The sequence below is a fragment of the Tetrao urogallus genome, assembly GCF_951394365.1.
Source record: "Tetrao urogallus genome assembly, chromosome: 15".
NCBI classification, from domain to species: domain Eukaryota; kingdom Metazoa; phylum Chordata; class Aves; order Galliformes; family Phasianidae; genus Tetrao; species Tetrao urogallus.
Genome location: NC_136828.1, coordinates 10,891,420 through 10,959,296, shown reverse-complemented (window position 1 = coordinate 10,959,296; position 67,877 = coordinate 10,891,420). Strand labels below are relative to the sequence as shown.

Below are 67,877 nucleotides of genomic sequence, written 5' to 3'. Positions count from 1 at the left end.
GACGTTTCCCTTCTTCTGCCTGGAGCAAGCTGCGGATCAGAGGAGGCTGTTTGCATTCAGTGAGAGGCAGTGACTTCCAGGTGAGGTGGTGGCACCTTTGTCCCCGTGCCCAAGGTGGGAGTGCTCACCTGGACCCATTGGTGACACAGGAGGTGCGGCTGCTGCTCTGCTGCCCTGCATGTGGATCACTGCAAAGCATCATCAGAGGTGAACCTTTGGGCCAGAATGCTGCCTGCTGTGGAAATCCTGATGATGGGTTCCTACCATTGAAGCAAGCAGCTGCAGTTGCGTTCAGACCGGTGGTCTTGCATGCGTGTGCTTATCCAGCCCTGAGCACACACCTCTCATTTGCTGCTTCTGTCCTGCATGGCTCTGCCAGGCCCTGAGCAGAGACTTCTTCAGCTAATTAAGGGTGTGCTGTGAGCTAATGAGGGCTTCCTGCCCAACCTGCTGGAGGTGAGGAAATCTGATGCTGGCTGTTCCAGCACCTGGGTGCGCTTTCTTTTCTTAGCAGTAAGTTTTTAGAAGGCTGCACAGTGAGGTCATAATGAAGGATTTCAGCTTTGTAAAATCCAGGTAAGCCCATAGTGTTAAGCCAGAGGATTTTGACAGTACTGTCATGTTCTGAGTGTTTTTCCAGGGGCAAAAAGCCCTGAGAGAGCCACAGGCTGGCATGGGCTGCGGTGAGGTGTGCTAAGGAGTGCTGAGCGATGCAGAACAGCAGCTCTGCACGGCATGGAGGCTGCCACCTTTGGGTGCCCCCCCACCCCTAGCACAGTACCATGAACACGGAGCTGTGCTGGGGGCCGGGGGGAGCCGGGCTCTGCCGCCCAGCAGCCGCTAGATGGGGTGTGCTGCCCGGCCCGGAGCAGCCCTGCTCCTTCCTCAGTGAGCCTCCATCACATCCATCCCTACTTCTTTCATCCCTTCCCCTCCCTGCAGCCCTTCTCTGTTCCCCATCCATCCCAGAGCTCAGATCTGCTGCTCAGATCCCCTTCCCAGCACCCCAGCTGCGTGCCACGAACAGGATGGGGGAAATTGCCCCGTGTTCAGCCCAGCCCCAGAGCTGCAAAGGGCTGGCAAACAGTGCAGGATGCTGCATGTCCAGCACTGCTGGGGCCTGTGAGCCCTTCCCTTTCCCCCAGGCAGTGTGGAGGTCTCTGCTCTGAGCCCCAGCGCTGCCCTGCAGCCCCTCAGCACCTCGTGACCCCATAGGGTGGCACTGAGCATCTCCTTTCCCTTTCACCCCAAAACCACTTCAAAACCCAGAGCAGGGAGGCAGAGATGGGAGCCTCATCCCTTTCCTTCTTCACCATTCAGGTGCCAAACAGCCTTTCATGTCTCCCGAGGCCATTTGCATTTCAAGCATTTGGGTGGCGATTTCTCTTTCAGTAACTCATTTCAGAGGGTGAAGTGGAGTTGGAAGCCAAGTGATGCACGGGGGAAGATGGCCTCTGAAGCCCCAAAGAGCAGCCACTGCCAGCCCTGCTGCAGCTGCACACCCTGAGCCCATCTCCAATCCTCGAGGGCCCCCCCCTCACACCAGGAGGGAAAACATCCCCACCTCCCTGCAGCTCCATGTTGCCGTCGGGCTGCAGCACATCAAGGCCCTGTAAATCAAATATTACCAAAAAAAAAGGAAGAAAAGCAACCTGCAGCCCATTGCCTGCCTGCTTTCGGGGTGTGCTGTGCTCTGGTGCTGTTGTCTCAGCTGTTTGCAGGGCATGGCCCCATGCTCAGTGTCTGCTTGTTTGTGTTGGTGCCGCGGGAGCTGCTGCACTCTGGGATATTCAATTACCTCCGGAGTGCTGCAGCCGTATCAGCTTGTGTTGGAGCAATGGGGATGGGGGGTGTGGGGCTGGGGATCTGGGAGGCTGGATTTGTGCTTTGTTTGTTCCTTAAATAGCTTTTAAATGGAGCTGGACCTGGGTAGAGCAGTGCCACAGTGTGAGAAAAGAGGGGGGGAAGCAGATAAAAATGGCTGTGTTTATAGGGGATGTGATGGAGGGGAAGAAAAACACTCTTCTTCCCCCTCCCCCTCCAGCAGCTCCTTTACCCCCCATATGATTCTGGGGGGAGGGGGAGGTCCTAATGTGTTTTTTGGGGGGGGGTCCCACCCCCCCCCAGCAGTGCTGGCCCTGCAGCCCCCCAAGGTCTGGCTGCAAACAGCTGCATGTGCTGCTGGTTGTGCAGTTGATGGCATAAATACATAATTCTGTTCTTATTCAATTAGGATTTTAGCACACAATCAGGTGATCGCTCTAAGAGGATTTCCTCTAAGGCAGGATTTGAATAACTGGGCTGTGAATTATGTATTCCCTTAACCGGTTTATTCCTTTATCAGATTTTTTTTCCCCCTAAGCACTTTAATGCATTGACTTCCCCATTGTCCCCGCTGTTTGCAGCGCTCCCCCTCCCCAAAGCTGATGCAAATCCTCCCCCCTGTGAGGTGGTAATGTGCAGTGTGTGCCAATGGAGCCCAACTCTTCGTGTTTGCTGCGGTTTGTGGGGGGTGGGTGCCCTGGTTGTGGGGCTGGAAGTGGCTCTGATGCTCTATGGGGAGCCTGGGGGGTGCAGTGCCAGATTTGGAGGGGGGTGGTTTGGCGGGGGTCGGTGTTGGGATGGGAGAGGTGGAGCAGGGCACAACCTGCGTGTCAACAGCAGCAAGGCTGTGCAGCCTGGGTGGGCTGTGGGCATTGGTGACAGGAAAAGAAGATTTTTTTCCCCCCCCCCCCCCAAACAGTGCCACTGGGGCTCAGGTCTGCTGCGATAGCCCATGGTGCTTGGGCTGGGGGGGCTTTGGGTTGGGGTTGGATGCAGTCTGTGTGTGGCTGAGCACCCGTGCGGTGCGATTGGCAGGGCCTTCCAGCAGAGGGTTCGCTCTGGAGCAGCGTGGAGATGGGAGGATGGGATGTGCTGATCTCCAGGAATGGCCCCCGGGCTGTGCTGTGCTCCAGCTCTGTGGTTTCACCACATCCAGAGGAGCTCAGGTTGTTCTGGGGGTCCTTTGTCAGGTTGTTCTGGGGGTCCTTTGGAGCCCCCCAGCATGGGGGGAAAAAGCAACTCGAAGGTGGATCCTGGGGGGTGTCACCATTTTCTCCTGCTAGAGGAAGATCTCTGCTTTCCACCTGCCCTGTAAAGATGAGTGGGAGCTGCTGGAGGGCCCCCCTGTGCACCCAGTGCTGATTGTCTCCTTCATATCCCCCCCCCCCATGCTGTGTGTGCGTGCAGCGATTATGCAAAGTTGCAATCAAGGAGCTGAATTAGCAGCTCATCTTGGATTAATTAGCGAGGGATGCAAATTTGTTCCAACAGGAAAAGAGGAAAGGAGGGGAACAAGGCTGAGGTCCCCCCCGATTCCTGCACCCCTCACAGCGCAGCGGTGAGCAGAGCGATGTGCCGTAATGGGGCGACCCCTAAATTGAAGTGCTGTCCTTCAATCCCCAATATGGGGGGTCGGTGTGCATTTCAGTGCAGCCCTGGGGGAAGGATGGGGGGGGCTGCAGTGTTGGTTTAAAGAAGGGTTTCCAGGAGGGGATTGAATGGGGAAAGCACCATATCATGGTCTGTGAAGTGGAAGAGATGGAAGCGTGGTGCTCCTGGGAGCACTGAGCTGGGCTGTGGGCTCAGGGGGGTCAGTGGGTTTGTGGGGTGGCTTTGGCAGCGTGCTGGGATGCTCCTGAAAGGGCTCTCTTTTCTCTCACGTCTGCAGTGATGACAAGTAACGAAACCCAACTCTGCTGGAAGGAAGAGCATTTCTGGAGGCTGCCCCCATCCAGCATCTCCCGGCCAAATGAGATGGCATCACCTCGTTCCTCCCTGTGGAATTAATCAGCGCTCGGAGCAGTGAGGTGAGGCCCTGATGGAAAAGGGAGGAAATGCCTCCAAACCGCTGTGCTCTGCAGCCCGAAGCTCTGACATGTGGTGAGGGATGCTCTGCTGTTTGATGGCCCAGGGGAGGCCCCGGATCTGAGCTGTGGGACGTCCCCAGTGCCACTGGGACTGGTCCAGCATCGCCCCCCCTGCATGCAGAGCACTGCAGCTGGTGGGATTTTGAGCCTTTAAAGTGGGTCAAGCGGAAACCCGGGGAGCATCCAAGCTCACAGCCCTCGTGCCAGCTCCATCACAGCTGAATTATTCAGGTCCGGCTGAAAAATTGAAGAGTGGCAAAGCTCAGTGGGAACAGCCAGCTCAGGGCTGCAGCACTGAGCCCCACAGCAGCACGGGGCACCGTGGGAGGGGAGCAGGGTCTGGTGCTGACTTGAGGGAGGGTGAAGCGAGGAGAGAGCGCTCAGAAGGGATTCGGGGCAGGGCTGCCCTGAGCTGCAGAGGTTTCTGTGCTTTTGTTGCTGGGGTTGGGAGCGCATCTTTGGCTCCATGCCTGCTTCCAGCCCTGTCTCTGTGTTGCAAACAGCAAGGCTCTGTGGCCTCACTTCAGCCCTGTGCGCGTATCCTGGGGTCACTTTTGGGATTTGCACCTCCGGCAGCACTGAGCTGAAGGGAGTTGGCGAACTCCTCCTGCCCTGAATTGGAGATGATGGGGTTGTGTGATTTTAGAGTAAAATCTGTGGCTGCTGCCTCGAGGTGTGTGCTCACAGCGTCTCCCAGAGCCCCAGATCCTCTCTAAGGTGATGAGGATGCTGACATGAGCGCGGGGGCTTCTATAGGCCCCGCAGCTTCTCTAGGACCCCTGCCTTAGCTGTGTGGCAGAAGAGCTGGGATTGCTGCTGGGTGAGTAATGCTGCCGGCAGCGCGGAGGCAGCAGGGGAAAGCCGTGCACAGATGCTGCAGCTCGCCCTGCTCTTTTTGTGCTCACACCGTGCTGATGCCAAGCTGGGATTCTTTGGTGCCTCGTAGGGTTGTGCTGCTCCATCCCTGCCCTGGGGGTGGGGTCATGGGGGTCCCCCATCTTTACAACCCAATTGGGGCTGAGGGCTCCTGCCCTGCTCAGGAGGGTGGGATGCTCTTGCTGTCCCTGCATGCAGCCCCTGCTTGGGAACGTGCATCCTCTCCCCTGCCACGTGTCCCCACCACTCCACGCTGCTGGTTCCCCACTTCCACTCCCAGTGATGAGGAGGAGAAGGGGCTTCCCCATTCTCTGACCCCACAACCCTTCAGTTTTCTGCATGCTGCATCGCCTCCATCTTGCCCATCTTTGGAGGCATTTATGGCCAGGTTGGACCGGAGGGGCGGCAACCACCACGCTGCAGGGAGTCAGAACAGAGATTTTTGATGTCTCCCAAACCTCTGCGATGCATTTGTCCATCAGTCTGTTCTCTCCATCCATCTGCCCACCTCTCCTGCCGTCCACCATAGCTGTACATCCATCCATCCTATCCATACTTCTATCCATCCATCCTCTCTGTACGCTCATCCATTTGTCCATCCATCCCTCTGTTCAGCACGCAGAATTTTTGCTGGAGCTGTTCAAGAAATGTGTAGATGTTGTGCCAAGGGAGGTGGTTTGGTGGGAAATAGTGGTGATGTGTGGACTGTGGGCTTGGCTGATCTTGGAGGTCTTTTCCAGCCTTGTTGATTCTATCATCCATCCATCCATCTTTGGACCTGCTAATGCTGGACCCCTCTCCCCATCTCATGTTCGGAGGGGAAGAGAAAGCTCCCTGCAACGGGAGCAAAGCTCGAGTGCCCTAAATGAAACGAGGAACGGTTTTTCATGTCGCTGAACGCTCTGTTTGCAGCCCCGCACCTGCGGGCGGTCCCTAGGGGCGGTCTCTATGGGGCCGCGTCTGTAGGCAGGGCCGTGAAGGCACTCCGTTCGGCAGAAAAGCCATTTGTGCGCCTCGGGGCCATCGCTGCCGGGGAGGGGCGGCGGAGGGCTGGGGAGGGGCGGGAGGTGGGGACGGAGCCGCCCCCCGTTCGGAGCCGCCGCGTTCGCCGGTGCCGGTGCCCCCACCCCGAGAACGGAGCTCCGCGATGGAGGGACCGGGGGGATCCGCCGGGGGCTGAGGCGGCTGAAGGGCCGGTGCCGCAGAGCTGGCGAGGAGGAGGGAGGTAAGAGCGGTGCCGACCTGTTGGGCGAGAACGGGACCGGCTTTGTCTGGGGCTGGGGGGGGAAACGGGGCTGGGCGGAGGGGAGGGAAGAAGGGAGGGAGACGAACCCCTGCCTCAGACCCACCTCTCCTCCCCGGCATCCTCGCCTCGACCGCGCATCTCCTCCGGTGGGGTTTGATGAATCCCCAAGATGGGGAGCCTTTTTTTTGCCAGAACAAAATAATCACGATGATAAAAATCATCCCCCGTGGAAGCGCCTCCTTTTGGCAAGGACCCTTTTCCCGATTATAATCATCATCATCATCTCATCCCCAATGGAAGCATCCTCTGCTCTTTCCCGCACTCTGCGCCCACCCGGAGAGGTGACAGGCCCCGGCCCTCCTCCCTGTAAATCCAAAAGGGAAAATAAGACAGATTGATCCCGGGGTGGGGATGCAGGGGGGGCTGTGCAGCTCATCCCGTACCACGGAGAAGTTCGGGGCAGCACTGCTATCTATGGGGTGCTCCCAACCGTCTCCAGATTGGGGGTTCTTAGAGGATAAAAGCCCCACGCCGGGCTCTGCCAGCACCCTGGGAGGTGCTTTCTGTTGGGTTTATCTCCTGGGGTGGCACCGGCGGATGGGGTCATCCAGATCCCCTGTGAGCCATGAGACGGAGCGATGCTCCCACTTGAAATGTGCCCTGGTGGGGCTCCAGGATGCATGCTGCCTTCAGCCTGGGTATGCTGGGGATCCTGACCTGCCCCCCCCAGCACTCTGACTTCTGCATGGCTTCAGGGCCACAGCATCACCGCTCTGCCTGATGCGTTTTGGCATTTAGGCTTGCATTTGCAGGCTCTGTTTTTGCAGCCCGCCTGCCATCCTGGCAGCAGGGAAAGGCTGCAAAACCTCCGTGCCCCTGCAAAGAGATCAGACAAATCACTTGAATTGATTTATTTTTTTCTCCTCCCTTGCCTGCCTCGTCCTGCCGCCTCCTCGGAGCTTCGTCTCTGCAGGGCGGTCGGTGGGCAGCGGGCACGGGGCAGGCTGGCATCTAGCGACTGGCACCGGTAATGCAGAGCGGGGCCCGGGGGATGGAGGGCATTTCGGGTGGTGCCGCAGGATGCCCGGTGGTGAAGCTTGGTTTAGGACGCGTTTGGTGTGGTCTCCACCCCTGGGGTCTGAACCAACACTCACAAGGACCGTCGCTCGTCTGTGACCCACAGCCTGGGGTCTCCCCTATTCCTCCCCAGACCGTCCACGATGGGATCAGTGGGAACGGAGCACCTCAAGGAGCTGAGCCCCATGGGGACACCCGAAGGCAACGTGGTGATGAGCTTCAGCTTCGACAGCTACCAGCTGGAGGAGGACGAGCTGCAGCGGGGCAGCCAGGCCAAGGGCGTGCTCACCTTCATGGAGCCGGGTGAGGGATGGGGATGGGATGGGATGGGAGGGAGCTGCCTCTCCCCGTGCTTTTCCCACCCATTTAAGAGATCCTGGGATGGTTTTGTAGCCACAAATGGGTTGAAGTGCTGTGACGTCAACTAATGTCTCTTTGGGGCTTGCTGTTGTAGTCACCACAGCATCCTGTAGTACTGGGCTCTGTGGTTGGTACTCACCAGGTCTCTCCCCACACCGGCAGTTTTGGGGCTGCTATAAAAACCCATCAGCACTCAGAGCCCTCAGCTCTGGTGTTTTTTTTCTGCCTCCCTCTTAAACACTTTCATTTCTGGGGGACTTTTCTCCAGGCTGAGGGTGTTTGTTCCCGAGAGCTGCAGGGCTGCTTGCAGGACACGTTGAGCCCTGATGTCCCCACTGACGTGAAAGCTGCGTTCATTGCCCCACAGCTTCATCCGATGCAGTCCAGTGGGGCAGTGCCACTCAAGTTCTCTCTCTTTCTTTCCCTTTTGGGTCAGTTTCTGAAGACCCCGAGCCACAGGACCGATACCACGGGATCTACTTTGCCATGCTGCTGGCTGGCGTTGGATTTCTCCTTCCATACAACAGCTTCATCACGGATGTGGACTACCTGCACCACAAATACCCAGGTAGGGCTCCGGCAGCTGCAGCCCTTCCTGCTCCCCAAACCCGGGCAGAGCCCCCACCTCCTTCCTCTCTGCAGGGACCTCCATAGTCTTTGACATGAGCCTCACCTACATCCTGGTGGCCTTGGTGGCCGTCATCCTCAACAACGCGCTGGTGGAGCTGCTGAGCCTGCACACCCGCATCTCCGTGGGTGAGCTGGGCTCTCCGTGTCCCTGGGCAGCACTGCCTCCCCGCTGCCCCCTACACACCTCCATCTCCCCCCCTCCCTCCCAGGCTACCTCTTTGCCCTGGGCCCCCTGCTCTTCGTCAGTATCTGTGATGTCTGGCTGGAGCTCTTCACCCGACGGCAAGCCTACGCCATCAACCTGGTGGCTGTTGGGGTGGTGGCCTTTGGCTGCACAGGTATGCTGTGGTCTCCTGGGACGACCTACCAGCCAGCCCTCACGTCCCGTTCCCCCTCCCCAGTCCTGGTGTTTCAGCTGCTGCCATAATCCTCCTCCTTCTCCCCTCTGCCCCTCTCTCCTGAAGTGCAGCAATCCAGCTTCTATGGCTACACAGGGCTGCTGCCCAAGCGCTACACGCAGGGGGTGATGACAGGAGAGAGTGAGTATTGCCATCCCCCGTGTGCAGCAACCCACTGCCCCCAGCACCCAACCACAGAGCCTCTGCATGGCTGACGTTGGATGAGACCTTTGTGTCCATCTGGTCCCGCCTCCCTGGTCACCTGGAGAAGGTTGCCCAGGTCCCCGTCCTGGTGGCTCTGGGGTTGCCAGCAACTTGGGAACATCCCAGGCTGATCCTGAGCAAAGCAGGATGGTCAATGGTGTCTAATCATGTGCATGGAACCGTTGAGGTTGGAGGAGACACCAACACATCCTGTGCCCACTAACCGTGTCCCTCATGCCGTGGCTCTTGAACACCTCCAGGGCTGCTCCTCTACACATGGAGCACCCTACCCAAAGCAGGGGGAGCCATAGGGCTCCGTGGGCCCTGGCACCAACACACTCCTGTGCCTCCAGGCACCGCCGGGGTCATCATCTCACTCAGCCGCATCTTCACCAAGCTGCTGCTGTCGGATGAGAAGGAGAACACCGTCATCTTCTTCTTCATCTCCATCGGCATGGAGCTGACGTGCTTCATCCTTCACCTCCTGGTGAAGCGCACTCGCTTTGTCCGCTATTACACCTCCTGTCCCCGCAAGGGCCGCCCTGAGCCCCGCAGGGCCAGCGACCACGGGACGGGCTACCGCGTCCACCACGACGTCACGGCCGAGGACATCAGATTTGTAAGCAGGGGGGGACTCCTTCTGATCCCTCATATCCCTCCCTCCCTGGGACTCAGCACTCCTGTCCCCCATCCCCGTGCAGGAGGACCGGCCGCAGGGACAGCTGGCATCTCCCCGTGGCAGCCCAGGCCCTGAAGCTGAGCTGGCCGGCAGCGGTACCTACATGCGCTTTGATGTGCCCACACCCAAAATCAAGAGGAGCTGGCCCAGCTTCAGAGGTGGGTGCTGGGCTCGGGGGTGAACGGCGCTGATGGCTGTCATGGGGTGTTTCCTGGGGCGGGAGGAGCGACCTGTGGGCTTTGTGCACAAAAAAGTAGGGAGGAAATACGTGTTGAAAAATACGGGGACGCTTCTTTGGGAGCCCTTCCCGCTTTCAGCGTTGTTCAGCCGCAGCTGAGCACTGCGGGCTGTGCAGTGGCAGGGTTTCAGCCTCACTGCCCATCTCCACCAGCCATGCTGCTCCACCGCTACGTCGTGTCGCGGCTCATCTGGGCCTACATGCTGTCCATCGCCATGACCTACTTCATCACGCTGTGCCTCTTCCCCGGGCTGGAGTCGGAGATCCACAACTGCACGCTGGGGGAATGGCTGCCCATCCTCATCATGGCCATCTTCAACCTCTCCGACTTCGTTGGCAAGGTAGGAGGCATCGCCCCCTCCATCCCCACTGCCTGTGCGTGTCCTCAGGAGGAGGAGGGTGTGAGTGAGCCGTGGGCCATCCACGCTTTGTGGTTTCCAACCAGCACGAGGTTGTTCACCACCACGGCCGACGTTGGGTTCCCACATGCAGGCCTTCCCCCATCCTGTCTCCTCCCCGCTGCCCCATTTTGGGTGCCGCATCGCCCTCTTCTCCCATCAGCACGGTCTCTGCCCCTCCTGCAGATCCTGGCTGCCCTGCCTTACGACTGGAGAGGAACGCACCTCCTCGTCTACTCCTGCCTCCGCGTCGTCTTCATCCCCCTCTTCATCATGTGCGTCTACCCCAACGGTCAGCCCGCCTTCGGCCACCCCGCCTGGCCCTGCGTCTTCTCCCTCCTCATGGGCATCACCAACGGCTACTTTGGCAGCGTCCCCATGATCCTGGCTGCTGGCAAAGTGAGCCCCGAGCAACGGGAGCTGGCAGGTAGGGCTGCACCATCCATGGGCTGCCATGCGGGGCAGCCACGCAGGGTGACACCCTCTGTCCCTCTCTGCAGGGAACACCATGACCGTGTCCTACATGACGGGCTTGACGCTGGGCTCAGCCGTGGCTTATTTTGCCTACAGCCTCACCAGTACATCCCACAGTAGCTGTTTCTACACTGAAACCTCCAACGGCTCCTTCCTGGGGGGGTACTGAGCCCCGGGACCGGGCAATGGGGCCAGGACGGCACCAGGCCCTGCTGCTGTCCCCAGAGGCCCTCGCTGCCCACCCTGCTGGGCTCTGGGCGCTGTGCGGAGCCAATTCTTGGGCTGATGGCCCCCAATGTCGTTGGTCCCAATGTTCCTGGGGTCTCCCCCTGGGCAGTGGTGGTGGGAGGGATCTTCTCCTGTTTGAGCCCTTGCCAAGGAGGGAAATATGGCAGAATCCCAAAGGGAACGGGGATGGCACTGGGGAAGAGAGCAGTTGAGGGCTGTTGAGGAAGAGGAGGAGGGGAGGAAGGTGGCTCTGGGCTGGGCTCTTAGTGATGGTGCTGCAGCTTTCCCCTGAGGACAGCTTGAAATCATGACCCCAACCTTCCCCTGTACTCCAATTGCTGTGTAAGAGCCCCAAACCACTTCTGCTGCCTGGAAAGGGGGGGAAACAAAGAAAAAAAAAAAGAAAGTTTTTTTGCCCTCACCTCTTGTCCTCTGATCTGTGCTGTGCTGTGGGTCTGCCTGCAGGCTGCGGGGGGCTGGGGGGGAATGCAATGACCTGGGTGCTGCCCAGGGCCACTGCTGGGCTACAACTTCTATCCTGTAAATCAAACTGAACACAGATTGGGTGTCTCACTTGGCAATGATCCCTTCTGTGATCCACACTGCTGGGCCGGGAACCCCGGCAGGTGCATGGGGGAAAGGCTTGGGGCCACAGACGCAGCAGTCCTCCCACCTCCCAAAACTGAGAGCCATGGGCTGCATGCAGGGCACTTTCAGCCCCACTGCCAGCCAGGCACAGCTGGGGTTCCCCCTCCTTTTCTTGCCAGACTCCTGGCTTTGCATTTCCTGATCAATAAAAGCTTTTTGGTTTTGCCTTTATACTTCTTGTGTGCTCCAAGGCTCAGCCCTTCTGCTGGTTGTGCTGCTGGGAGAGGGGCTGGGGGCCAGCACTGGAGCTGCGTGCCAGCTGCCCTGTGCTCCTTAGGGCCAGGTGGAGGGAGGGCAGGTCCTTAGCAGCTGGAGAGGGGCTGCAGCACAGCACAAGGGAGATCTGGCGGCCTGCAGAGCCCTGCTGAGGGCAGCAACAGGACTGCAGCTGACTGGAGCAGGAATCGCCTTGGGGGCGATGCTGGGGGGCTGCCTGCACCCAGTGTGGGTGCAGCTCCCAAGGGCTGCAGGCCGTGAACCTCAAAACGCCCCCAGCGCGGCACCGGGCAAGAGAACAAGAAAAGCCAGCAGTTCATCAGTGCCCCATCCGTCCTTCAGGGCTCGGGGGACCGCAGGGGGGGCTCGCCTCCTTCTGCCCCCTCTGCTGCACACAGCCTCATCATCCACCTGAGATTCCATCCCACATCTCAGGGCCCCCATCCACAGTGGGTCGGGCACCCAGGGACCCCCAGAGTGCCACGAGGTGCCCAGGTCGGGCAGGAGAGAAACCCTCAGTCAGGAAAGGCGACACAAAGAACCAATGCTTCGCTGGGTTGCTTTTGTTGGTTTTTTTTTTTTTTTTTTTTTTTTTTTTTTTTTTGTCGTCGGTTTTTTTTTTTTTTTTCCTCAATTCGTTTTTTTATGAAAACAGCTCACACGGAGTTCTGCGACCAACAGAATGCCAAAAAGAAACCGCTTTGAACAGAACAGAAAACAAAAACAAAAGACAAAAAAAACCTGGCTCTCCTTTCCTCTCGATTGTCTGAAATATCCTCGTGTTCCATAGAAGGCAGTGGGTTTTAAGTGCTTTCTATTTAACATTAGCATAAAATCTCTCTCTCTCGCGCGCTCTCTCGCTCTGTTAAAATATGCTCACACCATTTGCTTCTACAGGTACAGTACAGCGGGGGGGGGGGGGGTGCCTGTTCCCAGATCATTTACAATCACAATCCAACAGGAAATAAAAAATAATATTCTGAACGTCAGACTGTGTTCATTTTCTGCCGTGGGTTTTGCTGGGGTTTGGTGGTGGTTGGTTGGATTATTTTGGTTGTTTTTTTTTTCTTTTTTTTTTTTTCCTTTTTTTTTTCCTTTTTTTTTTTTTTTTCCTTCTCCTCACAGTTTTAAAAAGCTTATATTTATATATATATATTTATATTTATATTTATAATTAAAAAGTTGAATCCATTTAAAGATTTATAATACAGGAGGGGCTAAAGGAGTCTTTTGGTACATTAAAACTGTACAGGTTCGAACCGTCACCATGCGCGGCGCCCGGGGCAGAGGGGGGACGGCGCAGCACCGTTGTGGTTCCAGCTGAAGGCGAGGGGTGACTGCAGGCCCAGCCAGGCCCCCCGGCACGCAGCAGCACCGGGCTGATGGTTGGCAACGTGTCCAAGCTCTCCTCACCACAGCCTGGGCTGCCGCTCCCGGCCGAGCTGAGCCCCGCTCCGCGTCGCGGCCACGCAGTGCGAGTCGACAGTTGCAAAGATCAGTGCGTCTCCTGGGAGTTGCTGTGTAAGTGCAAGGATGTTGCGTGGTTCTGTTCTCCTCCCACATCCCCCCCTGGCTGGGCTGGCCAGCTGAGCGCTCCCCTGGCCAAGCCCAAGGTGACGGCTGGGCTTCGGCTGTGGAAACGCAGCAGCAGGGCACGGCTGGGCTCCACGCGCCGTCCCTGTTCCTTCAAATGAGGCGGAGGGCTGCCGGGCAGCTGACTGCTCCACGCGGGCGAGAGAGGTAAAGCCGAGTGAGCTGTGCTGAAATCCATTCCACCACGGGAGGCAGCCCTCACTGCAGCCTCCTCTGCTCCGAGCAGCGCAGCAGCGTCTCCCAGTCGTTTCCTTCCCTGCTTCTCTGCACACTCGCACGGTTGTTCGGCAAGCCTCACCCTCTTCTCCCCCTGCTCCTCCTCCTCCATCTCCTTTGTGAGACAGGAGAGTGGGAAGGTGGGCTCAGCCCATGTGGGGCAATGGGAAGGCAGCAGCCCAGGTGTGACAGGGGCTCACCTGGCACCTCCAGCCTGGAGGACCTCTCCTGCCGTCTCCATGCTGGGGCCAGCACTGCCCTTCCGTGCTCCACTGCCAGGCAGGGGAAGGGGAACCGCAAAAAGGCGCCGGGAGGATGGAGGCGAGGCGCCGAGAGAGACTCATCTCCTTTCTCTTTCACCCTGTCCTTCCTAAAGGGTCATGCGAAACAAGCAGGAAAGGGGATATAAGGACGGAGAGGAGCGTACGCAGAAGGTCAGCAGGTGTCCTTCCACATACAGGCGGCTTCTGATGGGGGCAAATGACACAGAAGGGATCCCTCCTGCTGGGGATCCCGCTGGTGAAATGATCGTGAGAGCCATGTGCTTTCCAGGACCAAAAGGAGGAAGGGAGAAGTTGGTCACCGTAACTAAATCCACTTCCCAAAGATTCTTGAGGCTCATACACCTCCGCCACCACCCTCGGCACCTTCCGTGATTGCTGTAACCGCTTTCCCAGCCCCTTTCTTCAGCCCTCTCCTTCCTCCCCATGTCTCTCGCACTCTCCTGTCTGTAGTGTGACACGGAAGTCATGAGCTTTGAAAGAAACAATCATGTCGTCTGAACAGGCACGTCCTCAAGTTTGTCCTGTCCCTTCCCAGGGCTGGCTCGTGCTCCCTGGGCGGTCAGCAGATGACAGGGACCCCGTCGGTGTTGAAGATCATGCCCGTGGTGGGCTCGTAGGTCCCTGCAAGGTAGTAGAGGTCCTCACTGTCTTGGTATTTCTTAGTCTTTAGCATCTGCTCATACTGATCCAGACCAACAACGAGACACTTGTGTGAGATGGTCTGGACATCGTTCTCATCCACGTGAGAGGACTGATAGAGAGCTCGCTGCGTTACAGGAAGGGAAGAAGGCAGACAGAAAGGAGTAATTAGAACTCTCAGCAATTAAAGCGTCATCTGCAATACACAAGAAGAACATCCACCAGACTGTCCAGGGCTTGAGCTCGTACAGAACTCCCCAGCCATCCCCACTGCAAGCCCAGGCAGGGACACTTGGAACACCGGGGGCAGCGTGGACGTGATCAGTCCTTTCCACCAAACCTGAGCCCTTGTGCACAGCCAGCTCCCACAGCTGCAGTGTGTGCTGACGGGGAAATGCAGAGGCCTAGAGTTTGTCACCTCCATTTCAAGGATGCAAATGCAAAGACAGGTGCTGGCTGGGGACCCGCCGCTCCTCCCAACACCCGGCACCAGCAGCGATTCCCATCCTCCCAAATACACCCGTCCAAAGTCCTGGGAACTGCAGCCTCAACAACTGAGGCAAAAAGTAAAAGCCAGAGAAGCTCAGAGGCTTTTCCCCAGCAGCATCAGTTAAGCAGTCGCAGCACCAACCTCCATGAAGTCCTTCCTCTGGTTGGATGCCTGCAGAGCTGTGGACAGACTCCTGCCTGATTTCTGATCCCAGCGCTGTGCCCAGGAGAAAAAGAGAAGACAGAAATAAAAAGAAAGCAAATTAATTGGATTTTCCATGTTATCATCCCCCGCCCACCACACGTGCCTTTATTACCCCAGCCCCACCCCAAGGCAATACAAACTCACAGCCTACTGTAAACCACACTGTGCAAAGATGCAGACCTCAGCATTCCTGAGCAGCAGGCTAGCAGTTTTACACTGCACAAAGTCTTGGTCTGACTCTTAATAAACTCTTGTTGGACTGACATACACAGCTATTTCCTAGCAGATACTCTTCCCTGGATCAAGAGGTATCAGGCTTGCCCACAGCCACAGCACGAGACGATGGTTTCACCCCGTAACAGTACCAGCAATGGCCTGGGCCATAATTCTCCCTGTCCTCAGGAGAGGAACACAGCCATGCAGCTTTGCAGCCCTGTCAGCAAAGGCGATCAGCCCACCTTGCCTTCGTTGAGCTTCTTCCCAGGGTTGGTTTCCTCTGGGTGATAAAACCACTTGACTCGGACCACCATGTTGTTCCCCCACGACTCCCACATGCTCTGGATGCGGCCAATGTAGGGCAGGTTGGGGCGGCCAGCTGACAGGAAGACCGCGCAGTCTCCAATGCGAATGATCTCCTTGCCCCGGACGATGGCCTTGTAGAACAGCTTCCTGGCCTTCCCCTTCATTCCTCGTCTCTGTCAAGAGAGGATCACACAGGTGAGCAGCTCAGGTTTCCCTCATCCCACATCCTGCCCTGTTCTGTTAGCAAAGCCAGACCCAGCCTGGTAATGACACAGCCACCGCCCGGCCAGGACACGACACAGCCTGAGCACTGCTGATGGAGACTCAAAGATGTGGTGACGGTCAGACATTTCCACGAGAAAAAAGACAGAGAGGCAGGCTGTGTGGGACTGCTCCCCACAACGCAGCCAAGGCCGACCCCAACCTCCTCACGGCCTCAGCAGAGGACATTACACCAGCAGAGCATCGCCAAGCCCAGATGGAAAGGCTCCCTTTCCCAGGCAAATGGGAAAGGCTGTGCTTACCTGCGTGGGCTTCCCGAACCACTTCCACAGCTGCCGTGCGGGCAGGAAGGCGGCGATCTTGGGTCTGTTCTCCACCGACGGCAGCCGCTGCCGCTTGGCCAGCTCCTTGGTGGTGGGCAGGTGGATGCCCTCACGTTTTTTGGGCCTGCTCTTGTTGCCGCTCTGCTGTGGCGCCGGCTGCTGCGCCGGCTGCTGCGCCGGCTGCTTCTGGTTCTGCGGGTGGGAGGACGCCCGGGATTTCCCTGTCTGTTTGGTTTGCTTGGGAGGGAGGGTTTGCTGCACTGAGGAACTTGGCTGGGCCTCAGCTACTTCGTCGTCAGAGCTACAGGAGGAGTCTTCATCTGTAGTGGAGGAGGAAGAGGAGCTGGAACTTGATGAGGAGGAAGTCGATGAGGCAGAGGAAGAGGAGGAAGAGGAGGAGGAAGAGGAGCTGCTGCTAGAAGAGGAAGAGGAGGAGGAGTTGGAGGAAGAGAGAGGAGTGGATGCTCTTGAGCTGGTCGAGCTGCTGTCCTGAGCCTCCCCTCGGTTCTTCTCAGTCTCCTCTTCTCCCTCTGACTCTGAGCTGCTGTCACTGCTGTTGCTCTCAGACTCCTCTACAGCTGCTGGCGCTGATGCCTTGTCTTCCTGGTCCTTTGAGGCACTGAGGCTTTCTGCCGAGCCATCAAACTTTCCCCCAAAGCTGGCAGGGTCCCCCTCAGCTGCTTTGGCTCGGGAGGATTTCTGCTTGCCCTCTGCACCCACTGCAGGTGAATAGCCCAGCCCCAGGAGGCTTTTGCCATCTCTGCGACCAGCCAAACTCGAGTCCTCCAGCATCCTCATCGCCTCCTTCATCTTCTTTGTCTTCGGAGACATCACACCCTCGTGATCCAGCTTGATCAGGATTTCACTGTCATGCTTCCTCTGAGCCTTAACCATGGTACCAAATTCCTGTGCCTCTTCTGTGGGCCTCCCCTTCTTGGCCTTGGCTTTTGACGCTGAAGCATCACTGGAGCCGAAGGCCGTCAGCGTCCCTGGGAGGTCGCTGTAGGGCTCTGTGGTGAGGATGCTGCCAAACACAGCAGGCTGGTAAGTGGGTTGTGGGGGGCTATGCAGCTTAGTGGAGATCTTCATTTTACTGGCTTTTGACCGTTTTTCCTCTGTGGGGGCAGGAGACCCTCCAGCAGGCAGCGGCTGGGATTTTCGTGACCCCTTCACACTTGATTTGCCCAGGCAGGCTGGCTTCTCAGGGACTGAAGAAGCACCAGGTGAAGGCTCCACCTGATCCTTCTCTTCAGGCAGGGAAGCCTCTTCTGCAAAGGGGAAGAAAAACATAGGCATGGTATTATCCGCTGAGACTGGCACTATTAGCTCAGACACAGACAGCAATCCCAATTAGTCTCTGGATTGTTCCTGAGTGCTTCAGGCTCCCTGCAGAGGCACACAGGTCCTCACTGTGCAAGGACTCTCTCAACTCCAGGCCTAGCAGTGGTGACAACCTACCAGCTTTTGCCTTGATGCTTGGCTTCCTCCCTCGCCCTTTGCCCTTTGATGCAGGCTCCTCTGACCCCAGTGTAGCCCCTTCTTTTCCTTCTCCAGCATCTTTGCTGGATTTACGGCTGCGGCGCTTGGTGCTGGGCACCAAAAGGGCTGGGGAAGGCTCAGCACCTGGAAAAGATCAAAGAGATGTTGAAAAGCAGTGAAAAATCATACACGATCGAGACAAGACATGGGGAAACCTGTCCCTCCCAATTCTGCACTAGAGATTGGGCCTTTTTACCCAGTGGATCATGTCCCAGCCCGGTATGCACACCTGTAATTGATGGTGCAACCTTTGTGATTGAAAGTCTGTGAATCAGCCCTAAAATCTGAGGAAGGTGGCTCTAAACTGCCTACATTTTCCTAGTGGGAATTGTCAAGAAAGAAACGGAGAAGGAAGACTCACACTGGATCTTGTAGTCAGGTGGGAGAAGCCGGATGTGAGACAGTGGGATGCGTCCTGTGTCCCCATCGTCGAACTCTACTGTGATGAGATCGCCATCTTCCTCCAGATCCAGGGCTCCTGTGGGTTGGCGGAGTAGAAGAAGGTGTCACAGACAAACTTAAGAGCACAAAACACTTGCTGGGAAAGCGGGGACTGCCTTCCTCTAACTCCAAAACTCCATTTCCCACCTTTCCTATACGGTTGTCCAGGGAGAGCACAGAAGATTTAGACCACAATAAAAGATCCCTCCTAAGACTAAACCAGCCCACCTAGTGCAGAATCGCTCTGTCAAAAGCACAGAAAAAAAACTGCTGCAGTGTGACATCCCACATCACCTCCCTGTTTCCTTCTCTCCCTGAAATATCTTCTGTTTTCACTGCAGTATCTTTTATGACCTGCATTTTGCAACTACTCTCAGCAAACAGCAGAGTTCTGGTAACAACATCAACATTCTGTATATCTGATAAGTAATCCTTCTTTTATACACACAAAGCATGACTAAGAGCCTGAAAGCAAGACCAGTCATGGCACAATTGTCCAGGCTTCTCCACTGGCCTGTCAGGCCAGACGGGGGAGACATCAGGAAGGAATGTGTCAGAGACAAGGTGGTGGAAAACCTCCAGTAACAGTAACAGTAATTGGTGCCTGGGCTGGAGATAATGCTGACTTTCTGAAAGGCGGTAAGTTTCCCCAGTATTTTGAGCTCCTAAATCACTCAGATCCCTTCCCACCAAAGCATGGCTCCTGGATCATAAGATGCTGCTAAATCAGCATCTCAATCAAGTTGGGCATGACCAGAAGGAATGAGCCAACCGCTGACACTCACAGCAGACCTCAGGACCATCCCAGACAAGCCTGACATCCCTCAGGACATGCAGGACAGAGACATCCCTGGCTCGCAGCACCTGGGCAGCCTTACCTCGGACAACTGTCCCTGGGTAGAGGCAGCGGTACTGCTGGCTCCAGTAGGCAGCAATCCTTGTGCCCTCGGGCAGGAATCGCACTGAAGGTGGCTTCACGTCAATGATCTGCTCAGAGCAAAAGGCAAGCCATTACTGACACTCTTGGCACCAGCACAGACCAGCCCATCACATTCAGCGTGCAGCAAACCAGATCTGAAGAAGACAAGAGAGGGAGACGGCCTCCTGCCCGCACACAGGGCAGCGTGAGGGACTATTTCTGGTAGTGGGGACCTCCACACCAGTGGGAGCTCTGCCCAGACTGTGTGGGCAGAAACAGGGCATCCCTGCAGCCCAAGACAGTTAGCCACTTCCACCCCAGATCATCCAGGCACCAAGAACAGGCATCCAGTGGCCTCACGTACCGCTTCCTGCAAGAGCTGCTCCAGGCAGTAGATGTGGGGTCTGTTTCCCCTCTCGCCTTCCACCACCACACGGTATCTGGAACGTAGAGACCCGATCAGACACAGCACATGGAAGAGATCACCCGGATCAGAAAACACCTCCCTCCGAGCCCTGCCACCCGTCAGTCGAGAAGACTTAATGAAAAGTAATTAGATTTTCCTGAGCACGGATAAAACAGAGTGAACTCTCCATCCCTCCCTAGCAGACTCTCTCAGCTGCTCTCCAGACATCTCTGCAAAGCACCGAAATCCATCCCTGCATCAGTTACCCCCCCCTTTCATCAGCAGAGCCTGGGCAGGCACAGCAGCCCCACAACTCACATGTCAGGTGAATGCACCGTCTTGACATGTCCGGCATAGAGCAGCTTGTCATCCATGGGGATGAGGACACGCAGGCCATCCTTCAGCTCATCCTTGTCAATTATGCAGGAGCGGGGAGCTGGGAGGTGTTGAAGCAAGGCAGGGATTAGAGAATGCCACAGAGCAAAAAGCAACCGCAAATGGAGAGAGAAATGTCATTCCACCAGCATGATCCCCCCTAAGAAAGGACCAGCAAGCCCTCTGCAGAAAGGTACCCTTCTTGGTAACAACAATACGTCAGCAAATGAAAATAGGGCAGCTCAGAGGCTGGGCTTCATCTAGGTGTCAAACAGAGTTGGCAGCTCTGAAGAGGCTTGTACCTGGCAAGCCAACTTGACTGTAAATGTGGTTTCTCCACCTCAAGGAAGGAGTCATGGCATTGGAAAAGGAATGTGTGAAAGCAACACAGCCCTCCCCCCAGCAGCCCTGGGAAACTCATTCAGCTCTGCTACTTGCACAATTAGCCCTGCCAGCCCTCACCTGGTGTGGGTGGCCGCTCAACAAGCATGCTCAGTGGGATGTTCTCATCCTCCGAGAAGCTGCTATCTTGGTTGGGTTCAAAATCCTCCTCCGCTGCCATGCTCTCCATGAGCTTGCTGACAGCTCCTCCTTTCCCTCGGTTCTGCAGAAGAGCAAGCACCACGTCAGCTGGATGCCAACAGGCAACAATCCGATCCCATCTCACCTTCCTCCAGCAACAAACAACCTGAGGATATTGGGACAAACTCGTCTCCATCCTCAGTGATGTTAGAACACACAGAGAGCCAAGTAGGTATACCCAAAATTGTTTTTTGACTAAAAAAAACGTATCTTTGCTTTACTGGGTTTCCTGCCAAGCATCACTGACAGCTGAGCAAAAGCCATTTCACATCTCCTAGCCACATCTCACTCCTGCAGGCTGGGAGAGATGCCAAAGAGCAGACAGCTGTAGCACTGCTCTGTGCTCACCACCCCTCTGCAAAGAGCCTGTTTTCACTAAACACGCAGCAGCCGCCATTCCCACTTCTTCTCAAAGCCTCACGATTCATTTCTTGGTGTTGCACACAGACCATAAGCATTAAACTCAGAAATGATGTGAGAAAACGCAGTACTGTGCGTTATGACAGCCCACAGTGAGCGGAAACCAACGGTGGCCTGGCTCACCCAGTGCTGAGCACAACTCCATCACCATCTCTCCAGTCTTTGCTTTTTCCCAAAGCTCTCCCTCCGCCCCATCTCTATGCCTTAGGCAAAGTTCTGCCTGCTCATTAATTTGGGGCACGGATTCAACTGAACACTAGATGGTAGCAGCAGGCCCTGTTCTACCTGCTAGCCTTCCTGGGAATTTAGGCTTCTCCAATTTTGCCAGTAACGCATCAACAGAGGTGGCATTCAGTGTTCTCCCTCCCTCATACTGCAGCAGTCCAAGGAAAGAGCACAGCTCTGCCGACCATCTTCCACCTCATGCAGTCTAGAACCAGTCACTCACCTCTTTTTTAACCTCCTTGGCTTTCACCTTGGCTTTGCTCTTCTTGGTGGAACCCAGGGCATTGGCCAGGCTGACCCGAACATCAGATGGGGAGCTCGGGATGCCAGGAGGAGACATGGATGAGGAAGAGGAGCAGCAGGGAGCTTCTTTACCCTTTTTCCGCTGCCAAAAGTAAAAGTAAACACCACCATCATTGAAGATCCAGGCCTACACAGAGGAAGCGCAGAGCAAAGCAGGCCATGCACAGTCAGCCAGCAATTCACTGACATCCTCTGCCTCCCAGCTCTGCATTCAAGCTTCACAAATTTCAGTGAGAGTTTCTCATTACCCCAGAGAGCAATTCCTGCCCATCAGTCCTTCCCTCAAGGAGCTCAGAGAAGATCCCGGCTGGCTTCATGCCACAACCAACTTGTCTAACTCTTCCCACTATCACTGATCCATCATTAAATGAACTGGAGCCAAAAGCAATTGAGCTTTCAGCCAAAAGGAAGAGTCGGGAGAAGACCACTGCCACTACCAGCCAAGGATGGTCCTCCAAAGGCACCGCAAAGACGTCAGAGGGGACATGAGCAGCCAAACAGAATGTGGACTCGTCCAGCGGAGCCATCTGCCTAGTGGAGCTCATCACCTTCCCTTCATCCTGAGCTCCCAAGCATCCCACATCAACGCTGCCAACACGTTCCTCACCTTGCTCAGCTCCTTCCTGTCCTTCCCCTTGCCGCCCTCCTTCTTGGGACTCATGGGAGCCCCCTTTCCACAGCGCCCAGACTTGGAGACAGGAGTGGAGCTGGCAGGTGCCGTGGGGGTCAGCATGGCTGACGATGAGGTGGCATCGTGGAGGAAGATCCGTTCGCTCCGGCGCCGGTTCCACAGGTCATCATCGCTGGCCTCCAGCCCAAACTCAAAGCTCAAGTCCTTGGGGGACTTGAACTTCTTTAGCTTGCGGCCTTTCTCAGACCCAAGCTTGGCTTTGTCAGCACTTCCAGATCCGGGCTCGAGGCCGCTTGGGGTCTGGCTTGATGGAATGCTGCTTGTTTCCAGAGACCCCTTCTTCCCCCGCAGCAATCCCGAGGGTGACTTCTTCCTGATCTTGATCTCACTCTCTGAGTCAGTGTATTCAAACTCCGTCCCTAGATGCAAAAGATTCAATCATCAGTCAATGCTCTGGCTGAGCACAAGAGGAGCCAAGCATGGCTAGCAGCTTTTGGACTCCATGGGAGATGTCAAGCCTGTTCAGCAGAGCCCTGGCGTCCCACTTTCAAACCCTAACACCCTTATAACATTCTCTAGCCCTCCACAAAAAGGAGCTTCTTGCTTGAAGGGAAGCACAAGCCCCACACACTGAACTTTCCTACCTTCCCAGGAGGGGTTCTCTCCAGCCTCACCTTCGTTTCTGGAGAAGGATCTCTTTAACAAATTGAATCAACCCAGATTTCAAGTTTACTTTTCTCCTATTGGCCAATGGACACCAACGAGCTATCTGTTGGCTCAAACAACTGCCTCTCAGTCAAAACAGGTAAATGATCCTTTGTGGAAGATGGAAATCCCCTCATACTGGCCACTGCTCAGCACAGCAGTACTCAGCATCCTGAAATACTGCAGTAACACCAAGATGTTCACCACCTACAGCGCGTTTCCCCTCTTCAAAGCCTGATAACGGAGAGTAATACCACATGCCTACAGGGACAGAAGGGAAACTGAGGCAGCACCCAACCGTTGGCGTGACTTTGGCTGAGGCTGACAGAAATTATTCTGAAGCACACCAGCGAGCAGCTCCCCTAAGATAGCTAGCATGTGCAGGAGGTCCTTAAGGAAGGGTTTACACAACAACATTCACATGGGTAGAAGAAAACGTGCAAGGCATAAGCATAGAGAGCCGACACCTTCTTGCAGTCCTTCTCTTCTGGGTTAAATGCGGCCTGCAGGAACCTGCTCACCTCTTCTACCCAAACAGTCTCCCCTGAGACAGCCCCAGCACAAGAGCCAGTCTGTCAAAATCAAAGCTGGCAATGCTCAAGATAAAAAGCCCTTTGGAAATGACAGCACCCGTCCTCCTCCGTCACTGCGGCCCGAGACAATTTCTAGATGTTTCCAGCTTCAAGGAGGGCAGGTTACAAGGCGATAAATTCTTAAGAGAGGCTGTTGGAACAAGTTGGCAAAAGCCTAATATAGCATGGAAATGGTGCTAAAACAAGCTGGGCTCCCAAAGAAGACATCATTTTCCATTCTGAGGCATGCTATAAATTCCATTATCACTTAATAAATATTAATAGAGAATTTATAAATGGAGCCCATATAGATCTGTCTGACTGGGAACGATGTCACCCAGGGGCATTTGTGCAGCAGGGCATGGGAAGGAGAAGAAATAAAACTCCAATTACTTCTAACAGTGAAACTGAGGGACAGAGGCACGGGGCCTGGCACAGCAAACAGGTTAGCAAAGGAATTCTTGCTCTCAGTCCCTCTGCCCAGTTTCTATGGGGACACGGCTGGGATGAGCGAATTTAAGAGGTTTTCTTCTGTTTTGATGCCTCTGCTTTTCTTGGGTGCTGAAAATCAGCTGCATTTAGCACGTGCTTCCTACCCCAAAATGCAGCAGCACTGTCCAAGGGGGCACCGCATCCCACTGCTAGCGTGACTGTTAAGGGTTTGCCAGGCAGGAAAAGAGGAAACTTCGAGGAAGCCGCAGGCAACTGCCCCTAAGGAAGCCACAGCTGCAGCTGCTACAACTGCCATTCTCATGACTGTTTCTTCTTTTCTTGCCAGACAGTGAACTTGCCTTCAGTATTAAGTAGCCAAAAGCAAGGACACCTCCGGATAAGAATCTGCTTTCCTGCAGCACAGCCGATCCTGAACCTTCCACCTTCTCCCCGGCACGAGCCCTGAGCACACGACTCACCCATCAGGCTCTGTCGCTCCTCCTTCTTCTTCGCCTTCTGCTTGGCCTCCAGCTGGATGATGGAAAGCGGAGGAGGAACGATGGGGCTGGGCATCGCGCTGGCAGCAAACCTCGCTAGCAGGCCCAGGCCGCTCTCATCAAGAGCAGGTGAGGAAAGCCTGTCGGTGCTGTCTGTCCCATAGTCCTCCACCTCTTCCTCCTCTTCTTCGTCCTCTTCCTCATCTTCCTCTGAGCTGGAATCTAGCACGCAGAAAAGAAGCAGCCTGTTATAAATCTCGCAGAGCTGTGCATCAGCCACATTTCCACCCCGAACCGACAGCTCTCCTCTGCTCTGGGCTCCCCTAAGCAGCGCTGAGCCACCCCTGAGCTAAGCCAGAAGGCATCAGCTGCAGGCACGCACATCTCTGTGGTCATACAGCTGGTATCACCCTGCCTACCACCACCCGTGGGAGACATGGCAACACAAGGTATGGCAGAGGACTCGTCCTAGGCAGGAGAGGGAAAAGCAAGGTGTTGAAAAGGAAGCCACGCACCCCTTCCCTGCAGCTTTCAAGGAGGAATTAAAAAATCCCAACCCTGGAGCTGTGGGATTCCCCTCCCACCCACCACTTCTTCCTCCGTAACAAAATCCATTCGTGTAATCAGAACCAGGGCTCAGGACAGAAGGGGAATACCAGAGATCAGCCTGCATTGCGGCAGGAGGCGAGGAGGACATGGAGAAGGGGCAGGAGGCAAAAATGCAAAGAGAGGGGGAAGGAGGGAAATCATAATTTGGAAGTGATGGATTTGGAATGCAGAAGGAGGAAAATTTGCAGATGAAAGGACACAAAGGGAGAAAGTGACATTCACGGGGAGCAGGCTTCAAAAGTTAGCACTAGAGATGGCAAGGAGAGTACCTGCCTGTCTCAGAACTCTCTGTGCCTTTTGCTTCCCTCTCTACAGCTCAGAAAAGGCAGAGCGAGCTGCCCACAGCCCCACGAGGAACTCTGGCCAAGAAATCAGCCTGGGCTGGCACACAGGGAGCGCTGGGCTGGGGTTTTCTTTGCAGTGTGTGCACAGCAGGCACGTGGGGCAGATGCTGTGACAGGGGTATCGCTGCCACCCCGACAGCACTTCCCAAGGGTCTGCCCATCAGCCCAAAGGCAATTAATTCGAAACACGTCTCATCCACAGTTAGTGCTGGTGAAAGCCACTGCACAAACGCCACGCACACACACAGCCACACACATGAGCACATATACATGTATACATATATATATACACACATATATATATGTTTGGGGTCTTTCTAACTGCAAAATCTAGGTCTGGAAAACATGAAGGCTTAAATGGGATCACCGAGGCTGCTGAGAGATTCCCACCACTAGCAGGAGCCCTGCTCTGCTCCCTCAGCCTCCGCTGCCCACCAGCGCCTGCCAGCTGGCCAAATGGGAAACCAGATCCCTTCAACATCAGCTGCAACCAACACGAAAATCCTTTTCTTTCCACTGGTGCCCTCGGGGAAAGATAAAAATGTTCCCGACACTCGGTTGTTATAAAGAAATGCAATAACACAAGTGTTGTTTTTCCACTTTGGGCTGTTTTTTTCCATGACTTCAGAAATGGCGGGGATATCAAACAGCAGTGCTCTCATCCTTGCATTTTATCCAATGAGTGGCACTTTTGTTTTCTTAAACATACATCAGATGGCCACACAACTAATTGCTGACTGCCCAGAAAGCCCTTCCACACCTCAGTGGCTCACACGATCCTTCTGATAGAAAATTGCTGCTAACCCAACAGTCCTGCAGTGAACACCAAGACATCCACAGCCCTGTTCACTCCTTGCACAAAAACCACACGCAAAAAAACCCAATCCGCACCAAATTAGGATCAGATTCCTTCCCCTAACACAAGAAGGAGCACAATGGCTGCTTTTCTACCACGTTTTGCCACGAAAACACATCCCCATGAACTCGCCTATTCTGAGCTGCAGAAGCCACCTGCCTGCAAGCAGCAAAACAGCGCCTGAGTTCCTACAGCAGCTCTGTTCTACTCCAAAGTGGGATGCCCTACTCCAACAAGTGCCCCTTCTTGAGACTCCATCCATGCACTCCATCACGCTCTGAACTCAGTTCTTCTCCGCAAAATCAGGCAGATGAGCCCCTGCAGCCCTTCCTGCCAGACCCAGAGAGCCAGGTGAGCCAAGAGCAGCGAAGAAGGCAGGCAAGAAAAGGGGATGTTTGGCAGGAAACCCCCTTCCCAACCTGTCCCAGGTGCACGGCATGCAGCCCCGAGCACACCTCTCGCTCAGTGCTCAAAGACTCCTCTTCCACCCCAGCCAACGTGGGCTCTGCAGCCACAAGGGCACGAGGGCACCGAGCAGCTCCGTATTTCAAAGGCACCGAGGTGAAACAGATTTAAAAGGCACGCTGAAAGCAGCCATTACTCACGCCACGGAAAACGTACGATGCAATAATGCAGCCAGCAGTTATTCTAACCTCCTTCAAATATACGGTGTCACGCTACGGGGAGACAACCAGAGACAGTCTCTTGTCAGCATTATTAGCAAAACACTTATATTTCTATCTGCAGGAGATTCAACCCGCAGCCTGAAAAACCCACCACACTGGAGCACATTCACAGCCTTCGCTCACAGCTCCATCCTTCCCCACCACAAGGGCAGCTCTCGCTCACTCTGCTCCTCTTCCTCCCGCTGTGCCAAGAGCTGAAAGTGACAGAACGAAACCAAAGCAGCACACCTGGGGCTCCCCTGCAGACCCACCTCTAAAGCGAGTCCCCACGTTCATAGCCCTGATGGCAAAGACATTCCTGCTGGTTCTCTGCAGCTCGCTGCAAGGGCTGTACAGAATCTGAAGCCTGAGGCTGACTCCTGCTGTACCCAACCTATCTGTGGGCTTAAAACCAAGCACGCACAGCTGCTTTTGCACAACCAAAGCCTCCATCTTTTCACCTGCCAATACTTAACACTGGGACAAAGAACATTCTGAAATATCCTTTTTTTTTTTCTTCCCCCTCTTCCAGCTGTAATTCTGCAAACACTGAGCGAGGCTGAGGAGAAAACATCTCAAGTGAGACATTTCTGCCACCATTAAGAGCATGTATATGTGTGTGCACACCCACAGTCACACCGTACGCATACAATCCTGCAGCCAGAACAAACAAGAAGTCGTACTGAAATGCTGCTGAAGCCAGATAAGCTCAAGTCAGAGGTTTTCTTTTTTTTCCAAAATGTTTATCTGCATTCAATTCAGAACCAAAACCAATTGAAAATACTGCACTTTCTCACTGTTTTGTTTTGTTTTGTTTTTTTTAATGGCATTTGTAGGAGAGGAATGAATGAAGATGAATGGAGAGCAGTTAAGCAGTTTGGTTTTTACAGACTGATGTAACAGGATGGACTGAGGAGGGCGTGGGGAGGAAAGGTCTGGGAAGGGGGGGGATAAAAACACACGCTTAGAAGAGTCATTTCACACTGTAAAAAAAAATAGCATGATCTTTTCATAACACCAAGCAGGCCTACAGCATACAAAGCAGGCTAAGTACAGGCAGACTTTAGACAGCTCCTGGGTCATTGACATCTGATTTGTGTGATCGGTCCAAACTCTGCAGGTTGCCTATTTTCAATCTCCAATTTAAGATTGTCCTTTTTTTTTTAAAGCCAAACAAACCAATTCTCATCAGTTGTAGATTTTTCCTCCACGTGTGCCGTGCTGCTGGCTCCAGAAGTGCTTATTAAAAACGATTACAATATAAGAACTATTACAAAAATATTACGATGACTGAAGGGGATTGGTTGGATGGGGAAGCAGCTATCCACACTGCTTGGAAAACAGGGCAGGAAAATATTCCACCGTTTCTTTCAAGGGGGGAAAATCATCCTCCAAGGTAGGGAGAGCAGGGAAGAAGGCATTCATGTGTCCAGGGGAACAGTCCACTGAGAGGAAAAGCATGGGCCTTTGGTCATGGAAACTTCCTGCCATTCCCTATGCTGATAGCCTCTGAAGGCCCTACTTTAGCTCCACTGGCAGTTTCCTCTCCAAGGTCACTGCATGAAACACCACTTTGCTCACTGTCATTCACAGCAGTGCTATGTTTGGTCGACAAGAAATCTGCACGTCCCTCCAACTATCTCAAGGCAGACAAAAGCAAGCTCTCCTGCAGCCAGTCCTACATCTGACACACAGTGGCAGGGCCAGGACAGCCGCTGCCCTAGCAGCAAGCAGTCTGCATCGTGGCCCAGGAAATCTTTCAGCTGCAGGGAGGCAGAGCCTTTGCAGGCAATTCTGTGGCTTCTCATCTTGTATCTATAAAAAAACAAATACTCCTTTTTTTTGGCTAGGATAAGGGGCTCTCCAGGAGAAAATCAAACAGCTAACAGTAAAGCATTTCTGGAGTCCTCAAACACAGACACTCAAGCAAATCTTCCATGCAAAACTCCACATGGACAGAGGAAAGTCAAAGTGGACAGCGATCATCTTGAGAATTATAACAGAAAAAAGCAAGAGAGTGCAAAGATGTACGTGTCATTATTCACGGAGGTAACATCGAAACATCTGAGGCTGACAGATGACATAAAGAAAATTATTTTGCCTACCTACATAACAATGGTCAAGGTTCAGGTTCATGGTTAGTGACCCTCGCTGAGAAGTGTCTGCCCTACAACCAGCCAACCACTTTGCTTCTTTAGTGCAGCGTGAGAGCAAATGCAAGAGACCGACACAGACATTCAAAGCATCATGGATAGGGGCAGGGGTGAAAGGGTTGGCCAAGCAGCTGCAAGGAGAAAGCGAGCACTTCTAGAAAAGCTGAGGTTATTAATCGGTTTAGTATCAGGGAAAGCCGTCAGAAACCCTATTACCCAAATATCCCTTCACGAAATGTTTCTGACAAAGAACCAAACAGAACAAGCAAATAAATAAAGAAAATCAAAAACCATTCGAAGGAAAAACAGAACTGCAAGCCGTGATCCCTCCCAGCCGCCCCTCCGTGCCCACCTCCCACCCACAGAGGTTTCGCATCTCTGCTTTCCCCACCATTACGTGACACCTCTGAGGGATTTACAACGCCTTTCCCCATTTGTTCCAGACTCCCCAGCCTCCCCTCCCGTATCCCCCTCCCTTCCCCAGGCTTTATCCCATCAAACCGGGATAGCTGTGGTTTAAAAAAGCAAAACAGGTCACTTGAAAAATCGACAAAGCTCATCTAGGGACAAGTTACCTATCTGCTATCTGGAGCAAAACCAAAAAGCAAGGCCCCAAAACTCAAGAGCTTAGCATCAAAAAGGGATCGACATCCTCAAAATTTCCAACAGCAGCAAAATAAACAAAGAAAAGATGCAGAAAGAAACAGGGAAGGGAAGAGATGTCAAGCTGAACGGAAGTAACACAGACTCTTCATGGAGATGTGGCCAACTCTCCCTTACGTGAAATCCACTGTCCCCAGGACAGTTTGGGTTCTCTGAGAAACAAATGTGATTTCTCTGAAACAGACTTTTTAGTTTTCTTTTAGATGCGCTGGTGGACCCAGCCCAGAGTCACATCAAACTACTTCACTATTCTGTATCTTTCTGCTGTTTGAAATAGATTGTGGGGTTTTTTTTTAGCTCAAATAGCCTTTCTTTGGAGGATGGGTTTGGAGGGAAGAAAAACAGGTGTGTGGAGGAGATTAAGATCAAAAACTAAGAATAACAAAACCGAAGCAAAATTATCCAGCCCCGTTTTCAATTAACAACTGTCTGAGCAGTGTGAAACGCTAAAAGGCTTTTGCTGTGCTGCATGCAGCTCTGCTGTGCAACGTAGATGGTAACAACTGGGGATGCTCTTGCTTAGCATTCAGCCCAGACGAGCTACTTTCTTTTGGGAGCTGAGGGCTCATTAAAATGACCTTTCCCCATGATTATTATTTAATGAGCGCGCTCTAAAACAGAAACCCCTTGTGCCTCTGGAGGAAAAGTCTCAAGTAATCTCTTTTCCCACTGAAGTACTAATGACAGGCTGACAAAAAGAAGCTGTAAGGAAAAAAAAATTGGGGTGAGGGTGGGGGAGGGAAACTGCAGTCAAATTTAATGCAGTAATTATCACATCCTTGAGCACTAAGGATTACGTGCGGGCATCTGAAAAACACTACCACCCAAAAGGGACATAAAAACTTGCTGAGTGTATTCTGAAAAGAAAAAAATGCCTGTCTGTCAAATAACGGGGACCTTACGCACAGCAGCAACGAGGACAGAGAGCCTTCACGATTTACCTGCCTGCCTTGAGAGCCTAACAACACAAGAAAACAGCTGTAAAAAAGAATAAAACATAAAACGGATGAGCAAAACAAAAACAAACTAAAAGGAGTGGAGGTGGGAGAGAGGCCTTGATTTGGACAAAGGCAGCGAGTGACAACTGCTAGCAGGGATATTTGAATAATAGAGAGTACCCAGACTAGGTTAATTCCAGTTCTACTCATGGGGAGTGGGAGCAGGAGAGGGATGCAGAGCAGGATGGAGTGAAGCGGCAACCTAATCGCCTGCTAAGAGACACAGCAAGAGAGACAAGTACACAGGTTTAGTTAAAAATGAACTCGATATGTTTAATAAAGCTTGGTATACCAAATCGCAGTACAAACATCAAGTCACACGGCCACACAACAGTATCCCGGCAGTAAAAAAAGGATAATAATGAAAAGTAAAGGAATGCAACTGAAAAAGGGGAGGAAAAGCAAAAAAAAAAAAAAGCTCCTTCCAAGCCTCTTCAAGGCCCATGCCAAAATAAAATAATGAGAGATAAAATAATAATAATAGCAATAAAAAGAATATAATGGTGGTGGTGGCAGCAAGGAAGAAAGCGAGGGAGAAACTGAAGGGAGGAAGGGAGCAGGAAAGTAGGGAGAGGTGAACTCTAAAACCCAGTCGGTATAAAAGCTCTAAAAGAGCCAGTCGGTCATAATATCACAACGATACAGGTACAAAAAGATAAAAAATAACCGTCGGGCTGATACAGCAGGCTACGCTGCCAAGAACAAAGATGGCCGCCCTGGCTGCGACCATCAAAATGGCTGACCCCGGCCTGAGGGGCCCCGCTCGCCCCCCGCCCGCCCCGCGCAGACACGGTGCAGGGGTGCGTTTGCTATAAGCTAGTAACCTTGATCGAACGAGTCCTCCGAGGAGTCACTGAAGGAAGATCCCGCCTCGGCCTCCCGCAGCAGCAGGCAGAAGGGCTGCTTGCGGCCCGCCGCCGCCTTGGCTTTCAGCGGCCGCCCGGCCGCCACACCGCGCGGGGCCGCCTTGGGGCCGCCGGCCGCCCGGCCGCCCTTCCTGGCCGCTGTGCTGTAGAGGCCGGGCGGCCGCGGCTTGGGGGCGGAGGGGGGCTGCGCCGGCCACTCGTCCCTCAGGGATCCCTCCTCCTCCTCCTCCGAGTCCGTATCTGCAGTCAGAGCGGGTGGGAACAGCATTACCTCAGGGAACGGGGTTTGGCTGGGTTTCAGAGGGGACAGAGGGCTGTTTTGTGTGTCTGTGGGTGAAGGGGCTTTGCACCCACAGGGGCTGCGCGTCGCCCTGTCCTTCCTGCCAGGCCTCCGTCACGAGGCTCAGCTGGGGGCTGAATAAACACAGACATACACACCTCCTTTTTTCTGTTGGAAATAAACACTCTCCATCTAGATCCAGCGATCCTTTCTGCCTTGCGGCAGGACCCAAGACCTGTCCTCGGCTCAGGAACGGAAAGCTGAGACAGGCCTTTCCGCCGTGAAGACAGCCACCAACGGTGCAGCGATGCCAACGACCGGCCGATCAACCCGAACCGGCCTCAGCTCTGTCCTCTGACTTCATCCCATTTCTACACAACCTGGCTCTCTTGAACGGTTTCTGACACACCCAGAGCAACCGCAGCTGCTAAGGGGCAACACGTCCAACTCCAAACACACCACCCCTGACACTCAGCAGTACAGAGTGCACCGAAACAGAACAGTGACCAAGCTCCTTGGCCCACAAACCCATTTTACCAAGCTGCAGGCAGTGAGTTTTATACAACAATCCTCTCCAGTGTCAGATGAGTGCAGCAGAAACCTATGGTGCCCCTGGATGTGATAGAAGCAGGTTTGAAGTGTCACATCCCACTCACAAATGCACATTAACTCCGTAACATTATGGACACGGACCTTTCTAGCACGCAGGCAGCAGCAGATGCTCTCCAGCGTCAGCCCCAGTAGCACACATCACTGCCCATCTCCACTGTGTCAGTTGTGGAGAGGAAGGAACAAGGGGTGGCAGCTTAGGAGGCCCAAAGTCCAAATACACGGAAGATCGGATGAACCTCGCTTCCATTAGCATGGATGGGGACAGGGTACTCAGCTCACCCTCCGGATCCGTGCCCGAGGTTTTCAGGACACCAGCCAGAGAACCGTGAGATCAGGAGGAGGCACAAGCATTTGGCACCGGTCCCACTCTCCTCCACAAGAGCAGCCCACCCGTCACAGGAGGTGCTGCCATATGCTCAACCTGCCTCTCCAAATCCACCACGCTCGAGTGACCAAATGACTGCCTGAGGCCCCTCTCCTTGAACTTGGCACACAGCTGAAAGAACACGTATCAAAGCTGAGCCATTCCAGAGCCGGTTCCTCAGTAACAATAACCCTCCTGCTCTGAGATACATGCGGTGACACGGGCACAGTCCTACATTAGGAGACTTCCTGGAAAGGAGAGGACTTGGACAGCAGCTCCCTTGCTCCTTTGGGTCCAGGAAGGAGATTTTCATCTTGAAATCACAGCACCAAGTGCAGGATACGGTGAAAGCTCCTCCCAGCAAGGGGCTGTGCCTCCTCTCTAACCCCGCTTACCTCCCCAACAGCTCCACAGCTCCCAGCTGAGGAGGCCTGGGTCTTTTCCTGGGACTGAAGTACACTGAAGAGCAGCACTACGGGGTGGTTTGTAAAGCACAACCAGTCAAAAGCTGCGTTCAAGTCCAGTGAACACAATGGCTCCTATTTTGCCACATAAATGGTTGTTTTCATGCCAAACATCTGTTTGTGTGGAGTCACTACCTCATCATCTTCCCCATTAGTGAGATTTCTAAACTGGTCTTGTACTGCTGCCACATACATTCGTTATGCATATGAATACCCCGTAAGATCTTTAGCGTTGGACTTAATTAGCTGCAACAAAGGACAAGATGTGTAAGTAAGTGAGCTACCAGGCCTCAGACCATAAAACTTCAAGTCCTGCACGTGCTTTTCTGCTCCACTGTCTGCCTGCGCCATTAAAGACTCTTCCATGCCCGGTCCTACGTCTTCCTAATGCTATCTGCAATTCAGATTTTTCTTTCTGTAATGGTGTCTGCAGGAATCTTTATCTTGGGTGCGCTTTGGGCGCACCAGTAAGCAGGATGCCACGAAGCAGACTAATTCCAATGGGAAGGCTATACACAGCCCCCCAGGAATCAAGCCACAATACTGCAGAAAGGCAGCACGATCCTTCAGACATCAATTTTCCCTGCAGACTATGCCTTTCCTACCTGCCTCCACAGCTTAACCCCACCCAACTCACCAAGTTGTCTCTACTGACCACTTCCTAAGGAGAGGCAGTGAGAACTCATCTGGCAGCTAGATGGAGAGTGTCTACTTGCACTGAAAGCAAGGACATGATTTTACTTCTTCTCCCCCAGGGACAATCAGAACAACACAGGCCAGGAAGGCACACAGCAACGTCTGCTCCCTCTCCGATGGGGCAAGTTGGGTGGACATCTTACGCTCAGCCCAAAGATGCAGCAGCATGGATTAGCCAAGAAGTCACCTTCAGCCCATGAGCAGAACCAGACCCATCTCCAAGACCATTTACAAGAGGTCAGAAACCCCCTGCCACAAGCCCACACAACAGGTTTCACCACAACAAGAGATAAATGAGGGATTACTTACTATAGGAGTAGCTGCTAACTTCAGATATTGCTGGTGAATGGGAAACCTTCAGCTGATTTTTGACTTTTAATCCCACCTCCATCTTCTTCATTTTGGCAGCCGCTTTGTTTTTACCTTCCTTGGTGGATTTCAAGGACAGGCCCAGGTTTTTGGACAAGCTCTTCTTCTCCTCCTTACTTGGCAGAGCCTCATGAGAAGGGAGGTACCTGCTGCCACCTCCACCAGCTTTCAGCTTCCCCCCAGAGCTGTCAGCAAACTTGAAGGGGGATTTGAGTTTGTCTTGTTTGGTGAGCGACAGGGCCTTGTCGAGCTTGCTGGCCAGCTGCTCCTGATCCGATGGTACTTTCTTTTTCTTAAGTTTTAACTGTCAATGTGAAAGGAAGGGATGCAGGTGAATACAAAGCAGGTATCACAGCAGACCCCAGGATTTTTAACTACCCACACTTCAGTCTCTTGTGCTTGTCAATTAATAACGCCTCAACAGGAAGATCCTCGCTCCCATCGTGGTGCTAGGCTAGGGAGAAAGACAGTAGCAAATGGTGCAGCTTCACCCTCATAAAGTAATATATAATCTCAAAGATAACTCAGAAGAACTGAGCTTTCTTCCAAAAGAAATATATTCACAAATTAACGTAGCTTGGAATTCTTTTCTTCTCAACATTTCCTGTTTTTTAGGATTTGTTTGGGTTTGGTTTACAAGCTGTTCTCTACATCACAGGGACTGTAAATCTTCTTTACCCCAAATTTCAGCCAAATAAATACATATTTCCATACAAGCAACCAGCTACACTGGCAGAGATGCCAAAAATACCCAAATACCACTCAGCAAGAGCATTAGCACCACTGCATTACAGCCAGGGCTGTTACATTCTTTTTCCATATTTTCTTGCACTTTGAAAAAAAGTAAATTTACTTTACATGTGTTAAAACTAGATAACAGCAGCTGTAACTCAGTGCTTTGCCTGTATGCATTTTGGATTTCATCAGCAGCTTAAAGCTCCAGTAATTATCTCACTGCTTCATTAGGAGCAAAGGAAGACCCTGCATTTAAAACACTGAGGCTGCACTCTGTTCTTCTCTCGCCTCGAAAAGTCAGTCACCCACCTCTGCCTCAGCAGCCAGAGCAGTAATACAACCACTGCTGTGGATTCTGAGCTAGTACAACACTGCAATGCTCTGGCTGGCTCGAAGGTGCTCGCCCCTCTGCTGATTACCAGAAAGGCCCAACCTCCATCAGCCAACATTAGCTTCTGCAAACACCCCTCTGCTGCACAGAGCCCTTCCATGAGGAGCTGCTGAACACACGTGAACTGAGAACAGATGCTGAAAGATCAGGAGGAGTCATTTGAAGTAAGCCAACACCAGGCAAAGTGGGAAAAAGATCTGCTTTTGGCCTGTGGCTCCGCATTCCCCACGAGGGCACTGACCTCGTTTGAGAAGCTGGGAGCAGCATCGTGTTCTTCCCAGCTCTGGTTCCTCCCTTTCATCTTGCCACTGCTGCTCTCCACATCGTCATCCTCCTCTGGCAGGGCCCCTTTGTGCCTCTTCTTCATGCCCTCGCCAGTCTCAGAGTCTTCAGAGAGCAACAAGGACTTGCTTAGTCTGCAAGCCAAGCACAGGATGGGTCAAGGTGGGGGGCTTTCCTCCCTGTGATCCCCATCAAGCTCAAAAGTGAGGTAAAATGCCTCCTAGAACAGTGGGGATCCTCAATGGGAGCCAAGTCCACTGTGAAGCAACAGCAGTTTGCACACAGTGAGGGCCTGACTCTCGTTTTCCACCAAAGAGGAGAGGCAGGGAGCCCTTCTTGGATACCAGCACACAAATCAGAGACCCACAGGATGGTCTCTGAAAGGAAGTGTTTGGGGTCTTGAGTAACAGCCACCGAAAAAGCACCCAACTCGGTACAGCTCAGCAGGAGGAAGGTTAGGCAGTTGAGCTGGCTGTGGTGGTTTTATCCCCCTTCTTTCACGGTCACTAGGTGCAGAGGGAGTCCTGAAGCCCAGGGATGTGCTGCCACGCCTGGCACCAGGATGCTCAGTCTGATCAAGGAGGGTGTAAGGGCCGCATGGAGGGACATGGCACCGTGGGGACCAGCTTGCACAAAGGGCAGGCCATCCGCTTTACAAGCCCGGCCCACTGCAAGTGACATTTGCAGACTGTGTTTTTGGTCTCTCTCCAGGATTTGTGGGGAAAGGAAAGGGTAAATACGTTAATAACATGAGACTAGATGCATGTCTTTCACTGCTCCCCAGCTGCCTCCATTAACTATTTGATGGATGCTGAGATCATTCAACACCTAAAGACCTCTACCAAGCCTCCACTGAAAGCTCTCACTGCCACCTCCTTCACACTAAGCCTGCTGGCCCATATCACACTGCTACCACAGAGCCAATGACAGTCTCTAGGCACTTCCCCTCCCCTCTGTCCTCCCTGATGACCGCTGTACTCAGCTAAAACAACAACTCCTGCCCCGGACACTGAAGGTGTACCTCCAACTCTCAGACGAGGTCACCCCTGCCATTCCTACAACACAAGGATGTGCATACCAACACGCTCAATGCATGCACACATGCACAGCTTCAGCCACCTCTGGATGCCTCCAGCCCGCTCAGCCATCCGAACACGAGGAGCAAAACAGAGCCACCGAGAGGACAGATCTTCAGAAGCACGCAGTCAGTGGGAGCTGGGCACCTGAATCTGACTGAAAAGGATATTTGCACAAAATACACACTGAATGGGGAGGCAGCTTGGAGATGCCCTCCCTTTGGAGAGGCTTAGCCATCTAAGGATGGTCAGATGGCCAATTGAGATCCAGGTATCCAAACAAGATCGGCTGGACTTGCACAAGAGAAAAAAAAGGAGAAAAGAGAATGACCCAGACACTGGAAAGAGAGAGGCCAGGCCAAACCAACTCCCACTGATGAGAGGAACAGGAGGTGAAGACAAGAAATGCGGCAGAAAGGCCCGAGAAAACGGAAAACCTGGACCAGCCCTATCCTTCCAGCTTCTGACATCAGCATCCCTGCCATGAGCTCCACGGCAGCCTCCTGCTCTGTCCTCCTGAACGGGCACAAGGACACGCTTCTGACACCGAGCGCTCAACACCACTCCACTCTGCCTGTCCTACCCACAGCCAACATGCAGACACATGGGCTGGCATCGCCTTCCCACCGTGAGGCCGTGCTGATGTCGAACGCTTCCACACCACTGATGTGAGACCATCCTCCCTGACCATCGCCGCGGCGAGACCCCGCTGCATCCGAGATGCTTTCCCCAAGTACGACCCTGTGCAGCGACCCTGCCATTTTCCCATCTTCCCCAAATTCCAGCCTTACTTTCCACTCTTGCTGTCACTCTTCCCTCTCTCCTTAATGGGCGACAGAGCGCTTGATCCAAGTTTCCTCTTCCTGGGCCTTCCAGGGCCTCTTCTCGCCAAGCTTCTACTTTTCTCGTCATGCTTTTCCCTTTAAAAAAACCACACGCTTCACTGTTAACCAAGGCAACAAAACAAAACAAAACAAAAAAAAAAAAAAAGGAAAAAAAAATAGCAAAGAAAAAAAAAATCAAATTTTGCAACCAAAAAGCAAACCAAACAGGGAAAAAAATAACAAAGCAAATAAATCCAAAAAGAAGAAAAAGGAAAAAAAAAAAAAAAAAGAAAGCAAGCAAGAACGGGAGCCAACCCAGAACCTTCGCCTGTCACCGAACTGCTAAACTGAGCTGCTGAAGCCAAGGATGTCTCTAACAATGGTCTCCCAGCTGAGTTCACCAGTGATGGGGGGTGTGTCACATAGCCTAGGAGTGTGTTGTGCAAAGCTCTGGCGAGCCGTACCACGAGAGGAGACAGGGAGAGATGGAAGGCTGCTTTCTCTCCTGGACCGAGAGGCAGTGGTAGGTGCCCAGCTGGAAAAGAGAAGACCAAGTGCACAGCCTGCCACTTACTCGGAGTCCCTGCGCCTCTGCAGCTTCACCAGCTCCCGCTGCTTCTCCTTGTAGCGCCGCTGCAGCTCTGCCAGCCTCATCCTGTAGTCCAGCTCCATTGCATCCATGTTCTCGATGGCTGATTTGATAGAGTACATCTGGGGGGAGGAGACAAGAGGGGTGGAGAAGGTCAGGGCACGTCCTGCTCCCCATTCTAGACTGCGGAGCCTTTGCAGTGCATCCTGGCACGACACCCTGTGTGCTGATGCTGGAGCAGAGCGCTCTTGCCCCCACCAAGCACAGCCCAGGAGTGACATGGGAACAAAACCAGCCAAGCAAAGATGCTTGGTGGCTGGGCACGGCTTCATCTCTAAGAAAGAGCAACCTCCCTAAGTAACCTGTGGAGTGGAATACATCCATGGAGTCTCCTCTCCCTTATTTAAAAACACAGATCAAAATATTCCTGGAACACTTACTTGCTGGGTACAAAATAACTTCTCAGTGTCTCCTATGGGGAAGAGTCAGGAAAGAAAAAGAAAGGAAAAACCCTGCTGCCACTATCTTTACTTATTCTCCCCACCAAAGCAGTAACATAGGAGTTCCTGCTGGCTTTGTATTACAAGCACCACTTCCAGGGCTAGGGAGAGTCCCACTGAGATCAATGGTGTTGATTCACAAACCAGAGAGAGAGAGCTGAAATGCATCATGCCAACTCATGTGCCGTTAGGAACACGGAGGGAAGCTCTGCCCAATGCAAAAGGGTGGCATACAGTGACTGGGAGGGCAAGCAGTGGTGAGCGGATGCACCGTGGCTTTTCAGGCCCAGCCACACTGAGAGCTACTTACGGGCTCATCTTTCTTCTGCATCCAGCTGTACTTTTTGTTGGGATTCAGCTCTCGAGGCAGCCGGATGGTTTTCAGACTTTCCATAAAGGGGGTGGAAAGTACCTCCATGAGCATGTGGGTGCTGGCAGCCAGCAAACTCTCCAGCGTTGGCCGGACAGGGAAACTCTCTGAACCTGCTGGGAAGGACATTAAAAAAAGCTAGAGGTTGATCCTGTGATACTATCCGTCTGGTGGGCACTCATCCCTTCTCGATCCATGACAGCTCAAGCAGTCTCTGGGATATCCCAGCCCCCACTTGAGATCTCCCATTGTACCCCGCCACGCTGCAGCTTGCAGCTCCCACCACGTCTCATCTCAGGAAGTTACTGAAGGTGAGATCCTTTCAGGACCTGCCAAGCTCTTGGAAAGCATCATCTGGAGCTCCCGGGGCCTCCTGCGCCAAGCCCCAACAGACTGCAGGCTCAGCCCCTGCCAGAAGGGTGTTACCCTGGCAGCTCTCAGCAAGTGGGGCTCCATTTCCACTATGCATACCACGAACTGTCTAGACATGGGGAGGGCCTTTGGAAGAGGGGAGCAGTCCAGGTGCCACGTGCAGCTCAGCCTGCTACAACAAAAACTCTTCCTCAAGCCCCTCCAAAGTGCCTGAAGTTTGGGGCATCACTCCTGAAGTTTGGGGCTGCAAGAGACCTCAGCTGGGTCTCTGCTCCTCTGTCCACGCAGAACACAAGCAGACCTGACTCAACCCAAGGCCTGCCAGACCTCGCTCCCATCACTTACTTTGCATTTCTTGCTTCCGTTTCTCAAGCTCCATCTCCGCAATTTCACTCAGCAAAGTGATCCCTTGCAGGAAGGAGTGCTCCAAGGCCTGGTCAGGTAACACCTCCATCTGCATCTGGGACGGAGCGACGCTGGCAGTAGTCAACAAAGAACAAGCCTGAGGCATTTCCGTGGCAGCCACCAAAGCGTTCATCCCCGCCAGCGGGTCGCCCGGCTTGATGTCCAGAGTCGGGATTTGGCAAGAGATTGCCTCATCTGGGTACGAGGGCATCTCTGGCCCCTGCTCACCCTCCTCAGAGGGCAGGCTGGGAAATTCCCTGCCCCGGGGCACATCAGCCCCCTGCAGATCCATGGCTACAGAGGCCTCTTCCTGCTGGGGAGTCAAGTCCATCTCCGGTGTCTCGCTCTCTGTGCGCACTAGCGAGCTGTCGTAGTCCATGTGCACTGAGCAGGTTTCTGCTCCGCCCTCAGCCTCCGCCTGAGCCTCATCTTCCACCTGGCAAGCCACAACCTGGTAAGGAGGTGGGCAGCTCTGAAGGTCTTCCTGGTCCTGTTCCATAGCACCCAAGGCTTCTCCTTGATGCAACAGCAAATTGCAGCTGTCCACATCCTGCACTGGGACAGCCGCAGTGGTGGCGATGTTCAGAGCCCCCATGTCCTGCTCGCAGATGCTCTCCTGGCTTTCCTCCATCTGCACTTCCGATTTCACCCTCTCTTCCAATGACTCCTCTTCTGCTGCTGTTGGGATGGGTTCCAGCATTTTGGACGGAGACAGGTGGATGGGTTTGACTTCAGGGGAAAGCTCCATGTGCTCAGAGCCTTCGGCAGGCAGCGGGACATCGGGAGCCAGGCCGTCTGCATCAGCTGCCGCGGTGGGCTGGAGGAGGTAGGGGTAGTGTCTGCCGAAGGAGGGAGGCAAGGACTGGAATGGATATCCTGGGGGGATCTCTGCAAGACATCGGAAGGGACAGGCTGTGTAACGGCAAGGTCTCCAATGTGTCTTCCCTCACGGAGGCACAGGGATGGGTTCCCTTGGCTTCCGTCAGTTCATAGCCCTTCCTACTCTCACAGAGCGGCTACCTGAGCATCCCTCTTCTGGCCAAGCCACCAGCCTGTGTCTCAGGCTGCAGCACCAGAAATGTCCCTTCTGCATATCTCCAGCAACTACAGTGGGATCCGCATCCTGCATTCATCTTCCCATGGAGATTTCAGCTCTGGAGGAACCAACCCAGGCTCAACCCAAGGGAAGAACAGAGCCCACAGCACCAGGTGCCCCCAGAACCCAGACAACGATCCCAGCCAACCACAGCACTCTGCTGCCTGCCTCTCCCCTGCCTTTTACAGAGGCGCGACGTGGTTTTCTTTAGGGAAAGGGACGGAAGCAGGAAAGAGCTGAGGAGAAAAAGGGAGGCAGGCACAAACACAATGGGACTCTGTCAAAGCAGGGCTTTCTTACCTTGGAACAAGGCCTGAAACGGACCAGCAGCCTCTTTTTCCAATTCCAGGTCTTTCTTCTCCACAGACTCGGGTGCCTCTTCCTTTGGAGGGATGGCAGGGGCAGGGGGTGGAGAGGCGGGGGGCGGGCTGGAGGGGTGGGAGCTGGGGGTGGCAGGGTAGGAGTAGGCTGGCTGCGAAGGTGGCTCCTCCATCTTTTGGATCACCTCAGCTTTGAGCACAGACACGGGTGAGGCCCTGGGAGAGAGGGGAGGTGGACTCACAGCCTTGCTGTAGGATGTGGAGGCGCTGGGCGACAGCACGGGCGGCTTTCGGTGTACCAGTCCTGGGGCAGAGGAGGACAGGCCCGATTTGGCACTGTCCAGGCTCCTTTTCGTCACCTTCTCTTCCATATCTGCACGCTGCTCGTTTGCCTTCAACCTCTCCTGCGATAAGAACAGAGCAAAACTCAGCACATCCCCACCTGCTCCTGGAGAGCAGCACACATCTACCACCAAGTGAAACCAAATCTTTATCCAACACCAACTGGAATTAAACACGCTACCAACTGCAACACCATTTTAAGGCCAATGTGACAGCGTGGGATGCTGATCCTAAACTAACACCTCCCAGGCAGATGCGTGCTGGGACAGAGAAGGGTTAAAGTGCTCAGAGGTAGGAAAGGTCTCCCGGACCTGAATGAAGATCTGATAGGAAGCACTGGCAGAAACAGATGTAGATTCCTCTGGGACTCATCATAGGCTTATAATAGCCTTTTTTTATGAAGTTCCAGATCCAGGAGTCATGGGGTGTCTCAGCTTTCAAATGCAACCCAAAAAAACAGTGGTTTCTATTTCCAAGCCTTCAGCTTGGCAAGCACAAATATAAAGCTAAGGCCTAAAAACAGATGACCACTACAAAAATTAACTGGGTGCAAAACACACCCAAATGAAACCTAACGGTTGCCAAAACCTTCTGGTGAATGGGAGCTGGCTTTAAGGACCCAGAGCAATCACTGCCAGCACTGCAGGAGGTCTGCCTGGAGGTGAGCATGGATGAAAGCACTCAATAAGCAGAGCCATCCCTAAGGAAGGAATCACAGCCATGCCATGGAGCACCTCTCCTGACACCACTCAGGCCCTTCTACGACAAACCCCCCCAGACAGCCCAACTTTGGGCTTTCACCTCTAAGCCAGATGCTCTCCAGGACGTACCACGAGCTGAGCGCTCCGTTGGAGCTCCATGGCGTGTGCTGCTTGCTGCTGCAGGATGTACAGCTCGTGCTGCCGCAGCAGCTGCTGATGGGAGAGGAGCTGGAGCTGGTGAGCGTGCTGCAGGGAGCTCCGGGTCGGGGGGTACATGGCAGGCCACAGCGGGGGAGCCCGGTCCATCAGCTCCGCTGCAAAACAAGCACGGTTAGAGGATTAAGGGTTGCTCAGGGCAAGGGTCTCTAACCCAATTCCACGGTGAGGGGACGCCAAACGTCAAGCCGTGCAAAAACGCTACCAGAAATGCAAAGGGGAAAGCATGCTGTCTTTCTCCCCCACTTCCGGGGCCATCTGACTTGCTGTGCTCTCTCTCAGCCTTGTCTTGCCCACCCTTGGTTGATCCCAAGGGCAAATTCTCCTAACCATGGCAGCAAACTCTGCGGGGCTCTCTACGGGGTGAGAAACCAGTGCTGAAGACAACACATCTTCATTTCCAAAATGCAGCGTAACAAGAAGCGAGCCCACGGCCACCTAGAGCTGTGGTTTCTGCTCCCCCTGGATACGACATTCACACTGAGCCAACTCCAAAGCCACTTCCCCTCCTCAGGGATATGCTCGTGTCCTTACCAAAGTGCGGCAAGTGCTCACTGGGGATAACGACGAGTTGCCCCGACTGCGGGTCTCTGGCAAACTGGTAGGCAGAAGGGAGGGCGCCTCCCATGGCAGGGGGGAAGCCTGGAGTCATGCCCTGGTGCAGGGATGGGTGGCCAAGTCCTGGAAGAAGAAACACCACGATCACAACCGAGGGGATGCACGCAACAAGTCATCTGCTGTTTGCTGGCTCCAAAACAACCGCGTTCCCGTTCCCACGTGGTCAGAGAGCAGCCTCCCTGGGCGCTCAGCAGTGGGTCGCATTGCTGTGGGCGCCCTGGGGTGCCTCTAGGGCACTCACCGTAGGGGTGGCCGGCCAGCCACATGGAGGGGCTGCCAGTTCGGGGGAGCCAGGGGTGCGCTGCCAAGTGCGAAGCCGGGTCTGTGGACCAGCGCCCGGAGCCCGCCAAGGCCGGACCTCCCGTCACCATCAGGTTGGAGTTCAAACCGTTCGTGGCGCAGCTGGAGGGGTGGATCCGAGCGAAATCCACCAGCTCTTTGCTCTCTCTGGTCATGAGGGAGGCAAGGGAGAGAATGAGAGGGTCTGAGTGCTGCAGGAGGACGGGAACACAAGCGCACGGGGCAGGCACAACCCTCACCTGAGCAGCTTCTCCTGGTCCCGCTCCAGCCGCCCTGCCAGGAGGTGGCTGTCCCGGTGACGGCTCCTCTCGTCCCCGCAGTCATCTTCAGAGCGGCTGTGCCCTAAGACACAAACCAGCGCCGTCACAGAGGAGAAGCTTGGAAAAGCTGCCTGCCCAAAGCATCGAGTTCAAGGCGCGGAGGACAGAGCAGGGCTGTCTGCACGGCCCCATTCTTGCTAAGAGGGGTTCCTGGAAGCATCACCCTCTTGGAAGGAGCCAGCTAAACCCCTGCACCAAACCACACGGCTGTGCTCAGCGCATCCCAGGGGAGATCTGAGCCACCTGAGGAGGCTCCTTACGCCCTCACAAACTGGGAGCACTGGGTGCACTCTGAAGTCCTGTCCTCCTGCAGACGCTCACAAAAACATCAGGCTCCATTCTGCCATCCAGTCTCTTAGAGGGAATCTGCACTCTCATGCCAAACCATTCAACAGGAAAGGGTCTGGTGAAGCGAGGGTACATATGGCAGATGAGGGCAGGGATCCAAAACAAGGGCTGGCTGTTGGGCTGAGAGACAGCTCCTCCAGATCACAACAGCTCCCACAAGCACAGCCTGGCAGGGGAGGCAACAACCTGCACAGCAGCAAACACTGAGACACTTACCCTTGCCAGCCCTGCCACTTTTATTTATCTAAAACCTCCAGATATCTGACTTCAGATATGGTTTTTTCTGCAGCTTTATCCCTAACTACCTTTTTACACATGCATTTTTCCCCACATTCCCCTGCTGTCCCCATCCATGTTATAGTTGGGTGATCCCTAAATCCCAGCCCTGGTGTCTGGGCAAGGCTTGGGCACAAGGACACCCCCTAACAGCCAGTCCACCCAGCTGACAAGCAGCTTTTTGAAGGAGGGCCCGCTGTGTATTTCCTCAAACCCAGACAGCCCGTGGTTTTTATGCTGTCAGGTCTCCAATTCCCTCAGCCTCTACTGTCAGAAGGAATGCAGCAACAAGACAACAACTCTCCCAGCTCCTCTCCCTGGGCTCCTTCCAAGGGCTGCAGGCAGAAAGCAAAGATGCTCTCAACACTGGCACACATCTCTCCCTCCCAGAGGGCCTTCCAAGGTCAGCAACTGCCCCTCATCTCCCCCCCTGTCCCTACTACCTGCGAGCCGCTACTCCCAGCCAGCTCCACCATCCTCTTCTCATCCCCACACACACACACACACACACACACACACAGACTTTCTAATTCGTGCCGTTCCTCCCCAGCCCCGCTAATGGGACGCTCCTTCAGCACAGACCGACGATTGTTCGCATGGTGAATGATCATTCTGTCCATATATACGAACATGACGCACAGACCGCATAGAAAAATTCAATCAGTTATGCACAGAGGAAAGGCTCAGGTCCGTTTCCCTGACAACCAATGCCCGGCACTAAATACTTGCATTTTACTTGCCAAATACTACAGATTAGCCCACTAAAGCCTGCTTTCTCCTTCTTAAAAGGTCTAAACATTCAAGCACTGTCCACTCAGCGCGAGCAAGCTAATGTTATTAGACGAAGATCTCCCTGCACACAAAGGGGGGGGCAGCATTTGGGGGGCGAGAGGAGGAGAAAAGCAGTCTTGTTTTCTGTCTGAAAGCCAACTGCATTGCTTAGCAACAGGCCAGAATTCAGCCCTTGTTTGCAGCCTTTTAGTTGGGCTCAGTAAATTACATTTAACATGAGTTGGGAGGGTCTGGGCGATGGAAAGGCAGAACAAGCAGAGCCCTGTGCTGCCCACCACATCCCCAGGCGGCTCCCAAGGGCGAAGGGAGGTGACAGGAACGGGGAGATTTGGGGTTTCTGATGCTCCCTGCACTAACAGGGGTCGAAGCAGTGGAAAGGAGCTGCGCCGGGAGGTGAACAGAGAAGGGAAATGCAGTGCTGGCAACGGGCTCCCTTCCTCCTCACTGCTCACATGGGTGGCTGAGCTCCCAAGCCCTCTGGGAGCCCCTGAGAGGCTCTGGTGGCTCTGGGCTTTGGCTCAGTGTGGCTGCAGCTGATGGCCTGTGGCAGAGCAAAACTGCACAGAGCACAGTCCCACCAGAGTCGGAGCAGTGCAGCTGCAACCACACCCCCAGGGCGAGCACAGGACTGCAAGGAAGAGTCCTCACTTTGCCAATGTTTACGACAAGAACTTGGCTGGGAACATGAGGCAAAGGGAGCCGAGAACAACCAACGCAGCCCACGCCACGCGGCAGCTCTACCTGCCGCAGATCCGCACAGAAAGCCCAGGACAGGCGTGGAGAACCCACCTTTGATGCTGCTGAGAGACAGCGAGCGATCCCGGTCCGCCAGGCTGGGCGCCAGCTTGCTGCTGCTACTGCTGCTGCTGTTGTCCTTCTGCCGGGCCACGGCCACAGCGATGCCGACGGGCAGGTGCCTCACCTCCACCTCCCCCTGTGAGCCGATGCTCTCACGGCCGAAGGATTTGGCACTCTCGGGTCTCTCGGGGTCCCTCTTCAGCTGCTTGGCCGGCTGCTGCGTCAGCAGCTGCTGCACTTTGGAGGTGCCCAGCTGCGATGAGTCCAACTTCATGTTGCCCAAGCCGCCGAAGGGGCTCTTCTTGCCACAGCTCTGCCGGGACGCGGTCTCCTTGGCAAAGCTGCCGCTGTACTTGATGAGGCTCTGCATGGCTGAGCCTTCGCTGTGGGAGGTGGGGTGCAGGACGTCGGCAGCCCCCCGCGAGCCCACCACCGAAGAGCGCGGCAAGCCGCTGGGGTCCAGGTAGACCTTCTTGGCCTCCTCCTCCGCCCGGGTGACGTGGTTGTGCTGCGCGGCCAGCACCGCCATCTGCGTGGTGGCGAAGTTGCCCATCTCAAAGGGTTTCCACTTCTGCTCGGGAGGCTTCAGCTGGCTGTGGTCCAGGTGCTGCCGAGAGGAGTCCAAAGTGCCGTAAACCTTTGTCGCTTCTTTGGAGCTGGATCTCTGGAAGCGCTCTCGCTCGCAGGGACGATGTTCCGCTTCCGGACTCGACTTCAGCAAGTCCTTGGAGGCCAGGAACTCCCTGCTCTCCGGAGAGCCCAGCCCCGGCCGGTTGAGGAAGGGCTCCGACGCAACCTGTCTCTTCAGAGCCATGGAGTTGGCCCTGATCACCGAACCCTTCTCCCTCAGGACCTCCATCCTTTTGGCATCGCCGTGGCAAGAGAAGTCCTGGGAGAGGAGCGCGCGGGAGGCGTCGGCGAGGCAGCGCTCCGGGGGCGACTGCAGCACGCCAGCCTTGCCCAGCTCCTTCTCCTTGGCCTTGTTGTCGCGGGCCTGCGAGGCGATCTGGATGGGCCCGCTCCTCTCGTCGTAGGCCTCGACCGAAGGCACGAAGGTGGGGGCGATGACTTTGTGCTCCCTTCCCAGCTCCTTGGCCGGCGGGAAGATGGTGTACACGCTGGAATGGACGGGCTGAGGGGGGAAGGTGGCGGCGGGCGCCATTTTGCCCGGCTGCGAGGGATGCGGGGAGGGACAGCTGCAGGAGACGTGCAGAGCACCCACGGAGGGCAGCAGGGTCTCGCCCCGCTTCAGCCGCTCGGCATGGGCGTGCGCGGAAGGCCTCACGTTCTCGTCGTGCCGCGCGGGGTCCTTGGCGCAGCGGTCCTGCTCGGCGCCCAGCACCTTCAGCACGGGATCCCCGCCGCCGTTGCAGTTGCTGAGGGACGAGCTCTGCAGCGGGTTCTTGGATTTCGCCTCCCCGCCGCCCCCGCCCCGACTTGGCACGTGCTCAGCCAGAAAGGGCGACAGGCGCTCGCCCGCCTTCGCCGCCTTCTCCACCACGCTCACTTTCCGCTCGCCGTCGGGCTTGGTGTCCTGCGTCAGGTCTACCACGCTGCGGGGCCGCGGCTCCTCCTTTGGCCTGCCCTCCTTCTTGGTGAAGGGCAGGGAGAGCTCAGTCCTGCAGCCCCTCTCCTTCCCGCCGGGGTCTTTCAGGCTCTCCTTCGAGCTCTTGTGCAGCTGCCCCAGCTCCTTCTCTCTCAGCAGGGCGCTCGCCGTGTGGCCGCCCGCACTCCTCGCAAGGGGCGGCTGCGGGTGCAAGGCCGACTGAGCTGCGTGGCTGGATAGGTAGAACCCATCTGCAAAGCAAAAGCAAACAGGATGACAGCAGCCTCCCACCCCTTCGGTCCCACACAGGCACAACCGTAGAATCATTACGGTTACTTCTAAGTTCCTCCGTGACACCAAACCGCGTCCCCCAGCGCCACATCCAGCACCTCCAGAGACACCGACCCCACCACTCCTGGGCAGCAATGTCAGTGCATCCCCGCTCCTTCAGAGATGAAATGGTTCCTAATACCCAACCTGATCCTCTCCTGAAACAACTCGAGGCCATCACCTCTTATCCTATCACCGTTACCTGGGAACAGAGGTGAAGTCCCACCTCTCCACAACCTCTTTTCAGGGAGCTGGAAAGAGCACTGAAGTCCCCTCTGAGCCCCTCTTCTGTGGTCTGAACAATTCCAGCTCCTCCACCCACCTCCCGTAACACTTACGCTCCAGAACCTCACTGGACACAGTCCAGGGCCTCAAGTCTTTATTTACTGAAGAGACTAGGTTGTGAGGATGACCAGGCGGGGATCTCCAGGTTGTCAAACAACCCCAAATTCACACTGATGCAACTGCAAACGGGGGCTGCAAGGAGGGACCTGGCCAGGTTCCCCACAGCAGTGCCACATTCCAGACTTCGGTATTGCTTAGACTGAGGGATGTTATCATTCAGGAATGCCACAACGCCCAGCAGCTCCAGTTGCTGAGCCATCCCCAAAGGAGGGGCTGGGGGGAAGGACATGCAGGGATGCTCTCACCTTTCTGTGACTCGAAGAGGCTGTGCTGACCCAGCTGGGCCAGCAGCGGGCTGCCAGCACTGGGGGGCTCAAGGTGGCTCAGGGGAATGTAGGACGGGTAGAGCCCATTAGGCAGATGGGAAAAGCCTGCAGGAAGATGGAAACAGAAGAGGGAAACATGTTTCAGCCCAAGCAGCGTGCAGTCTGTTGAAGCTGTTGGTCCCCTGCATGCGAGCAGTGGGGACACGTGGCAGTGCATGGCACTGAGCATTGCTCAGGTCTCCCATGCACAGCAGTACCCCATAGAGCACCCACTGGTGAGCTGCAAACCCACGCTGTGCCCACACAGCCCATCCCAACACTGGGTACCAGCTTTTGGGAGAAGCATGAGCACACCACCCCCATCAGCTGGCACAAAACAGCACCACACCTATCCAAAACAGCACCTTATCCTAGGGGACGGCGATCCTGAGCTGAAAGCTGCCAGACCACCCATCAGCTGGTAAGAGAACAGCGTGCTCCCAGGTCTGGCTTTTGTCCTGGACACCAAGAGAGCCCCCAGCATCTTCATGGAAATCATAAGCAGCAGCATTTCATAAATGAATAGTCATAATAAAATTGGGAATCAAGCGAGCTCTTGGCTGCAGGAAGCAATTCTTCTGCAACACTGCCACCAAACGGCACCCGGCAAGGCTGCAAATCCAGCACTGCATGCCACCCCGAGAACGGGCAGAAGGGGAAGCAGCTCCCCAGTTGGTGTCAACCTTTACAAACTGCATAAAACCCATCAGGAGAGTCTGAAGGAGCCAGTGGAGCCCTCTGGAAGCTTCCCTTCAGATCCCATCAGCAACAAACCACCCCAAAGTCCTACAATCTCATTGAAAGCAAACAGGCAATAATGACCTGAGAAAGCTTCGGGGATTCAGCTGGATCCAAACAAAACCACACCAAAACCAGGAGAGAGAAGTTCAGCCCCTGAAGCTTCACGTGGGGCACCATCTGCGAGAGCCAGTCAATACTGCACATTATTGAGACAGCAACACCATTTGCCCTTGCTAAGTGCAAGAGGAGAAGCTGCTGGGCTGCATTCGCCCATCCATTCCCTGCCAAAGCCTTCCAGGAGATGAACCCAATGCGAACACAACCCCCGGACAAACACCTGAGCAGCCCTTCCTCTGCACAACCCTCTGGCCGCTCTTAGCCTCACACACACCCAAAACCTGCTGCCTGGCAGCCCCGGGCACGTCCTGCAGCAGCAGGCACGCAGCAGTGGCCACAGGCAAGCCGCTTCCTCCTTGCATCTCTGTGCCAGAAAGCGATGCCAAGGGGAGAAACTCGACCGCAGTGAGCAACGCACAGCTCACCCCAACCGTGGGTTCCTGCCAAAGGGAAGGGAGGGGAGAAGGGGAAACCACAGCCGTGCGCCCGGGGACGGGGCAGTCGCTGAACCGGCACAAGATGCTTATTGCCCAGGGATGCGCCCAGGGGCTCGGCAGGCTGAGCCACGCTCCTGCAGCCTGCTGATGGAATGCGAGGCAGGCGTGGGGCGAGGAAGCCACGGGGAGGTGGGAGCAGCACCCTTGGGTATCCGATGCCTCTACACGCAGCCCATCTCCCCAGCGGTACAACGCCCCCACGTTGCACAGGAGCCGCCCATGAAGCCATCGATCACTATCACCGAGGGCTGCTGTTGGGGGAACTTGGCCGGTACAGATGTGTCAACCCTGCTGAAAACGGCGGCGGAGGGGAAGAGGCAGAGCCCTGTGAGTCACCACCAAGCGGGCACAGGGCGATGGGGAGCTGAGATAGCAGCGACCGCAGCAACCACACGCCAGAGCCTCACTTGGGGGAGCACCGCCGGGGTGCAGCTCTGCGGGGAGTTCAGCCCCACGCTGCTCAGACTCCAACCACCCGGCAGCAGCACCAAGAAGCTGCATCCCCAAAGCGCCAGTACTGTCCAGCTCTCCGATCCCCACTGTCAGCTGGGAGAGAAGCACCAGCCCTGAGCAGGGGGGATCAGGAGTGAAAGCCCTCTCTGCCCGAGAAGCCGCAGCCTCACCATCGGAAGGCTCTGGAAGAGGTGAAGTAATTCTCCCCCGTGGGCCCATCCGTCCGTTATGGGTTTCTGCCAGTGATGAAATATTGCTAACCACCAACACGTCGCCCCCTCCCCCAGCATCGTGCCGTGATGCAAGGAGCTGCAGGCCATAAGGCCCCTGAGCCCAGTGCGCTCCCCAGGACCCCTCAGATCTGAGCCTACGATCGCTGCACATCCCCGATCCCATTGCCAGCAGCAGCACCCTGCTGGGGGAAACCCTTTGGGGAACCCTGTGCCCCACCTCCCTGCTGCATCCCACAGCAGCACGGCAGGGGCTGTTTCTCACACACACATCTGCAGCTCGCCAACAGCTGAGAGCCGGCAGCGCTGACGGCATAAATCTCAGCCACCTCCTCCCTGCGGTGACACCCGAGGCACCAGAGCTGGTCCGACTCCGTGCCACACACGAGATAGCAGTGCTGCGAGCCCCCAGGCGCTGACATCAAAGCCTTGCATCAGATGCACCCGTATTGCCGCACCGTGCCACTGAATCCATCCCCAACGCCCCAAACCCCAGCCCCATCGTGCCAGCTGCTCCTAAGACACATTTACAGCCTCTACTCTGCCTGTCCCCTGAAGGACTTGGGGCTCGCTCCCTCAGTCTGACCCCCACATCTCTCCCACCACCACGCCGCTTCCCTCCAGCTGCAAAACCACCCCTTTCAATCAAACACAAGCTCGCCACCAGCTTGGCACCCACGTCTATTGTTTCTTTTCACTTCGCTTTACTCCGTGTAGGAACCCCGCTGTCCAGGCTGTTTTATTTTGAAGCAACTCTTGCTCAATATTTACTACTGCTGGCAGCAGCGTCAGCACCGCAGCACCAGGCAGACCCCCCCTCCTGCCAGTACCCAGTGCTCCCAGCACACGTCCCACCCAGCCCGGAGGACGTAGAGGGCAGGAGGCGTGAGCCAGGCTGCTGGCTGGGTTCTTTCTGGCTGTGAGTTTTACGAGAGCAGCTCTATAGGGAAGCAGCAGTGAGTTCCTGGGCAGCACGACGTGCTGCTGCGGCTCTCTGCCCGCCGGGGCTGGCAGCCTTGGTGTGCTCGGGTGCATGCAGGCATGGCCATGCAGCCTGGGACACGCACAGCCAGCCCGGTCCCACGCACCCCATGTTAATCCCAAAGCATGAAAACAGTCCAGGCGGTGTCAACACTCCTGTGTCACCACCGCCAGTGACAGCAGCCCCCTGCCTGAAACCCCAGCTGCACCACACGCCTCCTATCTCCTGCTGAATTAAACCCAACACCCTGATGGGCACCTCCCCAAATCCACCCTCCAGCTCCACGTTCTGCGAGGCGCTGGATGGAAATTAAAAAATAGCACCAAACTCAGATTCCTCTTCAGAATCCTCAAGAATGAAGCAACTGGATGCTAGAAAGCTGCCCTGCCCAGGATACCTCCCAGCCACCTGGCTGCCACCACTGCCCCACGAGCCCTGGGGACGGAGCTGTCTTGTACGGGGGACCTAAGGCCAGCACTGGTCCCACCGAGGACGCGCACGCATTATTGGCGTCCCTGCTAAGCAAAGAAATTTCACCCAATTCCTTCCTGTTATCCTCATTTTGTTTTGATTACTCAAAACCAGTGCACAAGAAGCAAACCATCGAGTCTGGGCTCCTGCACAATTAACCCAGCAACACCCACATGTTCGTTACAGGAAAGCTCATTAGGCAGCACCAGGAGAGCCCCGGGCACCCGACGGGGGCCATTACTGCAGCACTGCACAGCACCGGCCCCACATCACCTGCCAGCAGCAATTCCAGCAGCTTCAGAGAGCTCCCAGAGCCACGAGCCATGCCCCGCAGGCAGCGCAGCCTATTTTCAGCCACAATGACTTCAGTCCAGGTCACCAGCAGGTTAAATGGGACCGTGCCACGTTATCCGCCCCTCCTTCCCACCGAGAAACCCAACACCGCTGCGAGCCGGGCAGCAGCCAGCCCTAAGCTGGGTGAGTGCCACCCGCACGCTGCTGTGGACAAGACGGAGCGCCGTGCTGCACAGCGCTGCTGCTCCTGCAGGCAGACTGCAATCCCCTAAGCTGCTTTTCCTTAGGAACCCGGGCTCAAACGCGCCGTCTGTGCCCAGGCTCTCCCCCCTTCTCCCTTGTTCAGCCCCTTTTCCTTGCCCACATTCTCCCGAGCATCGCCCACGCCACCTTCCTGCTCCCCATCCCAACACCAGGAGATAAGCGCAGAGGCAAACGCCACGGTGCTGTGATTTAATTCCCAATGAACAACGGTGCTAAGCCATACTCAAAGCCTTTGGACAGATTTCCAGCCTGGTCCCGATGCCGCAGAAGCACTACGTGGGTTTCCATCTACGTGTGCACACAATGAAACAACCACGCAGCCCACGAGCACCTTTTTCTCCTGTCTCTCAACACCATCCAGCCTGGGCAGGGCAGAGCACCGAGCCCTCAAGCCCTGCACACACAGGACACCGGGCAGCACAGCAAGGGCACCGCTCCATCCACACAGCCGATGCCGTGGCACTGCAGCCAGCCAGAGCCGAATCCCTCCGAAACCCTTCCTCCCAAGCACGCCAGCCGCTTAATTTTATTGGATTTTTTTCTTTTTTTTTTTTTTGTAATTAAAAGCAATTAAACCAAATGTATTAAAAGTATATTCAAAACCACAGGGGGTGGTGCTGGAAGGAACGGCAGCAGGGAGGGCAGCGATGGATGGAGCGAACCGCCATCCAGGCTCGGCGGCGGGGGAAGATGGATAGGGGCAGGAGCAGGGGATGCAGATCTGCTCACCACGTCTGCAGCAAGATTAATTCCCGGCCATTTCCATTCCTCCAGCTGCTGCCGTGTCGGGAGCAGCACCGGGACCTTCCCACACCTCATCCTGGGGCAAGGCTTCCCCGGCACCAGGTCACTGGGGCTCTGCCAAGGAGCTCAGGGCTGAAGGCACGGCTCTGCAGCAGAGAACGGCTGCTAGGAGCCGGGCTAACGAAGCTGTGTTAATGAAGCACACCTCAGCAAACACAGTGGGTCAGAAGCAGAGCCATGCACAGCTTCAGAAGGAGTCAGAACCCAAAAATACAGGAGGACGCTGCAGGACCTGGCTCCAGGAGAGCCCTTGTGCCCTCTGCAGCCCTACACCAAGCACTCGGGATGGAGCTGAGGGCGGCACGCAGCTCCTACGGGACAGAAATCCACCCCACCTTGGCAGACAGGCTCCCTTCACCAACACAGAACACAAGGTTGCAGGAAGACCCAAAAAACAACAACAAGATTCCCATCCCCCTCATTTCGTTCCCAGTGCAAACCCCAAGAGATCATTCCCGCCTCACTCCGAACCCCACAGACCCACAGCAGCATCACCAAGCACCTCCCACACCCCCGGGGCGAGCACCCCATTTCAGGGCCATAAACCACAGCAGAACTCCCCAGAAGCACCGCAGGGACCCACACCCCCAGCAGGGCTCTGCTACCATTCTCAGGACGGCTGCAGGAGGGCTTTGCTGGCACGGCAATGTTCCCTTGCAGGATGAGGTCGGGGGGGAGGGGAGGGTATCACCTCTACGCTGGAAAAACCCATGGCAGAGTCGGACCAGAGAAGCAGGAATGCCCCGATAAATCTCTGCGTTTCACTGTACAGACCCCAATACAGCTCCGTGTTTCACTGCCTGCGCAGGCAGGGAAGCACACAAACACCAACACAGCGCAGCCACAAACCCAAGAAAGAGCACCCCGAGTCCACGGGGAACGCAGGTTTTTACTGTTATCACCACGCTCCGCTCCCGACTGCAGCCAACCATCCACAACCCCATCCCCACCAGCCTCCACCTCCCCCGGGGAACAGCGGCTGCCAAGAACAGCACGGAGGTGGGGTGGGGAAGGGACGGAGGTGACACCACCCTCTATGAGGACCAGGGACCGACCCCCTCCCCCTGCTCCACACACCGCATCCTCCCCCATCCGCAGCCCAAATCCCACTGCCGCCATCGCCCTGCCCTCAGCCCATCCACGGGAAAACACCCCCAGTTCCAAGAAAATCCCCCCAGCAATGCCCCCCTCAGCCCCGAGCCCCAGGCTGGGGGTTGCCTAAACAAAACATTTCTGCAGGTATTTATTTTAGGAGGGAGCTGGGACGGCTCCAACAGCCACGGATGGGGGGGGGGGGGGTCACAGCTGGGGCCGGAGCTGCTCTATTTAAAGGCTCTGGCTGCTGCCCGCCGCCCTTCGTCCCTTGCGCAAGGCTCCGTTCCAAAAACAACAACCCAAACGGCACAACAACAGCGGCAAAGAATAAGGAGAAACACACACAGACACCAACACCGAACCGAGGGGTCCGGGATGCTGGGCTGTGCTGAAAAAAAGATAAATCCCTGCGGCACAATGGGAGCGGGATGGGGGCTCGGCGCTTTCCTTCGGTGACAAAGCTGCAGCTGTGCAAGCGGAGGGATGGAGGGGAAGGGCAGAAATAGTGACTGGGGGGGGGAAATAACAAAAAAAAATGCTATAGAAACAATCTGCCCAACGGCAAACTGACCCAACATGCACAGCATGCATATGGAACACCGCAGATTGCCTTCTGCTGTATAGGAGGTGGGGGGGAAACACGGCGCGAGAAGGCAGCTAAAATACTGATAAAAAGAGATTAAAAAGGAGTTAAAATGAAAGGCAAAAGAGAGGAAGCAGGCAGGGGTGCTGGAGTGCTGTGCAGCCCTTGGTTGGGTAATTCCACTGCAGATCTGGGCACCGCCACCCAGCACTGCGCTCAGGGCACCGAGCTGATCGGTCCGGGCTACGGAGAAAAGCAGAGGGCTGCGGTGGGGAAACGTGCTGCTCTGCTCAGCAGCTCACAGCAACCACCCTGTGGTCGGGAGGGGGGAGAAAGGGGCAGAAATGGGAGGGAAACGGGGAAAAAGCAGGGGGGAAGGGAGAGGAAAAAAGGAAAAAAGGTGGGGAGAAAGAAAAGGGAAGGGGGACAGGAAAAAAGAGGGACGAAAAGGGAAAAAAAAAAAAAAAAAAGAAAAAGAAGAAGAAAAAAAGAAGCAAAGCAAATCCATAGGGCAAAGTCCCACTGCACCGCAGAGCGGCGGCTCAGAAGGGGGAAAGTAGGAGATGGAGCCAACAGCCCACGGGGCAACAGCACAGAAAGCAGAGTGCTGGGGAAAAAAGGCAAAAAAAAATATAAAAAAAAAAAAAGGAGGAGAAAGAGGATTTTTTTTTTTCAACGGATCGGTGGGTCGGGTGCCCGCAGATGGAGGACAAAAATACAAGAACATAAAAATAATAATAGGAGGTAATAAGGGCAGCCGTGTCCTCTTCCCTCTCCGCTTCCCCCGAATCCGCCCTGCATTCCCTGCTCTGTAAGGGACGGCCCCACAGCCAGGCAGGGATTTTCCACCCGGCTGAGATTTCCCAAATCCGTGCCATAATTCGCTGTGCACAAACGGCCAGCAGCGGATTTTCCCCCATTCCCATCGTTTTCTTTTTTTGCATTCCCTGTTTGTTGGGTTGTTTTTTTTTTTTATCCCCCTCCGCCCCAAGCAAAGCCTTCGGGAAATGCCGTGCACAGAGCAGAGCCCGAAACAACGCACAGGGCATGGATGTGGGGCTCAGAACCACACCGAGTTGGGGCTGCAGAGCACAAACCTGGGGTTTACAGCACCGATATTCGGCGTCGTGGAGCACGGACATCTGGGCTTTAAACCAGCAATATTTGGGGCTTAAAACGCAAATCCTTAACATTCTGGAGCGCTCGTGTGTAAGATTAACAGCGTGGGTCTTTGGGCTCCAAAGCACAGATATTCGGGGCTCTAAAACATGCATTTTTGGGACTCCAAAGCACACAAATCCGGGCTTGCAGGCACGTATGCGCTTGGGGCTGGGGAGCGCGCAGATCTGGGCTCTTAACACAGATCTTCAGGCTCCAAAGCACGGCTATTTGGGGCTCTAAAGCATGCACGTTTGGGGTTTCAAGCACAGATATTTATGGATTAAACCACCAGGGTTTGGGACTCCAGAGTGCGTGTATCTGGGATATAAAGCACGGATCCCTGGGACTCAGGAGCATGAATTTTTGGAGTTAAAAATGCAGATATTTGGGGCTTGAAAGCATGGGTATCTGGGGTTTAAACAGCGTCTGCGTGGGATTTAATGCATGAATATTCGGGACTCTGGAGCACGCACACAGGCTCAAGCAGCTCAGCTATTTGGGGTCTAAAGCTCATCTATTCGTGGCTCCCAAACACTGGGATCAGCAGTGCAGCACTGCGGGCGTTGGGGCTTTAAAGCACATCTGTCTGGGGTTTAAAGCCCAGCGATCCGGGCTCTAAAGCACCGATTTTTAGGGTCTAAAACACAAATAAAATGGGATTCAAAGCACGGATACGCAGTGCTGCGACCCGTGAATATTTGGGACTTGGGTATCTGGGGTTTACAGCACGGAATTTGGGGCTTTAAAACACAAGTGTCAGGGAATGGAGAGCGCGCACACACGGGCTCCACAACACGGGCATTTGGGGCTGGAGGACCCTCTATTCGGGGCTCTGAAGCACGGAACGCTGGGGCTCGGGACCAAGCGCATTCGGGGTTTCAACGCACGGCTCTCCGGGCTCTAAAGCACGGCTCTCGCTACGAGTCGGCTCTACAGCACGGCCAAAGCCTCGGCTCGCACAGCTCGCGGATCCGCCCGGCGCTCTTACCGGGGTGCGCGTGGAGGCCGATGCCGGACGCCAGGAACTTGCCGGGTTGCAGCGCTGCGGGCAGCCCCGCGGCCAGGGGCGCGGAGGGGGGCAGGCGGCCGGCGGCCAGGCGGTGCCCGTCCATGGGCAGCCCCGAAAGCAGCGGCGGGGGGGGGCCGTGCGCCGAGCGGGGGGGGGGCCCGAAGTCTCGGCCATCCATCATCCGCTCGCCGGCTTCCAGGAGTCTCCCGGATCGCTCTCGGTGCTCGCCGCCGATTTTTCTCCTCCCGCCGCCCCCCCCCCCTTTTTTTTTTTTTTTTTTTTTTTTTTTTCTTTTTTTCTCCTCTCTTTCTTCTTCTGCCGCTTCTCCCCCCCAAAAAATCAGACGGTTTTCAAGAACAAGGCGTCCGAGCGTGCCATGGCGCGGTGCAGGGTGCCAGCCCCCGGCTCGGTGCTGCCTGCGGAGAGAGAGCGGGCGGCGGTGAGAACGGGAGAGCGGCCGCCAGAGCCGCCCGGGGAACGGAGCGTAGAGGAAGGGGGGTTTAAAGGCGGGGGAAGAGACGACGGGAATGTAAGGCAGGAATTACGGAGAGGGATGGAAGAGTAAAGGAGAAAAAAAAAAAAAGGAAGAAAAAAAATAATGGCAATAATGGCGCGCAGCGGAGCCGCCCCGCGGAGCGGAACAGCGCGGCACCGCCGGGGAGCGAAAAGAAAGGAGAAGATACAGAAATATCTTCCTTAAATCTTTTTCTCTCTTTCGGATCGTTCCGTACGAAAGGCTCCGTTGCGGGGCCGCAGCAGCCGGGACGGGAGCAGAGCGGCCGCAGCGCTCCGACCTGTTTGCACCATTGCGGGCACACGGAGGCGGCTCCGCCGGGATCCGAGGGGGTTCGTAGGGAAACAAAGCGGGGGAAATGGAGAGAAATACGGGGGGAAATGGAGAGAAAAGCGGGGGGAGGGTTTGAAGAGGGAAAAGGAGGGGAAAAAGGAAAAGGCGAAGGGGGGGGAAAAAATCGGGGGGAGAAGGAAAGAGATCAAAAAAAAAAAAAAGCAAGGAAAAAAAAAAGGCGGGGGGGGAGGAAAAAAAGACGAAAAAACGAGAAGGAAAAAAGGCGAAAAAAAAAAGAAAAAAAAGGGAAAAAGGTGAAAGAAGGTTAAGAAAAAAGGAGTAAAAGCGGGAAAGGAAAAAAGGCGAAAAAAATGGGGGGAGCGAACGGAAAAAAACGAGGGAAAGAGGGAGGAAAGGGGAGAAAAAGGGGGAGAAACGGGGTAAGAAAAAAAAAGGGGAGAAACGGGAGAAGAAAAAGGGGGAAGTGTACGAAAAGAAGGGAAAAAGAGGAAAAAAGAAAAGAGGAAAAAAGGGAGGAAGGAGAAAAAAGGGGGAAAACAGGAAAGGGGAAAAAAAAAGAGAAAGGGGGGGAAAGAGGGGGAAAAAGGAAGAAACGGAACAAAATGAAAGGAAAAAGAAAGTAGAAAAGAGGGTAAAAAAACGAAGGAAAGAAAAAAGGAGAAAAAAAAAAGAAGGAAAAGAAAAAAGGGGGGACAAGATGGGAAGAAATGGGAGGAAAACGGGAAAGAGGAAAAAAGTCGATTTAGAGCAACGGAAAGAAGACGGGGAGAAGAAAAGCAGAAAAACGAAAGGTGAATGAGAGAGGAGGCGAAAAATAAGGAAAAGAATGTGAGAAAATGAGAGAAAGGGAAAGAAAATGGAAATGAAAGGAGAAAAAGGAATGAAAGAAGCGGATGTAAAAAAAGACTGAAAGTACGGGGGAGAAATGCGAAGAAAGGGGGGAAAAAAGGAAATAAAACGGGGGGAAAAAAAAAAAAAACTGAAACGGGGAAAATAAAGATGAGGAAAAGAAGAAGGGAGAGAGCAAAAAAGGGAAGGGGAGCAAAAACGAGCGCTGAAGAAGAGCGGCGGAACGGAACCCGCGGGAGGCGGAAAACACAGCGCTACGAACGGGAGCCGGGACAGAGCGGGAGGAGAGGAACGGCGGCGGGAAACGTCCCGCAAATAACAACCGGGGGGAGAAAACGGGGACCGGGGAGGAAAGCGAGCGGGGCGCGGAGCCGCCGCGGTCCTACCTGGCGCTCAGGCCGCCTGCTCGCGGCCCATGGCGGCGGCGCGGCGGGCCGGGGCCCGGCGGGGGGTGCGGGCGGCCGGGGCTCAGGGGCGGGGGGGCGGCGGCGCGGCGGCCGCGCCATGGAGCGCCGGGACGGCCCCGCCGAGCGGCATCGGGCGCGATCCGCAACCGCGGCGGCGCAGACGGAGAGCGGCCCCGCGCGCGCGCGGCAATCGGCGGCGCTTAGGGGAGGGGAAAAAAAAAGCGGCGGCGGGAGGGGGAGGGGGAGGAAAATAAAGGGAGAACGGGGAGAGGGAGGGAAAGGGGCAAAGCGCGGCGCCGGGGCCGTGAAACACGCATTGTTCTCCGCGAGCCGCGCCCCCCCCGAGGGGGCGGGATCGGAGCTGCTTTCCGCCGTCCCATTGGCCGTCCGGCACGCCGCTCAGCCGTGGGTAAACAGGCGGCCGTTTCCAGGCTCCCCCACCGCCGCCTTCTGCTCTCAGTCACCGTCGCTGTGCGCCGTTTCCAGGCCCCCCGCGGCCCGCCCCGCGCTGAGGGAGAGAAGAACCCCCCCCCCCCCCCCCGGGGCGCTGAGGAGGGAACGGGCGGCCGGCCCTCTCCCACGGCCCCGCCGCGCACAAAGCGCCCTTTGAGGGGGAGCGGCTGTGGGGGGCGAACCCTCCGTGCCCCCCCCCCCCCCCGCTTTCAAACATTGAAATGAGGGGCGAAGCGGGGGGGCGCCGGTCACCGAAGCGGAGTTTTTTCAGGCCGAAAGCGGCGCGCTGAGGGCAGAAGCGCCGGGAGGACGGAGCGCTGCGTTGAGCGCGGGATTCCTTTTGTCATTAGGAACACGCGAGCGCGTCGCCTTTATAAAAAAAGAGGGGGAGGGTTGGAGGGGGGGGGGGGGGAGGGGAAGGGGGGGTGGCTGCGCTCGTTAAAAATGGCGGATAATAAAAATAATAATTAAAAATCCGAGGAAAATAAAACCCGCCCCCCCCCCGTCCCCTCCTCCTCCTCCTCCTCAGCCGCCATTTTGTGCCGCCCCGCGCCGCGCCGCCAGCAGCGCCCAGCGCCCCCCGTTCGCCCCCCCCCGTTTCATTTCGTTCTGTCGCCGCCGCCCGGACGGACCGCCCCCCCACCCCCCTCCCCCCTTTCGTTTTACGCCGCTTAATTTACTTTTAAAAGGAAAAAAAAAAAAATCCATATTTTTTTTTAGCACTTTATTCCCCATTTTCCCCGTTCTTACTCCATTATTCTCGATTTTTTCCCCCATTTTTCCTTTTTTTTTTTTTTTCCTCCCCCCTCATTTTATTCCCCTTTTCCCCTATTTTTTCCCTTTTTCTCCTCTTTTTGATTCCCCTTCTATTTTCCCCCCTTCCATTTCCCCTCTTCCCCTTTTCCCCCATTTTTCCTTCTTTTTTCTTCCTCCTCCCCCCCCCCCCCCATTATCCTCTCCCCATTTTTTTCCCCCTATTTTCCCTTTTTTTCCCCTTTTTTCTCCCCCTTTTACTCCCCCCCCCCCCCCAATGGAAGCAGAGCGGAGCAGGCAGGACGCAGCACAGCCCTGAGCCCCCCCAGCACCCACAGGTAGGACTTTGGGGTGGGATGGGAACACAACCACCATCCTTCCCCCCCCCCCCAAATCACGGGGGGCCGCTCACCTTTGGGGCTGCCCCCCCCCCCCCCCCCGCACACACAGCACAGCGGTGCCGAGCCGTGCCGCGCTGCCCGCACGTTTGCAGGCTGTTTGCAGCTATATTTAACGCGTGCAGTCAGCGCCCGGATTTAGCAATGCAGCCATAAATCAGCCGGACGCACGGACGGAGCTGGCACGGCTCTGCCCCATTTCCTCATCCCCGGCGCGGCGCTGGAGGCCCTTTCCCCCATATAAAACACCAGAGAGGGGCTGGAAGGCAAAATGGGATCTGTGACGCAGCCCTACGGACGGAGGGGGGTCCTGGGCAGCCCGGTGTGGGGGACAGCCGGGATGTGGGATTCCCAGCAGTGTGGGATGGCGTTCTCCATCAATCCCAGCTGCGGGGCTGTTTGATTCTCCTCTTTTTTTTTTTTTTCCTTCCCCTTTTACCCAATAAAAAGCTTTTTTTCTTTCTTTCTTTCTTTCTTTTTTTTTAAGTGCAAAATCATGAGAAAAACACACATGCTGGCACAGGGATGCTCTGAGCTGAACGTGAGTCCCGGGGCTGTGATTTGTGCCCGCTGGTCCTAACCAGAACTGGGCTGCGGGGCGAGGAGAAGGCAGCCCCCAGCTTTTGGAGGGCCAGATGTGATGGTTTAGGAGAGAAACGCATGGGAGATGCCCCAAACCCACAGCCTGCTGTGTGGCTGTAATGCAGGCTGTGTCCAAGCAGTGGGGAATGCGGAGCTGTGAGCAGCAATCCGCAGCAGCGCAGCGAGCTGAGCGCGGCTCCTTCTGTGTGCACACCAAATATCTGAGCACGGGAAACATCTGCAGCCTCTGCGGTGGGGAAGGAATGGAGGGGAGATAAGAACAGCTCAGGTTTGAAGGTCCTGAAGCATCGACTCGGTGAGGAGATGCAGGGGGGGACAAGTTGAGCAGTTGGACGCGGAGCTGGTCGCCTTTGCTCCGTCCTTCTTAAAATTCACCTCGCTGCCGCACACCGCAACCCACTGAGCCCTGGGGAGCTGGAAATGCAGGGCTGCAGGGGATGGGGACAAGCGTGGGGTCTGGCTTTGCGCCACACCGAGGGCGATGTCCCCAAAAGAAGAGATGTGGGCACCGACGGCGCTGATGCTCGGGGCTGTCCCTTCCCCTGCAGATTGTCCCTGCTGCGTGTGCACCCCAAACTTTGCCATCCCCATCTGAAGGCACGGTGAAACCATCCGCCTCCCCACGTTGCGTTCTTCCAGCTCGTAAATGCCTCTTCTGACCCGAGGGAAAGAGAGATGGGAAACAAAACCTGTCCCCAAAAATATCCCAGAGCAACAAGCGCAGACCTGCCTGCAGGTCAATGGGCCGCTGGGGCTGAACCTACAGCTGCCACCCAGCTCAGGTGTCACACAGGTGGGGACGGAGCACCCAGCAAACCAGTGTCCCTAATGGCAAGGCGGTGACCGCAGGGTCCCCAAGCTGAGCCCATCCTTGGCGTCTGCACGTGGCCAGCTGTGGGGCCACTGGGTCCAGAAGCCAAGTGCCACAAAACCTTTGGGAAAAGCAGGAGCATTCCCCACACCCAGCAGTTCTTCTGGCTCCCTTATCCCCACGGCGCCCACCGAAGCACCGCTGGGTACCGAAGTGATGCTAAAACTACACCTGCTGGGGCAGAAACCATCTGACCCAGGCACCAGGGGCTGCAGGAGGGTCCCCATACACAGCGCAGCCCCCACTGCTCTCCCAGGGCCGTTCCCCTCCCCACTTGCCCTGCACGGCCCCACAGCACCCACAGCTCCTCCAGCAGAGCCCTGCACCCAACAAAGCCTTCCAGCCGGCTGCACCCGGCTCCTAACGACGATTTCCTTCAAGACGATCCCAGCAGCGATAGACAAAACCTTCCCCTCTGGTCGGAGCTGGAATGCCGTGTCCTAACGACGGCTTTTGTACCGCGCCTGCTGGAGGAAAGAGCGCGGCAGGAGGGGGGAAAGGGAGATTTAATTATAGAGCCGCATTGTGATTTCGCACACATAGCTGGCTGCTGTAATCAGGTTACAAGTGCAGCTCGTTTTCCTCCCTCTTCCTCCTCTTTCTTTTTCCCCCTCTCCCTTTTTCCTCTCGGTGGTCTGAAGCGGTCCATGAGCTCCGTGTCGCAGAGCCGTAGCAGCGTTGGGCCGCACGGCACGTGGACCCCCATCCCCAACCCCCCGCTGCCCCCCAGGTTCCCACAGCTCCGGGTGAAGAGGAGGAGCCCCTTTTCCCTCTCTTGGGGCGGGAGGAGGAAAACCATCCTTTAAACACAACTTTGTGTGTTTTTCTATCCAAGCAAAGCGATGCTGTGCTCCGTTTCGGACCGCTGAGGTTCGTTTAGGAACCTATTGTTGTCCATGCAGAGTTCTTTTCTACATTTCAAATAACAGGATTATTTCCCCGGGGGGTAATATCCTGTAATTTGAACACAATAATGGGAATAAATTACTTACTTAGAACTAATAACGACAGCCTGATTCCAATATATATAGGAACTGTAACAGCTTTGGTTAGTTAAAGTGTAATTGTGTCGACGGATGACATTTTCTTTCAAAGGAATCTGGATGACTTTTAATTAAATTTGCTGAGGGTGGGGAGGAGGAGGGGGGAGGGGAGACGCCGGCATCCCAGCACCCCGGAGCCCAGCAGACGGGGCCGCGTCCCCCAGGGCGCCGCTGCCAGCACTTGGCATTGCCAGCAGGTCCTGGTTGGTGCTGGGCGCTGCTCGGCTCCGCCATCAGCGACGTTCGGGATGCGGCGATGCTGCAGGGGGGGCGCTGTGTCCCACGGCACTCATCGCCCTCCCCAAGGCGCTTCTGCCCCGTGCCGTCCCCGCTCTCCCCCAGTGGGTTTCGCCGCCCGTTGCCCTTCGTGTTTATCTTCAGCCCTCCGAGTTCCCTTCGGAGAAGAAGGAATTTACAAAAGCCGTCTTTCCACCCCAGCCCGCGGAGCTCCAAGTTCCTGCCCCGAAATGGCGAGGAGCGCTGCCAGCGGCTCCGTCCTCCTCCAGGACTCGTTTTCCTCTGTTTATCTTGAAAATATTTCTGTGCTGAGGTCCCACCCAGCGGCGCGCAGCCCTGAAGGCCGCCTCCAGCCGACACGCAGCCCTTGTTTATGTGGAGCAGAGCCGAGCGCGGGGCTGATGCTGGAGGAGAAGCCCTCCGAGCACAGAGCGGCACAGAGCGGCCCGCGCCGCAGCTCCCCGCTCGCCCACTGACACGCAGATGCCTCCAGTTGCTGGTTTGGGAGTTCCTCGTGGTTTCACGTGGTGATAATGACAAAGAATGCTGCGCTTGGATCTCCTAGAGCTGTGCTGAGAGCTGGGCACATCCTGGGGTGCGGCGATGCTCCAGCCCACGGGTGTCTGCAACAAGCGCCCCACAGCAGGCACAGAGTTTTGCGAGAGCAAAGTGGGGCAGAAGTGCTGCGGTTTGTGGCAGAGCGCTGGGACGGGAACCCGGCTGTCCCCTCACCGCCCTGCTGCTGGACCTGACCCCAATTTGAGGCACCCACCCCCAGCATCCCCTCCCCAAACTGCTCTCCCCTTCAGCATCACCCCGTGCAAACGCCCTCAATCGCAGCGCCGCTCAGAGCCCGGCCGGCAGGATTGAGTTACCTGCCTTGGAAGAATAAAGGAGGCATTCAGCCAGAGCTTACGCCTTTCCCCCTGCCAAGGCCCGACACCACGGTGACGGTCACACGCAGAGGCACAGAAACACGAGCCCCAATGACCCCGATCTGCAGCCCCCCCTTCTCCCACCCCACGGCACCGGGCAGAGCGCACGCTTTGCTTTGCTTGCCCGTCACGAGCTGCCTTATCTTTTAATAAAACCTTGAGGAGCAGAAGTCAGGCAACCCAGGCACAAAGGCGGCTCAATCTCCTCCCTGGGACATTAATCATTTTTCTTTGACGTGTTTTGCTAATTAGGCGAAGCGTTTTTCCCTCGATGGGGGGAAAAATGGGGCCTGGGAAAAATAAAAAATAAAATAAATGAAGAAGGGGGAGAGGTGGAAGAGAGGAAGAACGAGGGCAGAGGGACCGAGGTGTAACGCTGCTCTGTTCTTCGAGTGTCAGCTGGCAGGGAGCAAACCCAGCCCATGTGGCTCCAGCATCACCGGGACGTGGGATCACCTTCCTGCAGGTGCCCCAGGCCACGCTGGGCACTGGGCAGCCTGAGCTGGGGGGGCAGCTGAGCTGAGGTGTCCCACAGGGGAAAAACGCAGAGGGTGAAGGTTTTCTCCACCCTGTGCAGCCGCTGCCAGTGGACGCACGCAGCACCCGCTGTGATTTCTTAAAATGCACTGTTTGTCTGGGATTTCTGGCAATGCCTGCTGCTGCACCCGCAGAAATGGCCTGGCACCCCTACAGCCTGAGGCTGAGGGCCCATTTGGAGCTGCGGAAGGCACCAGGAAGCCTCTGCCGTGGTGGTTTGTCAATAGAACCTCTAACTGCAGGGATGGGGACGAGCTCGTCCCGGGCAGGACTGGCTCCTTTTTGTGTGAGTCCAACCCAGCTCCCATAGGACCCAATGTTTTTTTGTGAGGAACAAAATAACCCACAGTGAAATCGCGACGAGGACACACTGAAACAAAATCTCAACAAGAAACCGCCTCCTGCTTGTGCCCCAGCACCACACAGCATTCGCTCCAATTGCTTATCGACAGCTCAAAGCCAAACCCTCAGTGTGCAAACCCTCAGGGCAGAGTCGTGGGGCAGTGCTGTGGGGCAGCGCTATGGGGCAGTGCTATGGGGCAGTGCTACGGGGCAGTGCTGTGGGGCAGCACTATGGGGCAGTGCTATGGGGCAGTGCTACAGGGCAGTGCTACGGGGCAGCGCTATGGGGCAGCACTAAGGGGCAGTCCTACAGGGCAGTGCTATGGGGCAGCGCTACAGGGCAGTGCTACGGGGCAGCGCTATGGGGCATTGTTATGGGGCAGTCCTATGGGGCAGCACTATGGGGCAGTGCTATGGGGCAGTCCTACAGGGCAGCGCTATGGGGCAGTGCTATGGGGCAGTCCTACAGGACAGCGCTATGGGGCAGCGCTATGGGGCAGCACTGCAGAAATCAATCACAGTGCCGCGCTCCCTGGGCGCGCTCCTCATTGCTGTGGGATGACACACTGCTCTCCTCCCCCCCCCCTCTCCCCACCCCCACCACCAAAACAAAGCACTGTTTCTAATTTGGGGAGTTTGGAAATCATTTTCCATCCCGGCTTCCAAACGAAAACCAAAAAAGAAATTTGCTTTCCAGAGCGCCACGGAGGGGTCAGCGCGCTGCGGGAGCGCGAAAAGTCGCGGGAAAAGCGAGTGCTGCTCCCCCACACCCGTTTCCAAGAAAAATAAAATAAATTGAAAGAAGACAATGCTGTTAAATATAGAGCATAAAGCACAGCTCGGCACCATTTATCATTTCGGGGGTGTTTTCGCCAACATCTCCCGGCGGATCCGGTTGGCTGTTGCATCCCCAGGGGACGCGATGCGGGCGTGCTGACGCTGGCCCGGGGAGCAGCAGAGGGGTGGTGGGAACCCCGCGGGTGCCTCCGCCGCTGTGTGAGAGCTGCTGGAAAATCAGAATCCCCTCCCAAATAAGATTCAGCCCTGGGAGCGCCATCGGGCCGCGTCCCGGTGCGGTTTGTGCAGCCAGAGTGGGGTGGTGAAAAGAAAAAGCCTTCGAGGTGAGGAAAGCGCTGTGGGAAGGTCGGCATCCCAGGTGTTTTCTTTGGGCCAAAGAGCTCCAAAACAAAAACAAAAGAAAGAGGAGAGTAAGGAGGAACAGCCGGCATGCCGAGCTGCGGCTGCAGCACAAATGGATTTCCATGAGTCGCTGGTGGAAAGAGCAGAGCGGAGCAGAGAGCTGCGTCCTGCAGGTGGGATTGGCTCAAGGTGGGTCCCCAGCCCTGGGGTCTCTGACAGGAGCCCAAAGGGTAGAGGAGGGGCTCGGTGCGTGCAGCCCACTGCAAGGCTCTGCTCTGCACGGGATGAGGCAGGAAAACCAAATTGGGTTCATGTCTGTGAGGCTTCAATGGAGAAACCCAACACATGAAGGGTGTCCAGGCCATGGGGCTGCATCCTGCTGTGGCTGGAGATGGAGCAGTGCTGGAGGTGGAGCAGTGTTATGAGCAGTGCTGGAGGTGGAGCAGTTCTATGGAGCAGTGCTGGAGGTCCACAGCATCAGGGCAGGATTTCCCACCTTTCCCAGCTCGATTCCTGTGAGCATTTCTCATGGACGCCCAATGTGTGCCATCACTGCGGACTCAGAGCTTCTCCGCATCTCCTCCCCACCTCCATCTGCCCCCAAGGTGCTTCCCAGAGCCCTGGGAGGCCCTGAGGAGTAAAGAACAATAATAATCATAATCATAACTGTTAAAAAAAAAAAAAAAGCCACTGGAAACAAACAAACAGTTTTGATTTATGGCTCACGAGAAGAAATAGTGCATGTTGAAAGCAAGCACAGGAAGTCCTGCGGACAATAAATCCTGCACGAGGGCAGAGGAACCAACACGATTCCACATTCGGGAACACGGCGGGGTTGTGGAGACAGCAGGAGGGCGAAGTGTGGGGAGTTTGGGGTGGGACCCCGAAGCAGAGGGGTGCAGAGCTGGGAGAGCTCTCCCCATCACCTCGAGTTTTGGGATCGAGCCCAGGTGCCGGCAAAGGGATCCTGCAGGACGCCCCGCTGTGACGTGGCCGTGCCAGGACGCGGAGCAGCGGGGCTCCATGCCGTCCTCATCGCCCGCGGAACGCCAGCGATCCTGGCTGTTCTGTGGGTACAGAAACTGCACGTCCCCACTGCTGGCCGGGGCTCCTGGCAGCCCCACGGAGGATTTGGCTGCGCAGGAATTTGGAAGCTGCCTGAAATCCCGAAGAAATGAGGAAAGGCTGAGGAGCGACGCGGTGATGGAGGCTCAGCCCCGCCGAGCGGCGGCTCGCAGCGCCCCACGCATGGCAATGGGAGCAAACCCGGAGCTGTGGTGTGGGATATCATCCCTTCCTCTGCAGGGGAACCGCAGGGGCTCCCCAGGGCCCCCTGACCCCATTGACCGCCCGTGGCTGGGGGTCACGTGCGTTGCGTCCTTTGGGATGGGGCAGAAAGCCCCACAGCGCTCACCGCCCCATCTCCGTTTTATTCCCCCCCCCCCCGCGCCCACATGCGGTTTCTTTTTAACCCTTCTGAG

General features: G+C 55.5%; 2 protein-coding genes across 2 annotated transcripts; one reads left to right on the top strand and one right to left on the bottom strand.

Moving 5' to 3' along the window:
* Nucleotides 1-7,253: 7,253 nt before the first annotated feature.
* On the top strand, nt 7,254-10,660 carry SLC29A4 (solute carrier family 29 member 4; the record flags this gene model as incomplete). Its single annotated transcript, XM_079542730.1, has 10 exons — nt 7,254-7,413; nt 7,907-8,038; nt 8,113-8,226; nt 8,310-8,438; nt 8,565-8,639; nt 9,056-9,321; nt 9,404-9,539; nt 9,773-9,960; nt 10,204-10,444; nt 10,518-10,660. 10 exons carry the CDS (start codon nt 7,254-7,256, stop codon nt 10,658-10,660), a joined length of 1,584 nt encoding a protein of 527 aa, XP_079398856.1.
* A 3,575-nt stretch (nt 10,661-14,235) lies between these two features.
* Nucleotides 14,236-57,201, bottom strand: TNRC18 (trinucleotide repeat containing 18; the record flags this gene model as incomplete). The annotated part of the gene is made up of 28 exons (XM_079543151.1): nt 14,236-14,442; nt 14,947-15,021; nt 15,468-15,704; nt 16,056-17,344; nt 17,535-17,699; nt 17,977-18,093; nt 18,935-19,043; nt 19,340-19,415; nt 19,700-19,817; nt 20,219-20,360; nt 21,207-21,368; nt 21,894-22,336; nt 24,106-24,345; nt 31,236-31,517; nt 34,003-34,366; nt 35,430-35,604; nt 37,338-37,466; nt 37,945-38,081; nt 38,770-38,942; nt 39,547-40,494; nt 41,003-41,426; nt 42,195-42,379; nt 42,816-42,962; nt 43,141-43,346; nt 43,439-43,541; nt 45,725-47,530; nt 48,260-48,385; nt 57,000-57,201. 28 exons carry the CDS (start codon nt 57,199-57,201, stop codon nt 14,236-14,238), a joined length of 8,787 nt encoding a protein of 2,928 aa, XP_079399277.1.
* Nucleotides 57,202-67,877: the final 10,676 nt, after the last annotated feature.